The sequence below is a fragment of the Haemaphysalis longicornis genome, unplaced genomic scaffold, assembly GCF_048455015.1.
Source record: "Haemaphysalis longicornis isolate Haplotype H1 unplaced genomic scaffold, Haemaphysalis longicornis Haplotype H1 scaffold_7, whole genome shotgun sequence".
Lineage (NCBI taxonomy): Eukaryota > Metazoa > Arthropoda > Arachnida > Ixodida > Ixodidae > Haemaphysalis > Haemaphysalis longicornis.
The window spans coordinates 104,845,005-104,916,025 of NW_027526422.1; the positions used below are offsets into that span (position 1 = coordinate 104,845,005).

Consider the following 71,021-nt stretch of genomic DNA (forward strand, 5'->3'; position numbering starts at 1 on the left):
TCAAGTCATTGGCTAGGAAGTATGCTCAGTCGTAAATTACAAACAAACGTGTCTTGTTTCGTGCACTCCATAAATACAGAGTGCACGAAAATTCCGAAAATACAAAAAATCTTTAACCATTTGGCCGACATTGTAAAATGGTGGACATATACGTAATGACAAAAAAGACGATAACACTCACGCAGTCCCTGCCTACGAGATGGATATTGTACAGCTTGCTGTACCCCAAAGTTGCCCACAAGGTAGAAAACCCAAAACTGCCATCAAGACAGTGTATAAGGCAGCCCTGAATCAACTAATTTTCCAGCCCCTCAAAGGGCCCTCGAACTGGGTCTTTATAACCCCTTTGAAGGAGCCAGAGAAACCACGCTCTTGGCAAAAAAAAAGAGCGCCTGGAAAAAAACAAATTCAAGGCGGGCTATCGCACGGACAGAGAGAGAGAGGTGGGAAAGAGGGGGAGAGGTAGAGCAAATTTAATGAACGGAAGGAAAACACAGTGAGGTCAGCCTCATCGTATAGGCTCTGGCTGGCCTGCTGCTCTGTGTGAAGGTGGAGGAAGGGGGAAATGAGCATAGATAGAGGGTGACACGTATGATGACAGAGATAGAGGTGAGGGTATAACTATATATAAGCGGCTGCATGGAAGACATCCCAGACATGTCAGCGACCCGGCGACTCTCCTTAAACTATACGCCATTGGTAAAGCTGTTATCCACCTCTCCCAACCAGCCCGTCCCCTAAATATCTATACCGACAACAAGAGGGCATGTCGACTCTTAGACTCCGGTCATATATCCCGCTCGGCGGCACACCTGTTCAAGCATATTCAAGGAACTGTGAAGCTCTACTGGATTCCTGGCCACGCCGGGGTACTGGGAAACGAAAAGGCTAATCAGCTTGCCCGAGACGCATACATCCGGGCTCCCAGCAACGGCTGCCAAAGTCCGACCTCTCTGGAGCCAACTCACCCGCAACTTCACCTTAAAGAACACAAAACAGCGAAACGACTACTCCCAGCTCCCCACCCTAACCTAACAAGACAGCAGCAAACCCTATTCCGACAAGCACAAGCCGGAACACTCGAAACACCTGCGAGGCTACATCTCATCAGATATGGCAAAGCAACACCCTTACCATCATGTTCACAGTGCAAAATTACAAATACCCAAGACCACATTCTTTGGCAGTGCCCCCAGTACATCCAAATCAGAAAACAATACACTAGAGAGTGGCTGACCTCACCTAGACGAGAAGAGGAGCAACGCGGCCTGATTGACTTCATTCAAGAAGCCGTCAGCAGAAGCCTGGACCGAGGCCTCTGAATCTCGCAGCGCTCCCTACAACTCCTCCTCACTTTCTACCTGTGAATAAAATATTCTCTCTCTCTCTCTCCTTAAACTCCCGCCACCAGCAGGAAAACGTTACCCCAACTTCTGCCTGCACAAGGTCCGGTGTCAAGCCAAGATCAAATTCCTTGAAGGAATGTTATAAAACCATGAAAACACATGTTTAGTTACACCGTTATGTGCGGTAGCACAAAAAAAAAGGTCGCAGTACACTACAGTTCGAGTACATTATTTGACAGGAAAGAATAAAGCGGAATGCGGAACCAGCCTCTTGAGTATCTGCCAGGCCGAACTATCGAATAGAAGCTTAAGCAACATTACAGACTCTCAAAAGGCGATCATACTTTTGGCTACAGACAGAATGCGTAAACGCTTCAGAAAGATTGTCGCATTCCCAATAAAGAAAGCTGGCATCCGAAGGACACCTGGCCACGAGGGGTGGGCAAGGAAATACGGCAGTCGACCCAGAAGCATGCTAATCCACATACCGCGTTTCTGACGCCACAATATCAAAAAGCCTCTCCTCCTGGAATTAAAATCGGCGCCAATATTGAATCACCTGGTTTAAAAAGTGGCAGATCATTAACACCTCACCAAGGAAGGCCTGCGAAGATATCCTGTTAAAAACTTCATGCACTAACTTTAAACCAGCTCTCCAACCAGAACCGAACCGAAAACCGCAACGGAGCGCGAATTTTCGCCCGGAACCGAACTAGAACCGAACCGAACCCATATTTTTTCCGACATTTTGTAACTGAACACGAACCGGAACGAATCGAAGGAACTGTTCCGAACCTAGTACGGAAATGGTTAGTGAAGCGGTTCAGGGAACGGTTAAAGTGAACGGAAAAATATCGATTCCGTCTGACCAACCTCGATATTTTTTGGGTCCTTGACATTTGAGTGAGGGGGACACCTCCCATGAATGCGCCAATGAACCCACGGCCCTCAGTCCCCAGCGGCTGCGAAGCAACTGACCACGGCGGTGGTCAGACCTGTGACGCAGCAGAGGGTGCTATGAATCCCTGGATCCGGACAGGCCGCCAATGGAATCTGAACCTGGCAACGTTTAACGCGCGAACCTTATCTAGCGAAGCGAGTCTCGAGGTGTTATTCGAGGTATTATAGGGCATTAAATGGGATGTAATAGGGCTTAGCGAGGTTAGGAGAGCAGGCGAAGCCTTTACGGTGCTGAAAAATGGACACGTCTTATGTTACCGGGGCCTGGAGGACAGAAAAGAACTGGGAGTGGGATTTCTAGTCAATAAAAGCATGGCTGGCAACATAGAAGAACACTACAGCATTAACGAAAGTTGGGCAGCAGGTCTTGTAATTAGGCTCAATAAGGGGTACAAGCTGAAGGTGGTGCAGGGCTACGCGCCCACATCCAGCCACGACGACCAAGTAGTGGAACGCTTCTATGAAGATGTGGAATCGGCAATGGCTAAAGTAAAAACACAGTATACTGTAGTTATGGGGGATTTCAATGCTAAAGTAGGCAAGAATCGATTGATTGTAGTGTTTAACGCGCCGACGCAACGCAGGCGATGAGGCGCGCCGTAGTGGAGGGCTCCGGATTAATTTTGACAACCTGGGGATCTTTAACGTGCGCCGAAATCTCGTAAACACGGGCATTTTTGCTTTTCGCCTCCATCAGAAAAGCGACCGCCGCGGCCGGGAATCGAACCCGCGACCTCGTGCTCAGCAGCGCAACGCCTTAGCAACTGAGCCACCGCGGCGGGCTGGAGACAAGGCTGGAATCATGCTGGAGACAAGGCAGTTGGGAACTATGGTCTGGGCTGTAGAAATAGCAGGGGGACCTACTAGTTGAGTTTGCAGAACGGAATAACCTACGCATAATGAATACCTTCTTCTGTAAACGGGAGGGTCGGAAGTGGACCTAGAGGAGCCCGAATGGGGAGCATAAAAATGAAATAGACTTCATATTATGCGATAACCCTGGCGTCGTGCAGGATGTGGAAGTACTCGGAAGAGTAAGGTGCAGTGACCACCGTATGGTAAGATCTCGAATTAGGCTAGATTTGAGGAGGGACCGCAACAAGCTAGTACGAAAGAAGCCGATAATGAGCTAACAGTAAGACGTAAAGTAGAAGAATTCAGTATAGCGCTGCAGCACCGATATTCAGCTCTTAACGAGGAAGCCGAGCTTACGACACAGGAAGCCAGCGATAACCTTACACGTATTATCACGGAGTGTGCAGTAGAAATCGGGGGCACTATGGCTAGACAGGATACTGGCAAACTTTCACAGGAGACGAAAGATCTAATTAGGAAACGGCAAACCATGACAATCTCTACCGCAGCTGACAGAATAGAACTAGCGGAGCTTTCGAAGTTAACCAATAAGCGTAAGACAACTGACATACGGAAGTATAATATGGAGAGGATCGAATACGCTGTAAAGAACGGATGTAGCCTGAAAGCTCTGAAGAGGCGTCTTGGCGTGGGGAAAAATCAGATGTATGCACTTAAAGATAAGCAAGGCAATGTCATCACAAATAGGTATAAAATAGTCACAGTGGCCGAGGAGTTCTATAGGGATCTGTACAGTAGCCAGGACATCCAGTATAATGCCGAACGAGACAGTAGCTCAGAGGAGACAGATATCCCACCAGTAACGACCGATGAAGTAAGGAAGGCTTTGAAAGAAATGAAAGGGGGCAAATCACCTGGTGAGGATCAGGTAACAGCAGACCTCTTGAAGAATGGCGGAGAAATTGTACTTGAAAAACTGGCAAACCTGTATACGCAATGCCTAATGACCGCAATGGTACCGGAATTGTGGAAGAACGCGAACATCATCCTAATCCATAAGAAAGGCGACATGAAGCACTTGAAAAATTACAGGCCGATTAGCTGACTGTCAGTCGTCTACAAGGTACTTACCAAGGTAATCGCTAACAGAATTTCTGCAACCTTAGATTTCAGTCAACCTAAAGAACAAGCAGGGTTCCGTAAACGTTATTCAACAATGGACCATATTCACACGATCAATCAGGTGATAGAGAAGTGCGCTGAGTATACTGAACCCCTATATATAGCCTTCATAGATTATGAGAAAGCATTTGACTCGGTGGAAACCCTAGCAGTCATTCAGGCATTACGGAACCAGGGGGTAGATGAGCAGTATGTAAGAATACTAGAGGATATCTACAATGGGTCCACAGATACCATCATCCTCCATAAAGAGAGCAGTAAAATACCTATAAGAAAGGGTGTCAGACAAGGAGACACAATCTCTCCAATGTTATTCACAGCATGTTTACAAGAAGTATTCAGAACGTTGGATTGGGAACAGGTGGGAGTAAGGGTTAATGGAGAATACCTCAGTAACCTCAGATTTGCTGATGACATTGCCTTGCTAAGTAACTCGGCGGACGAATTGCAAAGCATGCTTTCCGCACTGGACGAACAGAGTAGAACCGTGGGCCTGAAAAGTGATATGCAGAAAACTAAAGTAATGATCAATAACCTCGGGACAGCGCAGCGGTTTGAAATAGGTGGCGAGGCAGTTGAAGTGGTAAGCTAATATATCTACTTAGGCCAAGTTGTGCCCCCAGATCCCAACCATGAGGCAGAGATAATTAGAAGGATCAGAATGGGGTGGGGTGCATATGGAAGGCATTCTCAAATAATGAATAGCAGCCTACCATTGTCGCTGAAGAAGAAAGTGTATGACAGCTGCATCTTACCGGTACTCACCTACGGGGCAGAAACTTGGAGGCTCACTAAGAGGGTTCAACTTAAATTGAGAACGACTCAGCGGGCAATGGAGCGTAAAATGATAGGTGTAACATTAAGGGACAAGAAGAGAGCGGAGTGGGTCAGGGAACAAACACGTGTTAAGGACATATTAGTAGAGATTAAGAAGACGAAATGGACGTGGGCAGGGCATGTAATGCGAAGGCAAGATAACCGCTGGTCATTAAGGGTAACAGAGTGGATCCCTAGAGAAGGAAAGCGTTGCAGGGGGCGGCAGAAAGTTAGATGGGCAGATGAGATTAAGAAGTTTGCGGGAATAAAGTGGTCACAGTTGGCACAGGACCGAGGTAATTGGAGAATAATGGGACAGGCCTTTGCCCTGCAGTGAACGTAGATAGGCTGATGATGATGATGATGATGATGATGGCATTTGCGAATTTTTGCCGCTCTCGCTCTGAAACAATCAGGTAATTTAGGTGCACACGACAAAGCTGCAAAGCTTTCGGATCACGACAACCTAAATGCTATAAAATGTCCTTTATGCATGCATTGCGCTTTTATGTTGTTTCCATCGTAAGATTGACATCTCGAACTGAAGTTAGTAAATAGTCGACTAATGCACATTTTATATCATCCAAGGGTTTTCGATAGAAGTACTTTGAGAGGTACGACATGAGGAAGCAAGTAAACTGGTAGAAAAGAAAAGAGTGATCAACTAGTTTGATGTGAAGGAAATCCTATTGCGTTCTTCGATACCATCTCTCCCTTAGTGCTACCGTTATGCAGCCTTGGACTACCAGTGACCACTGCCGGTTCTTCTGAATTCAGTGAGCTGCCATCTTTCATCATCATCATCACCAGCCTATCTACGCCCACTGCAGGGCAAAGGCCTCTCCCATTAATCTCCAATCATCCCGATCCTGTGCCAACTGCGACCAATTTATCCCCGCAAACTTCTTGATCTCATCTGCCCACCTAACTTTCTGCCACCCACTGCCACGCTTGCCTTCTCTACTAGAACCCAATCGCTGTCACCTGCCGCCGAAGTGTCATTACCATGTTGCTGTCGCCGGTGTTGCCCGAATCCCCGGTGTAAATTTCCTCGTCTCCGGCGAATGCTGGCCTCGCGTGTAATAAGGCTGACCACAGGGCTTGCGTGTTTATAATCGGAGCCGGGTCAAGCTTCGAACCCTACCACGGAGTCAGATCCGCCAGAGATAGACGTATTACGCACACAGAAATCAGTGTTCATTGTTGCCTTGACCGCTCTGGTATCCCCGGCTCACGTTAACCTTACCAATTCGGAAGAACAGAGGTGGCTTCTGCTTCATACGAACGCATTCCCAAATACCGCTATATACCCGCCGAATCCACCATTCTTTATACCGTTCCCAAGAATTCTCTGCATGTGGCGCCCTCGTCACTCTTCCCCACATCTTCTGCGGATGTCCTAACAATTCATTTTCCCTAATTTCCTGTGATGAGCAGTGGGGGAGGCGCTGGGAAGCTCAGACATACAGCTATAAACCTCCTTGGTCACCAGAGCTGCCGGTGTCGCCGCCCGGCACAAATCAACGGTCACAACTTTCCCCTGAGCCACATATAACTCAATAAAAATGTTTGTACACACCAGGGGCGTTATTCTCGTAACTGTCCCTTTTGAAAACGTCCCCTTTGAGTCCCTTTCATCGTGACGTACTTCCGGTTAAGCAGTGGGCGTTGGCAGTAGGTTTGTTGCGCTTGCGTTACGTCACTTCCGGTTGTTTGCTTTCAGCCAATCAGGGCTCGTCAAAAGAGACACTTTTGAAAGGGACGCAAAAGGGACAAAACTTGAGAATACCGCCCCAGAGCTGTTGTTACTGGTGGTAAGTTTGTCGTTGCAGAAAAAAATATAACAAGAAAATGCCGAGCGCTCATGAGCGCGTGCTGCGCGGTGACCCCCTAGTATCCTGGTCACGCACAGTGGCTTTAGCAAAAAAAAAGGACCTGACAAAAGCCCCGTGGAGCGAGAAAATGGCGAACACTCGTGAGCGCGTGTCTCGCAGTGACCGCCTAGTCCCCAGCTCGCACAGCGGCTTTGGCAAAAAAAAAAAAAAAAGAGAGAGAAAACTCCAGCGCTGTCGTCAAGCGCTGCTGCGCATGTAAACCTGCAGCGCTAATGGTAAAGATGACAGGACACCCTGCTTGGGAGAGGTCTCCGCGGCTGGCGCCTTCTTTAGAAGCCACTATGGGTAATTGGAGACATGGCTACGATTGTGCTCAGCCTTCTCGAGACGACTTGCAGGTCCCACCACTGCTGCTTCCAGTCGATGAGGAAGAGCTGGCGGAAGTCCACAATGCTGAGGATTACTTTCCATCTACCACTCGCCCTTTTCGAGGCATATGACGACGATTACTAGCACCGCAAATATGCAATTAAACAATGATTATGAAAATTAACTATGTATGTGTCTGGCATTGCTCACCTACAACAGCTTCGCCATTCAGGTCTTGCACGTGAGTGCAAACTTCCCTGAATTTTTTTTCTCTCTCTCTTTCTCTCCGTAGCCGTTCATTCTTTCTAGCCCCTCTGTTAGCAGGTGAAAGGTGAAGAGGAGAATCGATTCCCTCTAAACGCCACCTGCCAGGATTGACAAGCGGAGGTTGACGCTGACGCCGGACAGTTTTCGACTTCTAGCACTGCTAATGCTCCCGCGGTAAAGAGGAAGCGTCGTTGTGACTACAGCTATACATTAAAAGCGTAGCAGACCAACCAATTTTCTTTGTAATGCGACAGCATTACTTGCCTCATTGAGCGAAAACACGTGCGGGCGCACGTGTGTGCGGGCGGGTGTGCGTTGATTGATTGATTGATTGATTGATTGATTGATTGATTGATTGATTGATTGATTGATTGATTGATTGATTGATTGATTGATTGATTGTAGGGTTTAACGCGCCGACGCAATGCACGCGATGAGGCTCGCCGTAGTAGGGGGCTCCGGAATAATTTTGACCACCTGGTGATCTCTAACGTGCGCCGAAATCTCGTACACATGGGCGTTTTTGCTTTTCGCCTCCATCAGGAAAGCGGCCGCCGCGGCCGGGAATCGAACCCGCGACCTTGTGCTCACAACGCCGTAGCCACTGAGCCACCGTGGCGTGTGTGTGCGTGTGGGTGCGCCTGTGTGTGTGTGTGTGCTAGCGTTTGTGGGCATGCGTGTGTGCGTCCACACCTATGTGTGCGTGTGTGTGATTGTGGGCATGGGCGTGTGGTGTGCGTGGGCGTGATTGTGTGAGTATGCGTGTGGTGTGCGTGGGCGTGCGTGTGTGTGTATGTGTCTGTGTGCGTATGCGTTTGTGGGTGTGCGTGCGTGCGCGCGTGTGGGTGTTTGTGCATGTGCGTGCGTGTGTGCTTCCCTTTGTGTTCATGCGTATGTGTGTTTGCGCGTATGTATGTGCGTGTGTGTGTGATTGTGTGCGTGGGCGTATGGTGTGCGTGTCGTGTGTGTATGAGTCTGTGTGTGTGTGCGTATTTGTTTGTGGGTGTGCGTGCGTGTGTGCGTGTCGTGTGTGTATGAGCCTGTGTGTGTGTGCGTATTTGTTTGTGGGTGTGCGTGCGTGTGCGCGTGTGGTGTGCGTGTGCGTGTGCTCGTCTGTGTGGCGACATTTGACGGTACCAAAAAGATGGCGGATGGGCAGACTCTGTGCTGTCCAGACAAAGTGCCTGCCCGCCAACGCGGCTGCCCAAGGATGCATTATTTGGAGCCGAGGTGCGGCCCGTCACTGGTGGTGGCGATGGGGGTGGAGCACAAGGCGGCACCGCGGCGGCTACGTCGAGCCGTTGTTGTTTTCCTCAATAAACCAACTGTGGCATGGGAAACTGCGGGGTTATTTTCCAAGAATAAAATTAAACTTATAGCTTTAATAATGAACTAAAATAATTTAATTAATATAAACTTGCGGCCATAAGAGTAATGCTTTCACGTCCACACACGTATTCAGCCTTATTTGTTCCTGGAAACCTTTTATTTAGCATCATTTCGTGTTCTAGTCGTTGGCCTCAGATGGGAAACATTCTGCAGTGGATTGTACTCCCAAGTTGGCCAAGTCAACATATGCAAGACAAACCTACATAATGGATTCATTTTTATGCCGACCTGATCACAGAGCGACGAAGAAACGAAAACGCAGCACTAAAAAAGTAAAGCAAAAAAAAAACACCCTTTTTATTCTCCGAACCCGTTTTCACCCGCTTGAGCCGCTTCCAATCGGTTCCAACCTGAACCGAATGGTGCTGGGGAACCGAACCCGGAACCGAACCTGAAAGGCTTGAACCCGAACCTAACCCGAACCCGAGAAAATTCCGGTTCCACACCTTGCTTTAAATCGCCAAAAACGGGAAGTCGACCACCTTCTTCCATGCAACATGGCCATGTCTGACGATATTATCAGGGGACAACTCAAACACTACACATTCCACTTCTATTGAGACATCGGAGCAGCCCGTCGCCTCAACATAGCCGTCAGCTAATTGGGTGAACGAGGAAGGAGGTACTGCCGCTGGGACTCTGGATGTTTATGTAAGTTTAAGTAACTTTATTTAGTAAGTAAGTAAATTTTCATTTAAGTAAGTTAAGTTTTCTATGCTTTGTATTTCATGGTTTTTACAATTCTGTTCGCCCAATTATCTCCATTTACGGTATTATAACGATTAAATACTTTTCCAATTGTGCATTTTTAGGCAAATGCAGGGCTTTACGAGGTTGAAGGTGTGAGAGTAGTCGGCAAAGAATGCTACGCATTAAAATGTATTGGGCGGATAAGATGGACTAAGGATGGTAAAATAGTGTGGCTGCTGTACCGACGCGTGGATGCGTATGTAGGAGGTACCCGACAAAATTGTACGCCAGACTTTCTCCCCCAAAGCACACAAGAAGATTCAACTGACCCGACAAATGTTCCAGCACCTTCCCAGAAGACGGCAAGCTTCTCGCCCTCGCTTTTGCCGCCGCTGACTTTTCCCCCGTTCGCCCAGCCCTTATCTACTCGGTTGCAAAATACGCCTGCTACCACCTCGCTCAGGGTCTCGCGTTCCCTTCTGCACTCTTCCTCCTCCATAACTTTAAAAGGCCCTTTCACGTGCACTCGATCCCTGGTCACTCAGGCCTGGCAGGGAGTGGGCGTGCTCATCAGCACGCCCCGAAAACTATTCTCTGGACCCGTGTCGACGCGCACGACACAAATTCTTGTCCTCCCGATCCCCTCTCAACCTTAGAAGACCTCGTAATTACCAGTTCCATGTTCCCTACTGTCCAATCCGGGTTTACCCAGTCGCGTATTTCCAGACGCTTCGCTGCACAGAGCAGTCACGTGGCATGTCTGTTCGCACGATGCATAACGGCAATTAAACGTCATCATTGGTTGCGCTTCAAACCTAAAGTGACCTAAAACATACAAAATCACTAATATTAAGAAAAACAACGCATAGATTTGAGTTTAAAAAAAACAGAAATTTATAAAAAACGTTAAGCAATACAAAAACTAATAGATCTTCTTGGGTTCGAACCCAAGCCGTCAGCGCCATTACTTAGAGCCCGAACGGTGGGCTCCTTTTTGCAGGCGCTCAAAATAGCGCGCGCAGTGACATCACACACCTCACGTGGGTGCTACCGGTCCCAGTAAGCAGTCATCCGGCAGGTACAAAGACACTACGCACACGCGCTCTCCTCCATTTATCCACGCGCACGCCGGACACCCGTCTCCCACTGTGTTCCCATTGTCTTGCTCAATCGACCCAAGACCATCGTCTGTGGGACTGCCGCCCAAAACTTCCACACAATTATATCGGAGAGTGACTGGCCGTTGCGACGAGTCATCAAGAGCAGCGGGAACTGGCGGCCCACATCATCGGAGCCCTCAGCGGCTGTCTGGACCAAGGTGGCTGATTCATCTCCACCACCCCATGATTAATAAAATGTATACGCGCCTATGGAAATGGTTTAATTCCCGCCCGTTTCTTACTCTGCCCTTTATGCAAAAATGATGGTGATGGTGAACGACACCCGTCGAAGAAGGTAAAGATTGATTCATGATAAAACCTGCTTTTCGCCGAACCACCCCACTACCGCATACAATTTATGCAACGGCATATAATCTTTTGTTAGCGTCATGAGCCCCTTAAATGCCCACGAAGTGAAAAGCGGTTGTGCCTTGTTTTGACTCTGAATTCAACCAAACGTCGTAACAGACATGCGGACGCGCTCATAAGGCGTGCAATGCAGGAATGTTCTTTAAACCAGTGTATTTATTAGCGTCCTTGTACGTGAAATGTAGTTGCTCTTTGGTTGTGGTTGTGAAAGCCCCGAAATCCGCTTGACCATAGCGCCTACCTTTCACCGGGTAGTTCAAACATCTCCAATGATAGTGAATCAAATCAACATTTGTAGCAGTAATTCCTTACGTGTGATTTCTAAGCACCACACAAGTCGCAGTGCAAAGCAATAGGATTGATAGCTTCTGCAAACCGACATTACACAGTTAAAGCAAATGGAGCCTCAACAGCACGTTTATCGCAATGAGCATACTGACAAACAGGAGGCCGAATTGTGCATTCTCATTAAACTAAACTGGTTTCTAATTGTCCGATGTCTGGGATATAGCGAACTAAACGGTTCATTTGTTCTTTACGGAGAGTTCACTCATCCTTGTATATGGGCCATCGACTCCCGTTATTGCTTCCAGCACCGCCACTGACACCACATTGAATTTCCTCTCGTGCTGCCATGACTACTAACAGTTTGTCATTTTTGCTACAGGTGAACATTCACGTGAATCCCCGTATTGCGGCCAAGACAGAAGCACTGTACAAGCCGGAACGCAGGAAATTCCTAACGAGCGTAGCAAGAGTGATGGAAACGAACGAAAGAATAAATTGAAAATCTTTTCTCGGAAAGCGGAAGCGTCCACACACCGTTCCTGTAAGAGGCCTGAAAAAAAAGTTGAGACGGTACGGCAAACGTGGCGACGTGCAAATATAAGCCGGCAAAAAATCTATTCGATGGGGAACATGCATCCGACGGATATTTCCGACGAATAAAAATAAAACCAACAGACTACGCCGAAGACAACCAGCGCGCGCACGACACGACTGGCGTCTATTCCACGGAAGTTTTCACGTGCGCAGAGCGTGGACTAACGGGTTTGGAGGCAGCCTTCTTGAGGGTAGTCGACTTCTTAAGTGACGATCGCCTCGCCAGGGCAGCTGTCGGAGGCGGCTTGGGGGGTGCGAGCGACTCATGCGAGGTCCTTTTACGCTCCGCCTCGTTTCGGCGCTCTTGGGCCCCATCGGTGCCGACGACGTCTGGCGACATGACTTGCGCGACGAGGCTGAGGAGCACGAGTACGGCCGCGGCTCCGCGTAGTTGCACCGCCGATGCGTTCCAGGCGAGCATCGCTACCAGGCCGCCCAGGCGACCGGACGAGTAGTAGGCGCAGAGGCCGAGGCAGCGCACATTGGTCGCGAAGTGCTTGGCCGAAGAAATTAAGCAGACGCTCAGCGCCGCGGTCGCCAGCGCCACGTTGGTGGCCGTCGTGCCGATCACCAAGAGGTCGACGTCGAACTTGATCGCAGCCACCTCAAGCGCGAGGGTCGCGCCCAGAAGCCCAAGCAACGTGGCGAGCGTGAACCTACGGCCGCGAAGTGTCACGCTCCAGTACACTGCCCAGTAGAGCGGGCCAAGGAGGACCACCAGTGGCATGCTGCTCCGGAACGTGCGCTCCACTACGTCCGCACCATGAAGGTTGACCACGTCGAGGACGAACACGACAGCGAACCAGGAGATGAGGTACGCCACCTGGCTGTGCCGCAACACGGTCCTCCTGAACGGCTGCGTCTGCGTGACGCGGAAGGGCGTCTCTTGCGCAGGTTGGTCGGCGTTCCAGTGGGCCACGAACACGTCGAAGGCCACCATCGCGGAGGACGGCGGAACGCCGTTGGCGTGGGCCATGGCGAGCGCCGCATTTTTGGCGGCGCAGCGCTGCGACGTGGCCAGTAGCCAGTCGGGCGACTCCACGAGGACGAAACCGACCGAGACGAGAAGCGACGTGAGCGCCATGAGGACGACCTGCGTCAGCTGCCAGCGCAGTTGGAGGGTGCTGATGAGCGCGGAGGTGATCGAGAGAAGCGCCGTGCCCAGGCCATTGTAGAGCAGGCCAAACAGCGTCCGGTGGTGGTCGTCGCACACCTCGTAGAGTAGCACGAATAGGGCCACCTGGACGGTGCACGAGGCGCCCGACACGAACATCCGGGCCACGACGAAGAAGTCGAACGAGCCCGCGACGCCGCAGCTGACGCCGGCGAGCAGCAGAACGGCCACACTGGTCGTCGCCACGGGCTTGCGGCCCACGCAGTCGCCCGCCGCGCCGACGAGCGGTATGCACAGCAGAGCGCTGACTGAGTACAGCGCCAACGACAACTGCAGCAGCCAGCGGCGGCTGCACACCAGGTTCCATTCGCTGACGATGCTGTCATGCACGCTGGCCGTCTCGTAGGCCCACCGCTTGCACGGGACCTCGCGTCTCTCGTTGGCCATCAGGTCCTGCATTCGGAGGAAAAGTCCCGTCTTAACTGCAGGGTGCAGCAAGTGTGCAGAATGGGAGCATCAAAAGGCAATCAAGAAGCACTGAAACATTTAAACTGCGCCGTAAATACAAGACTGAAGGAACAGGACACAGGACTAGAGCTGGACATCAGATGGATTTGATCATTCCTACACGAAAAAGATACGGAAACTGTGCAGGCGCGGATACGGGAGAACTAACGGGGAATTTCGCGACGAAGACGGGTGCCTAAATTTCCGTTTGTATATCTCTTTCTGTACGAGCGAAAAAATCCAGTTCTGGTCCAGCGCTAGTCCTGAGTGTGCTCTTCTTTAAGCCTCGTCCTTCGGCGCCGTTTTAACGTTTCAATGTCCCAGTAACGAAGTCGCTTACGTTAATACATTGACAAACAAATATTTCACGCGTAGTGGCTTCGTCCTGGCTACGAAACACTAGCGAGTTAGCGATTAAGAATTTGGGATAGTTGCACTCCCAACCCTACTCACAGGCGTTTTGCAGTTTCCGCCCTATCAGAAATGTAGCCTCCAGCAAAGTTCAGCTACTTCGCACTACCTGCTGCGCGATCAGAGTGGAAACGAATTTCTCTATCTAGACGCCCCTCCCGCCCCCTCAACTGCACTCGCCCTTTGGCGAGACCTGGGGAGAGTGAGTCGCTCGATCCATCATTGCGCGTCCAACATGAACTGGGGCGACGACCTTGTCCGCACTCCCGTAATCGCCCAGTGCCTACCGGAGGCAACCATAGCGGCGCGACCATAGCCCGATCAGACATGAAAGAGGACGCAAACTTCACCAACGCGGCCGTCGACGCATCCACCAACTGTTATAGAACGTTTTAGAATTGCGTACGCAGCCGTACGCAAACAGTTAGCGAACGCTATTTCTTTGCGTCGCACGCACTGCGCATGCGCCGTACGCTAAGCCGCTTCTGCGTTTAGCGGACGGAAGACGAGCGGACGCTATTTCAGCAAAATAGCGCGCGTACGTGAGTCCGCTTGCGTTTCCAACATGGCAGCAAGTAGCGCGACAACCATCCGCGGTTCCGCCGGTTCCGCTCTTCTGTAGACAGTAATTAGTTTGCTTCCGATGGGCCAAGTTCTTTGCTCCTGTATTTTTAAATGCGCCGAGTTGTTAGCACGTCGCCCTCGTGTAGCTCTGTATCGTCGTGACATCGCTGACTGTCCGAACGAAGCTATGCAGCCAAGCCAGCGACCGAAGCTGCGTGTGTGTGTTGTGAACGCGTTCGCGTCGCGATGAAATGCGGCGTTGTGCTTCTGCGGTTGGGCTGTGCTTCACATGCTCTGGATCATCTTTCTCGAGCGACGTACGACTCAACCTCGCATCGGGTATGTGCATTGTGCGTGGCTAAAAGCTTTCTCGGCTTGCGCGTCAGAGTTAAGTGACTTACTGTTCGTCCCCGCAAACCGCGCGCGAGGTGAGTGTCGAATTTACGACGGGCAGGAGGAGGCAATTGATCGCCTGTCAATCGCTGTTCGGACTTGCAATGCATGACGTAATTCTGAGTTCGTTCGAAACGCATCTCTGGATTGTTTTGAAGTTGAATAACATGTATGCGTCAAATCCGGGCATTCGGTTCAGGGCGTTCTGTGAGATTGCACGAAAGAAGTGCCACGGGGCTTCAATGCAAGGTAAGAGAATATTCATGTGTTATGGCCGTGTTGCATTCCATACCAACGGGAAAGCGTTTGTTTGCACTTGTTTGGATAATCGTAAAATGTCCAGGCACACCGGCACTCCGCCCACAGATTAGCCGGCGAGTCATTTCGCAAAACATTCGACAAATGACGCCGTAAGCATTAGCGTGTCGCTACGCAAGACATGGGACGCTCTACTAATACTCCTCTCGCGGTGTTTACGTTGCGTGACGCAAAAATTTAGCATTTACCGTACGCTAAGGCAACAAACGTCGTACTAAAACTCCCTTATGTCACGGCAGCCAGCCTGGACGAGCCGGCGCGGTAAGCGGAGAGAGGCAGGGTGAGCTTGGACTACCAACCTCGTCAAACACAGACTGCCTGCAACCGATGCGCCGTGAATTGCAACGCGGGTGGACTGGGTACCAGGCCACCTAGGGGACGTCGGAAGCGAGGCCGTCCAGGGTTTTTATCACGTTGGCAAGATACAGACCTAGCATCTAACCTTCCCAATCGCATCCGGCCCACAGCACAGCCCGCCGCACACCGGATAGACGACACAGCCTCTTTTAGGTGAGAGGGAGTTCAAGGTTCCGCCATTGATCAGAACTTTCTGCGCCGCCTCGTATGCCTTCTCGATGCCTCGATGCCCACAAGTCCAAACAAGCAACCAAGGACCATACGCTTCCCTTTCGCTGGAGCCGCCCTGCAGGCTTCCTTGGCAACATTCGCTGAATCGCACTGCTTTGGGATTAAACAAAAGACAGGATTATGCGTTATATGCGCGCATAATCCTGTTATGCGCGCTATAAAACGCGGTGCCTGCGCCGCTCCGCACCATCGTTCCAGCGCCGTTCCTCCGCTGTCCAACACTGCAACGTGAACCCCCTATGTGTCGCATCTACACAGCGGTTCCCGCGAGGGGAGGTGGGAGTTTTTTTAGGGAATATTTATCCCATAGAATCTCAGGGAAGCGTTCATGGCCAATGAGAGACGACTGCAGTGAGAGATTTCTGACGCTAATTCTCACGGTTGCCGGGAGAATAGACACTACCTTGGTTATACTTCATTGTATACTAGCGTAGCACCAGCTCCAGTGGCAACGCTGGATCGAGAGCCGCCTCCTCGCGCGGCGGCCCGACCGACATGGAGGGATAAGCAGTGCGGGCGCGCGAGAGCAAGGGGCACGGGGTCTCGCTGAGTGCTGCTAACATAGAATCTGCTTTGTCTTGCCGACGAAGGTCGGCACCGTCGGCTTCAGTCACCGGCTTCAGTCTCGACCCTTCGTCGGCACAGGCACAGTGCAGCCAGCGGCAAATGGGGTTTTCGCGGAATAATTGACCCAACAATACCCCAGATGGCGCGCTTAACGAGAGAAGTTCGGGTGCGTATTTGCCACTGGCTGCCGTGAGATAACAGACACTGCCTGGTTGACAGCGACTCGCCGCCCGTGGAACTTCGCTCACCGGCACGGGCGGCTCGTAGACGGTGCAGCGGCTGAGGCTTCCGTCGGCCAGAACGGGGATGGCCACGTTCCTCCACACGTGCGGCTCCAGCAGCGTCAGGTCGCCCTCGGGCGGCGCGCACCAGTGGCGGGCAGGGCGCGCCAGCAGGCGGTAGGCGAGCGAGTGGGCCAGCATCACGCTCGTCGACAGCACGCCGCAGGCGAACAGCTGCAGCTGGAACGGGCCCTGGCCCGAGACCTGCGCGACGCTCGCCGCGGCAACGGCGCCTCCCTCCGCGACGACCTGGTCGACGCTGCGCGCTGGGGAGGCCTCGGCCGTCGTTGGGACGGGCGTAGGCGGAAGGCTCTTGCGCATGGCTCGGCTTCGTTCTTCTGCACGCGAGGAGCGTGTGCGCGCTGATCGCGGAGGGGAATGATTGTGACGATGATCCTTGCGAGCCGCGAGACGCAATATTCAGTTCCAGTATAGATACACGCCCTCCAGTTCAGTTGCGATGCAGAACGCTGATTGAGCGCGTTGATATGTGGTGCCCTGCCACTAAAGATGCTTAAAAGGTACCAAAACATTTTATTTGCGTAAAGACTGCACTCAGTTGACCAAGGAGAACATTTTATAATAAAAAATTGTTTCTTAAAAAACGCATTTTCATTTCTTGGGCTCGAACCGGGCAGTTTGTTCCAAAACCCGTGATTGTACCCACTAGGGTACTGAGGCAGTATAGAGGAGCTCTTTTAGCTGTAGCGCAAAGGAATAGGAGTGTCCCAAACGAAGGAGGAGGTGGCGCTAGGTCCGCACAGGAAATTCTGGGAATGTACGTACAGGGAAACGGACTCTCCCACGCGAGACATTTTTGGCCGCCCCATGAAAATTGCAGCGCCCTCTAGTTTCGTTTCTACAACGTATGTCAGGATCAACTACCTAAGGGTGGGTATTTTTTTTAAGGACACCAGATAAAAATGAACGAACCCCTTCCCTCTGGGAACAGTACCGAAAGACAGATCAACGTCCTCCAACTGGCTGAAAACGCCGCTCGCGCTCAAGGGCTACAGGCCGCCACCTGAGGGGAGGAATCCATGAAGGCTGCCACATTCCCTTCCTCCTTTCCCCCAGTTTGAAGAAGGAAAAACTCTCAGAAAGCTTGCACTCCCCCGCAATACTTGGATTGCGAAGCTGTTGCAGGTGATCATTCATGGACACATGTAATTAGTTTCAGTATCGCGTTTATTTGCATAATGTAGTGCTTGTACTCGTTGTCATGTACGAAGATGGGGATGATGATGAAAACTTTATTGCCGTCCCAATTTATTGTTGTTCAGATGAAGTCAGTGCTTTGGAGTGGCAGTGTCCTCGTCCTTCCCTAAGCCGCGTAAACCGCCGGACACGGACAATCTAAGGCCCATAGCGCCTACGTCGTCTGTAGGCAAGATGCTGGAGCATGTCCTCATGAATCGATGGCATGACTAGCTGGAGAGGGAGGTCCTATACCCAAACATGGTTTTCGGATTTCAAAAAAGATTAAGTACCCAAGATGCGATGCTTCAGTTGAAGCACGAAATTATCGGTGACTCCGGCGCCTCAAGAGACAATAACGCGATCCTATGGCTTGATCTCCAGAGCGCTTTCGGTAACGCCAAGCACTCTGCGATATTGTCGCAAGTTTCTAAGCTCAACATGGGTGAACGTAGATATAACTACATCAAGGACTTCGTAACGGGTAGAACCACTCATCTAGGAGGGGGTGATTTAGAACTAGAGGGTAAGAAGCTAGGCAGTACTGGCACTCCGCGAGGATCCGTGATTGCGCCATTACTATTCACTCTGGTAATTATTGGAGTAGCCAACAGACTCGCCAGAGTAAGGATCCGGCACAAAACCTATGCAGATGATATTACACTGTGGATAAACAGGGGTTTAGTCGGCCACGTTGAGACCAAACTGCAAGAAGCAGTCGACGCCATTGAAGAATATATGGATGGCTCAGGACCTGTTTGCTCTCCAAGAAAATCGGAACTCCTAGTTATATCACCACGGAGGAGTAGCATCAGGGGCAGAAAACAAGGTACGATCAGGATCGCTTCGCTGTCTGGTCAAGTTGTTTCCGAAGCCAGCCAGATCAGAGTACTCGACATGATCATCGAACGGCCCCCCAGAAACGGTGAGACTATCGCACGCATCACAGCCGAGACCGCGAACACCATGAGGCTCATCCGGTGAGTCACGTCACGGAAAGCTGGCATTAAGGAGGACGCTCTGATCAGGCTAGTCCACTCCTATGTGATCAGCCACACCACGCATGTCGCGGCCTACCACAACTGGTTACAGCACGAGTGTAATAAGATCAACGCCATCATACCCAACGCCTACAAGTCCGCGCTAGGCCTGTTTGAATCTACAAGCACACCACTCCTCCTCAAGTAAGTAGTTCATACTACGCTCGAGGAGATAGCAGAAGCACAACGTACGGCCCAGCTCGAACGTCTATCTACAACGAAGACTGGAAGAACTATTCTAGGGAACCTAGGATATGTACGCCACAGTGGAGCTGACGACAAACTCGCCATCCTAGACCCGCCGCGTCGCCTGATCAGCGTATATCTTCTACCGAAGAACATGGACCAAGACTACAAGGGAGGGAGGGCGGCAAGGGCTAAAGACCTCGTCGGCTTACACGCCAAGAATAAGCACGCTTGCAACGTAGATGTGGCGGAATATCAACATGAAGCTTTCGCTGCAGTTGTGATAGACGCAACCACCGGAGATACTGTGACGTCGGCAAACCTCAAGTGCACCAAAGCAGAACTCGCAGAGGAGGTGACCATCATCCCGGCCATTACCGACACAGGCTGTCAGTCTGTGATCGGCGACTCAAGAACGGCAGCACGAAACTACGCCAAGGAACGCATATGCAAAGCAGCTCTGCAGGTGATGCGCAATGCTCGTCTAGAAGGCCCAAGGACTGTTCGAGTCAAGTGGATCCCTGCGCATGCTAGCAAGGGCGCGTCCAGTCACAACGCAAACAACAACGAGACGGCACATGCGGAGGCGCGAGCACTAATTAACCGCGCTTCCGCAACTGACTGTCTAACGTAGTTCGGTGACAAGGACCGAATGACGGAGTTGGCGAAATCACCAAGACCTACCACCTGGCTCGTATAACTCTCCCACCATCGAACCCGGGGTCGAGCCGGGCGGAGGCAGTAATACTAAGGCAGCTTGAGACCGGTCCCTACCTATTCCGGCTCTGATGCACCGAATGTATCCGGAGGCCTACCCGACCGACCAGTGCAAGCTCGGCTGCCGGGAGACTACAGACAAAAAGCACATTCTTGTGGAACTGTATCATGAGCCCTGCATCATGAACCCTGAAGCGGCGTCAAGAACCATCCCGCCACGGCTTGAGGAAGCCGCAAGGAGCCACATCTACGAGCATCAACTCTGGGCCGACCAGCAGGTCCTGCGGGCGATCGAAAGGCAGGAGACTCGCGAGCCGGCAACGGCGAGCTGACGTCTCGGCTGAGCAATAGCTAACTACCAGGACAACGCCGAGGCCCGCCTCGCGGCGCATAAAAACACCGTTCTGCTGGCTTAAATAAAGTTTATCCAATCCAATCCAAGCGTCGCTTCAGACGGCAGTCAGAAACCCTCGTTCCCTGCGGCGTCTACCGCCGGCTGGACGACTGCTGTTTGGACGTGGCGTTGGGAGCTAACCAGTGCGGCCTCCCAATTCTCGTGTCTTGTAATGCGTACACCTGATGTGGGTGTCTCTGGTTTAATGGGACACCCCTAAAACGTGTGGGAGCGTGGCGGTTACTGCGCAGCACCACTTGCACTGATCTCTGTACGTACATGGGAAGTTGCGGTGGCACAGGTTGAGGTGGGGGAAGGTATTCGATTGTATCCTGCGCCTTGGAACCGATTTACTTCTCTTAAGCGTACGATGACCGACCGGCTGTTTGCGTCCGCCCATCTATATTTTTTGTTAAACCCACTGCGCTAGCCGGGTGATCACCGCGAGGCACGCGCTCACGAGCGCTCGGCATTTTCTCGCTCCTCGAATTTTTTGCCAGTCTTTTTTTTCTTGCTGAAGCCACAGCGCGTCCCGTGGACGCCCGGCGGTAACCTCGGGGCGCGGGCTCACAAGCGCTCGGCATTTCTTGGTATTCTTTTCCTGCAACGGCGACCTTACGGCTTGTAAAACAGCTCCGCTGTTAATAAAGTCATTATCATCAGCATCACCGGGGGTGCATACGAAGCTTGACATCAGTGAATACGAATACGATCAAAACAGATACGCAATGACCGCGTTGAAAACCCAGTAAGTAATCGACCAAAAGGACACCCTTTCGAACGCAACTGTTACCCGTGCCACCCGAATGCAGATCGGGAACGGTTACGCCCTTCAATGGCTGGCCGCTCTTCCGCGGAGCCAACCACGCGAGGCCTACTCATGCCCCGCCAGAAGGTGATCTGCATGAGGAGAGCGAGCGAGTGCACCTGAGATGTGGCCTGATGCAAGCTACGATGCTTATTAGCTTCCACTGAGGCGTGTCGCGCGCACATGCGCCAGCTGCGAACGGCGACCGACACCTACTGAATAGCACGAACCGGAGCACAGTCAACACTTTATCCCTGGCAAATCCCCCGCGTGGGTACGTGCCCAACATCTCAAGGGCATCATCGTTGTCATCATCATTATAGCACATGAATTAAGTTCCAGGGCCCATGAGACCGCTCAAGAGAGCTCCCCCTTCCATCCTCCACTGGTGCCTGGAATAAGGCCATCACGGTCCCCTTCGCCCTCCCCAGCGATGCGCATGCACCAGCGCAAGAAGGATCGACGCTCCCGACTAGAAGCACAAACTCCAGCTGGCTAACTAAGCCGCCTACCTTCTCTTTCCCGCTCAGGCGAAGTCTTTTAAAAAAATATATTGCAAATTCAGCATACACACTCGAAATGCTTCGCAGGTGGTATACCCCTCACCTACCACCCCCCCCCCCCTCCAGATGTTCTTACTGCCATTACACCACTCCATCGGTGTCCAGTTGTGACCTAATCGCATGTTTTATTTTTGCTTTCTTCTCCGACAAAGCAATATAAACCAAGAAAATAAACCTTTTAGTTTTTGTTTAGAGCCACGTGTCACTTGCTTTTATATCAAGTTCTTTAATCGTTGTGTGCCGGTGCCTCGGCAGGGGGGATTTATTATGTCGGGCGCCACCTACGATTCCCGCTTAACTAATCTATTTATTTTGAACATACATGCTAGCGGAATAAAGGCTTTTGAAGGAAAGGGTATACAATAGTGAAGGGTCGTCAACATACATGATCATTCACATATGGTTCAACAAGTGTTACAAAAGACTTGGCCTCGGTTTAAAAGCAATCATGTCGATAAGAACAGCGCAGCGACATATAGAATGAAACATCCTTGCGAAAACAGAAGAAAGCACATTATAACGTACTAATAATGTAGTGATTAGACAACCAAGACAGAAGAGGCTAGGAGACGCGCAATCAATAACTTCTTTTAGGGTAACATATTCCATTCCTTGATGGCTTGGGGAAAATATGAGTACGTGAACGTGTCGCTGTGAAATCGATGTAACCGCTGTGAAACTGCATCAAAAACCTGTGTTTGTCTATTTTCAGGGAGTGCTCTGTAGTAAGTCTACTAACCCTCGCGTATAACAATAACAAGTAACAATAACAAATATTGACAAACAGCCAAATAGTATCTTTTAGACAGGCATCTTGAGGTCTTTGTGAGCATTGCTGTGAGCTTTGCGCATGTGCCCCCGTACGAATTCCAGTGGGCGTAAGTTCCTCTTACAAATATCAAGATGGCATGGGCGCGATTACCTCCAAGCTGGCAACTTGGGCCTGTTTCGGGACATTCACAACGCGGACTCATGTTGTCTCCGCTCGTCAGTGTTTTTGGTATCATTAAATGTGTCACTGGTCGACAACGCGCGCAACTGGCGCGTCTAACACAGGGAAACTCGAGTTATCAGCTTTCATCGATTACAAGCACAGCCTTCTAGGCGGAGAGACATTTGCGCATGCGCCCGAGTTAGGCGAATGTAGTTTTCATGGGAGCATATTAGGCAGCGTGTCGGCACACCTACAGTCAGTCCCACAGCAACCATGGCAGAGAGCGGAACCCGGCGGCGGTAAGCTTGGCGCGTGCAGTTTTCTATGCCGAGATAGTGTTCGACGCAAGTTTGAGTTCTTTTCAAAAATTCCAGATTTTCGGACTTCATTCAGGCAGAGCTTCGACATTGACATGTAAAAAAAGGACCGTTAACAGCGCACTCGACCTAAGCTGAACCTAAATTCGCATGGTAACGTTCCCCGCGCGGCAGGGTATTTAGGACATGAAAAAACAAAAAACGTGAAACATGGAAAAGTAATTCGCTTTTTCGTCGCTGTAATTTGTAGTCCCGCCAAACGCCATCGCTTGTGGCTCTACCTTACTCTTCGCTCGTTTCTTGCATAATTCGCAGGTCGTCAACCGAAGAGCGGCTGCAACGATCGCCTCAGCGAGCAGCACAGGAGCGGCTCCGGTTGAATCCACAGCAGTATCAAGCGCTTGAGGGCCAGCGGCCTGCGGTGATGGCTTTCGGGGAGCGTAGCGACAACTCGGACTTCTGGCCGTTTCCCCCGGCGCACTGCTGCCACTCCTGCTCTAGGAGGATCGCCTTTGCCATCTCGGTAGCAGTTGTGATCTTCGTCATCGCCGCGGCCGGCTTTTACTCCCTCGGGCGCTACCAGGGACGCACTGAGAAACCGAGTGGTACTGCGCCAGTAGCTCCGACACTGCCGTGGCTTCCCTGGAGAGACCGCACCGACGACGTTGGCGTTCCGCGAATATTGGTGTGGAACCGCCCTTCTTCGTTCGAAACAAGCGCCAGAACGGAGTGGCTCGGGAAGACCCCGAGGGCGTGCTCATCGGGATCAACGCACAGCCCTCGCAGGGAGTGCGAGGTCACGGGCGACAGAAAACTTCTGCCGAAGAGTGACGCCATCGTCTTCCACGCGGACCGCTTGAGCCGCGCCGACCTACCCAGCTGGCATGCCAGCCTCCAGATGTGGGTATTCTGGGTCCACACGCACTTGCCCTATGCTGATTCCAGCGCGGCGACCAAGCACTCGCTGTCGCTTCCCGACCTGGCCAGACGGTTTAACTGGACCATGGGCCACCGAGAAGACGCGGACGTCAAAATTCCTTACAAGACGTGGACATGCCAGAACACAACCAGTGTGATGGACCTTGAAAGGGTTCCAGCAAGTCGACAGGCAATCCACAAAATGGCCGCAGGGGGACAAGACACAGATACGCAAGAATCTTCTCGGACTGCTTCCAACCTTTTGGAGACGAAAAAAGATGCAGCTTGGATCCTGGCCGACTGTGAACTTAATCGTTTCGATCAGGCGCGCAACTCTCCTCCTCCTCCGGCCGGGGATCTTGCGGCCAGCAATGTCGACACCCCCGTCCGCCTGCGTCTGTTTCCTGCGTGCGGAGCTGCACACTGCAAGTCTCCTGCCGGCTGTATTGGCCAGATCGCCCAAGACTACCACTTCATCATCGTCTCGATTACGCCCGAGTGTTTCTCAAGCGCCGAAGAGCTCATCTACGACGCCTTTGAACACGATGTGGTCCCCGTCGTGCTTGCACCACATGACGCTGTGCTGAACCTGCCTCCCAACTCCGTCGTGACCTCGTCGGACCTGCAAGGCCACGGACAGCTATCCGGTTATCTGCGTTCCCTCTTGGATGACCCTGCGAAGTACGAGAGTTACTTCGCGTGGAAGCAAAATTGCACCGTCACGACCCCCATGGACGACCTGTGTCCGCTGTGCGAGAGCCTGTGGGAGCAGCCCATGCCGAAAGGCGCCCATCCGGACGTTCTGCAGTGGTGGACTCTTCGTTCGCAGTGCCAGGATGAGCCGCTGTTTGGTCTCGACTCTACTTTTGAAGCCTATATTTAGGCGTATGGTATAGTGAAGCGCACATAGTGCGTCGTCGAGGCCTAAGGTCCGTCGCCTTTACCGTCTGGGCCAAGTGCAGATCAGCTCCTGGTGCTGTAACTTGTGGTGGGTTATTCCTTGTGCTCGATGTCCGTTGTCTGTTTTATTGTTAATTTATGCACCATACGGTTTGTTTTTTTATTACACGCTACGTGCCTACTTCTACAAGGGCGTAATAAAAGTGCGGTTGTACGTACCCTGTCCTTTATTCGTGTCTGCTTTCGCGCACGGTGCATTGCGGCCATTCGGCACTGCTCATGCGTCCGCAAGCTTTTGACAGGGCACCGTGGGTAAACCACCGTCACTTGCCTTCCCCGGTTGTCTACTGGTTTTTTATGCTTAGTTTTGTAAGCTAATTCTCCTCTATTCACGCACCTACCACTGCGCCAACTTGTTGTTTGCTGGAGGTCCTTATCGCTTTCATATGCCGAGTTCACTACATCAAAGCGCATTTCAGTTACACGCAGTTAATCCTGGCTTTTGGGGGAACGCGCATTTATCAAGCTAACCCTATTTCTAGACACGACGCTTTGGCGTGGTGGTTTTACTTTATCAAACGCTAAACCCATCATAAACGCGATGCGTGTTATAAACGAACTGGCGCATGGAAACGGTGGAAATGGAAGTTCGATTGCGGAGTGCCAACGCGCACTCGGTATTCGGCGTCTTGAGGTGCAAATTAGCTGCACGGTATGTATTGTTAGCTCGCTAGATTTCGTACTAGTCTCAGTTTTAGTGACTCCTCGGTCTTTCACAAATTGCCAGTTTCTCGGGCAAAAATTGTGGATGGCGTGCTATCCTTGCCTATGGCTCCTCGATACGCTTCCTCGGCCAGCTGCATACTACGGGAACTATGACCGCACAAACATTATTAAATGAAGTTTGTGGCTTGCTTGGTTCGTTTTCAAAGCATAAATTTGGAATGAAGTTTGGTGATTTTATCTGCGTACTTAGTAAAGATTTTATAATAGTGAAACTTTATTTCTGTTCCATAAACACAGATACAAATACATAAACACAGATACAGAAAAAGGAACCGCGAAAAAAAGCTGTCATAGACAGCTTGACGAGGCCGCAGTCCCCTTTTTGCTCAGACAGCAGCATCGCGACAAAAGAACACACACAGTTATAAAGGCAACCGAAAAAAGTAACAATAAAAGCTAACAATAAGACTTTTTTGCACGTAATACCCGTTATTTTTAACAGGTATAAAAAGAAAAGTTGAACAAGAACGCAAATGAGAGACATAGAAAGGTTAACACATTTTAGTACGCATGACACGTACAGGTCCGCGCAGAAGTAAACGGAGCACGGGAGCGGTGACCGAACTGCATCGCTGCACCGCGTACGGGCGCCGACGGGAACCATGGAGCGCCGGTCAAAGAGTGTGTTCGCACTGCCCCCGCCGCCCTATCTGATATGTTTAATCGCCTCTCTGCTGGCGTGTCATGCTCGGCCAGACGGTCTTCAAAAGGCAGCGCTGGGCTATAGAGGGGCGCTGGTTGCATTCGCGCTCGCTGCAATAAGCGGCGACCGTATCCGCTGCTCATGACCTGTACCAGAGTCCTTCAATGCTTTTCAAAACTTTTCAGAAGCGTTGAAGGACTCTGCCTGTACGAAGCTGCGCGCTGTAAAGGGCGGCATAAAATTGTGGGCCGCTGCGGTTTGGCTTAGCATGTCGTTGCGATATAATTAATTCTAAGCCGGCAACAAAATTGCCATGTACAATATAGAAATCACATTCACAGACATTTTTATTGTTCGGGAAAAAAATCTCGCTTACGAGATTTCTTCTTTAATGTTGGGTTTGTCCCAAGTTATTGCTGCCGGTCAGTCCAGGTCTGCTGTGAAGGAAGGGAAATAAAAGTCCATGTGGCGGAAATTCTGTATTAGAGAACACCGTAAAGAATAGGTACAATCGTTGTTTGCTATTACAGCGGGCCACATAGGACGCATATTTTGTTGTTTCATTAACCCTTTCGCTCCCGTTCGTCATCGGTCATTTTTGGGCCTTGACGGCGCTTTTTTGCAAGACTTTCAAGTCATGCCGTGAAGCCATCTTTCAATTCAATACTGAGTTTAGTTTAAATCTGCAACACTTTCTTGAATAATATAAGGCGCTCGTTAAAAATAACAACGTCGGTTTTAATGCCACAACAAAATATGCGCCCCATGAGGCCCGCTGTTAAAGCAGGAAACGATTGTACCTATTCTTTACGATGTTCTCTAATATAGAATTTCCACCGCATGGACATTTTTTTTATTTCCCTTTCTGCAGAGCAGACCTGCACTGACCGGCAGCAATAACTTGGGCCAAACCCAAAATTAATTCTCGTAAGCGAGATTTTTTTCCCGAACAACGAAAATGTCTGTGAATGTGCTTTCTATATTTTACATGGCAATTTTGTTGCCGGCTTACAATAAATTACATCGCAATGACATGCTATGCAAAACCGCAGCGGCCCACAATTTTATGCCGCTCTTTACAGCGCGCAACAAAGCACGTTTCCGGGCGCGCGCAGCTTCGTCCAGCTCATGAGCAGCGGATTCGGTCGCCGCTGATTCCAGCGAGCGCGAATGCAACCAGCGCCTCTCTATAGCCCCTTTTGAAGACCGTCTCGCCGAGCATGACACGCCAGCAGAGCGGCGATTAAACATATCAGATAGGGCGGCGGCACGTTCACCGCTCCTCCAGTCCGGCCGTGACCGGCGCTCCATGGTACCCGTCGGCGCCCATACGCGGCGCAGCAATGCCGTTCGGCCACCGCTCCCGTGCTCCGTTTACTTCTGCGCGGACCTGTACTCCGTTATCACGTTGCGCGCGGTTAGAGTGCCCATTCGGCTGTCGCACGTCTTCCACGTGACTTCGGGTGATGACGTTTCGTGCCAACGTGTGACAGAAGCGTGGGCGTTGGACAGAGCTTCGATTCCAATTGCGCACGCTCAATCATGTGCGCGTATTCTAGAGCAGAAAGGCAAGCAGCAACCTCTTCAATCCGTGCTATGTGCTTTTTATCGCTTGCCTCTTCGTCGGGCATCTTCCATTAGGGCATATCTTTGCTGCACAATCGCGAAAGCAATCTTTAAAAATGTTCAACGGGAAATAAGAACTACAACCCCGGGAACCCGAATTCGCATGAACAGGAGAGAACGCTCTAGAGCGAAACTGTGTTTTATGATGCAATTCGTTCGTTCATGAATACAGTGCTACAAAATAAAAGCCCATTTCTTAAAGAAAGATGGTTGAACGCGAAGCTTTCTTTCATACAAACCGAATCAAAGCCAGTCGAAAGCCTACGACCAGGCAACGAACCCAAGAAATGCTGATCGACCCGATTCGATGTTTTGGTTCTATTGGGCGATTTGATTCGGGTCACGCAGCATTTCTTGGGTTCGTTGCCTGGTCGTAGGCTTTCAACTGGCTTTGATTCGGTTTGTATGACTGAAAGCTTCGCGTTCAACCATCTTTCTTTAAGAAATGGGCTTTGATTTTTTTCTTGAGGCCCTAACGAACAAATGGCAGCATCTCCACTCCGTGGATGATGGCTAAGGTGCGGAGTACGTCGACTCGAAATGACATCCAATTTGCGCCCCGAGTGCCACCCGATTTGCGCCTCGACCGTCATTCGATTTGAGCCGTGAGTTGCACCTTGATTATTCCCTAAATAAAACTGCAACTCGCGGCTCAAATCGAATTTTGCTTGATTTGTGCTGGATGGTGGTGTGCTCACGGATGGACGCGGACGGACATTTGGGTGGTCCTAAGGTACTCCGCACCGTTACAGGCGTGGGAGTAAGCCGTTTGACTCTCAGGTGCTACTTGCGGTCGTAGCCCAATGGGCAAGACGTCTGACACTAACTCTGGTTTACCAGGCACAGGGTCGAACCCTGCCGGTGCCTGTGTGATTTTTTGCGAGTGTAAATGCTATGCGTACGGACGCGGTCGGACATTGTGCGGTCCCTAAGGTACTCCGCACCTAAAAGCTGAATGGTCACGAATCATGTTATCCGAACGTTTTGAATTATCATCATCAACGAGTTGGCTTTCGTGCAGTGCGTTTTCAGTGCGGCACTCGCCATCAGTGAAGTTAAGACAGCTCCCCAGGTGATCAAAATTAATCCGGAGCCTTCCACTACGACGTGCCTCATCGGCGCGTTAAACCCTACAATCAATCAAATGAATGAGCTTTGATTTGCGTCCGTGTCCGAATGATGCAGTCGGACAGACGTCAGCTTCATAACGCGACGGACCCAGGTTCGATTACGACCGCAGGAAGCGTTTTTCTCTTTAGGCTGTGAAGGAAAGCCGAGTGGACAAAAAACACGTCCTCCGAACGCTTTGAATTTTGCGTTTTTGGCGCTCACGGACGTATAAGAAATATATAAAAAGCTTCGCTTTAAAAACGCAATTGCGGGAAAAAAGTAAAAGACCACCGGTGTATTTTCCTTTGGGAACACCGTCGGTTGCACAAAATGCAGGAATGATCCGTCAAAAAATAAAGCCAGCAAGTAAGCAAGCAAGGGGGGAAGCCGGCATTCTCAGTATGCTGCGTGGCTCGTAGTTTCTTCCAGACGCTCCTATCGCGCGCCGTCATGGGAATTGTGGAAAGAACATTGAGTTGCCCCAGCTTGACGTTTGGCTTGACTTACAACGTTGTACTGAGTGAAGAGGCACATAAGTACAGCAGACACTGCGAGAAAAGTTTACCTTATTAGGTGGGAAATGAAATATCACCGCAGCCATTCTAAAACAAAATAATGCCCATTTTCGTCGTTTCTTTTGCTGTTTCCGTGTCTTCGAAGGAGGATTATGTAAGCCTTTTTTGCCGGCTGTTCAGCGGGCCGTTACCAACAGCTGAACTTTCGCGAAGTCCAACAAAAACAGACGTATCAGAGCTACATTAAAGAAATAGATAATAAGAATAGTTAGTTGCATTGATTTGATGTATTGATTGATTGAAGCTTCTAACGCGCCGACGCAATGCAGGTGATGAGGCGCGCCGTTGTGGAGGGCTCCGGTTTAATTTTGGCTACCTGAAGATCTTTAGCGAGCGCCGAAATCTCGTACACACGGGCGTTTTCGCTTTCCGCCTCCATCAGAAAAGCGGCCGCTGCGGCCGGGAATCGAACCCGCGACTTAGCAGCGCAACGCCTTAGCCACTGAGCCACCGCGGCGGGTCGTAAATTTTGTATACAGTCAACAGAATTTTCCACGCCCGAAATCACATCGACACCAAAGTTTCAAATGTTTCCCGCAGTTCGAACCCGAGTTCTTAGGCAGAGCATTCAAACGTCTTAACTATAGCGTCACTAGATAGGTTACAGAGTACCGTCACTGAGGCACGCAAGTGAGCAACGGCGGCCATTTTGGTGTTTATCAGTGTTGCCAGATGGCCATTTTGGTGTTTATCAGTGTTGCCAGATTGCCGCTTCTGCGGCCTCATTGACGAGGTCGCTTGTAAACACTGCCTAAGACGCAGCAACACGGCATCTTCGGACACGCTTCTGCAGGTGAAATGCTTCGAAGCGCGTTATCTTTGATTCACGTTCGGGACGATGCGAGCAGGGAGGACAACTGACCGACAGAAAACGCATAAGCAACAAAATGGCGGTGCCCATGAACCGTCGCAATGTAAACAACTGTCACGTGATGCGGACTGACCAATGATCAGGGCGGCGGCACGGAACAATAGGAGAAAAGAGTGACGATACTCTGTAACCTTATCTAGTGACACTAGTTTTAAGCACTCAGCGACGTACAGTCCGTCCGCCATTTCGAACCGCGCGTCGGTTAGCTAAGGCTGACCGCGCTGCAGGTGTTTTGTCATGTCCATGCAACTTTTACGTCATATTTTTAAAACTGATTGCAATGTAATGTAGCGGGGTTCATCACTGTGTTTTATTTGGGCTCTGCGAAAGTCAAATCTCCAATAGCTGGCAGAATCGAAAATGAAATACCGTCAGTCAGTGCTCTTGCTGGAGACATTTTACAGAAATTCCAAACGAAATTTTTGCAAAGACAATTTTACAGAAATTGTCTTAGAATGCGTACACATTATTCAGGCCTCTTCATTTCATTTTAAGCTTTTTATACCCTGATTTGGCTACTATCAACGGAATGGGGCTACTTTTCGACGTTGTTACTTGGCGTATATTGCAGACTGTTCGTTTAGTTTTCCTATATTTTAAGTTTTAATCTTTCAACTTTGGTGTACTTTTTAGTACCCAAATGTTGTTTATTGGGATGGCAGCGAAAAGCGAAAACGCCCGTGTGTACGAGATTTCGGCGCACGTTAAAGATCCCCAGGAGGTCAAAATTTATCCGGAGCCTTGAACTACGGCGCCCCTCATCGCCTGCGCTGTGTCAGCACGTTAAACCATACAATAAATCAATTAATGTTGTTTATTTGGAGAGCAGACTGCGGTGCGACGGGGAGCAAGGAACGAGCCAAACGGTCGTTCCAGCCTGCAGGATCAGAGCTCGAGACAATCGGGGGCGATGGGGCGTGGCTGAACAGTGGTGATGACGCCATCGAGTAATACCTGAGAATACCCCTATATGGGCAAATATTCATCTCATTCTTTCTCGCAGTCTGTAACGCTGGCTATCTTCACTACAGTACATCCCTGTACCACTTTTTACGACGAAAATCTGCAATATTTTAGTTTCTTTCATTTCCTGTCCATGCAGAAAAGTGCTTTTCTGTACATTTTTTGCTACCCTTTGCTCATTTTCAAGCTACCGAAAACGTTTTACGGCAAGCCAATTACGACTCTAAGGGGGGTGCGGTACCAAACTCCGAGCCGCGGGTTACCGCCAAAAAATCTCGGGCCATCTCCACTAACGTGAAGCCTGGGGAGCGGCGAAGCATGCAGTGTATAAGCGCATTCGTGGCGCCTTGGCGTTTTTGCCAACGAAGATGAAGCCGTTGGGAGGTATAGGTATACAGCTTTGCTCTAAAAGTATCTTGCCTTTTAAGCACGAAGCGCTCCAGCGCGAGGCGTAAACGAGTGTCCCGGTGTTTTCTTTTTTTTTTTTAAGTACGCGTTACGTTCTAGCGTGAGGTGTAAACGAGCTTCCTGGTGTTTTAGTACCGGGACTACATGAGATGACGCTTAAGACGACGACAGGAGACGCCAACAGCCTCAGCCCTTCAGGGGCTTGGCCACCAATATCTGGTCTCCCAGGTCTCCCAGAGCAGTTCTCCCATACCTGGTACTTGGTGGACTAAGGAGGCCTCTCAACCGGTATTCAACTAACAGCTTTGGCTGCTGTAATAAACATTTATTCATCCCTCTCAATGGTTATACCCACTGACGGGCCTTCGGCTGCCAATCCCATGCCCCTTCCCATTGCCCAATTTCACGCATACCGGATCGGCATGCATTGTTCGAAGCAAAAATTAATTCACTGAACAGAGGAGGAGCTCTTTTCTGGCTGTTTCCATGCCCACCATGCAATCCGTAATTTTAACAGCTCGGATGAAGCATAACCGAAAACCGCAACAGCTGCGACACGTCTACCCACCCGTGCACATGTCTGCATAGTGCATGTGGTGGCGTGTGTTGCTCAATGTCCCGATGTAGCTTGTGCATGCATCTGTGTCGTTGGTCTCTGGCGTATCGCACGCACGTCACTCCAAGCTAACGCGGTGCGGCTGGCAGGAAAACAGTTCTGCGAAGCCTCAAAATGTTCCCCCGACATCTGCGGTTCAGGCTTCCGACGCCTCTTAGAAGAGGAAGCCTGCAATTTGTGCCGTGCAAAACGTATTCCACAGCCTCGTGAGCGCTCGGATGAATAACGGCTGTCGAAAGACGTACATACTCGTCTGAGTTGGGGCCTGGCTTGGCGAAGAACAAAGGCTATTCGAAAGGTATCTTCAAGCCTCCATTTTCTTTTAGGCAGTGTTGCCTTTCGTCGCGTGGAAATGCCTACAGAGAATTAACGCTGTTTCGGCTTTTCCGTGTTGCGTAATCAGTGTTGTGGCCCCGACCTTGGTTATGGATTTCGTTTTTTTTTTTTTTTTGTCTGTCATTCTGGATGTTCTGCAGCAGATAAGACGGAGCTGTGCCTTTCACTACAGCGGTTGTCCCACTTGTGCCATCTTTCCTTTCCTGTTTTTCGTTCATTTTTCGTCTTTTCCTCTTTTTTATGTACAGCAGAGTAAGCAATGAGATAGCCGCTTCGCTTTCGCGTCGCGGGCTCTGCGTTGACAACTGTTACTCGCTGTCTCGCCACAAGAGAAAGTTCAACTGGGTAAGTGCTCTACACTTCATGCTGAATCTTCAGCGGTTGGTTTGCGTACATTGCGCATATGGGCTTTCTGCACAACTTAAAAGCCCGCTCGTCCGGTGAACGGGTTATAAGGTTGCCTATAGGCACTACACCGCTATGCCAGCGTAGGACGGACAAGGCAGGGAATGTAGACGTCGAACAGGCGATGGCATATTTGCGATCTTGTGTTTGGTGAGTTTCATCTGAGGACATTCTTAGAAGAGCCCGGTGGCAGTGTCACTAGAGCTGTGGTGCTTACTAGAGCATCGCTTACGATCAACGAAAAGCTGAGAAACATTTTGTGCCAAATGCACGCCTACGGTGGGTTGCTTTGCTCACTGTCTTGTTATCTGTATGTAAGAGCGCGTGAAGCCCATGTGGGAACCACTCTCAAGAGTACAATGCCTATACAAAACCTATATATAGCTTGAACTGATGTCACTGTTGCGGCCATCTTGGATCACTGCTTGCCCGGTGGAAGGCTGTGAATATATCTGTGTTGTTATCTTGAGAAGCGCTTTGAAAGCTGAGAGCAGTACTCCAGAAAGCGCTGTGGGTGACATCGCAAGCAAGCTATGTACACAACTTCCGGTTTTTGTGTGTTCTTGCGTGCGTGGGAGTTCGGAATTTCACTTGTGATCTAAAATTTATAGGGTCACTGGAGTTATTTGTAAGGATTGTGCGATTACTTGCGCAAATTGTGTTCTGGAACCCTTAGGCCAGGTTTCAACCACTCTTGGTCCGTTTACGCGGCGTTATTTATGTATAAAAATCAATTTAAAAATGCTGTCATCCTCTCTGCATCCTCCTTACCGCTTTCCTATGAAGTGTCGTATGATGCTCACTCGAGATGATTTGGCTTGACTGCGCTACTGCGCGGCTCGCCGACCCTCCGGTCGGCCGGCCGCCGGCGGGTGGTCACAAAGTTTCTCTCAGTTGAAACTAACCCACGGCGCGATTGGCGCGTGAAAGAATGTGACTTTACTTCGTTGGTTTGTCGACTGTACCAAGCTTAGTAAAGTCTACGAGTCAAAGTAGGTCCACACAAGCGCACATACGACGCTTCGCTAAATGGTACGCCAGTAAAACATGTAAGGCCAACTAAAAAGGGCAGAAGAGTCTGAATCGTACTGCGAGAGAGAGAAAAAAAAACTTAATTCTCTAATCAGCCCTAGTCCGGGCCGTCGTGCCACAGTCGCTTCATTAGGAGACGGCTGGTCCGTAGAACTTTCAGAGGCTCGGCACTAATACGAAGGCAGTAGGCCACCAGAAGTTCTTGGGTCGACTTGACACCTACGCTGGGACCCGGGTTCAACCATTCCTCCCAGGAAGCGAAGAGTACTGAAGAGAAGAGTACTGGCTCGCATTGGTCAGAACAGGCTGTGAAGGTACAGTGCCATGTGAATTATTGGCGTGAGCGGCAGCTGTCCAGCCTTTCTCGTGCTCGGGCGGGCAACACGTTTCGTGTGACCCACCTTCTTTACATTCTACAGGTGTTGCATTGCTCTCGACTCAGGATACAGGGTTTTCACCGGATTTTCGCAACCTTTATTTAGTGTTCGCGTAGTGAGCCTATGCGTCGCGATAACCTTTTTCTTCCGGTTGTGCGAGGGGGAATTGGGCTTGTTCATCTTTTAAAGACGATCGTCATTCTTGATCTGCTTCAATGAAGAAAGTTTTGTCTGTCTGTATGTCTGTCTGTGACTCGATTCAGCCACCGGCCAAAGTAAAACAGAAGCTGCGCAATAGCCTTATATACCCACAGCCAAATTTAAACGTCTAAGTCCGGTGTCAGGGATCATACTTGTCAACGTTGTTTAACAAGAACGGGACATTACGAAAATATAAGGCAGAAAATCAATACATGAGTGAAATTTGCAGTGTTCCTTTATTAAAAATTTATGGATGCTTGGTTCTTGCGATAGCAAATGAAATACCACATCAACGGTAGAAAACCGTCGCCTGCTGTTGCCCGTGCTGCTATAGCTCCTTAAAAAACAAAACGGCAACAGCAACGAAAGGTTCCACTAGATAGGTTCCACGTTCCTTGATACGCTCGTGGAGTAGGGCAACGTGGTTCTATAAACGTTGTAGTACGGTGCCTCGATTCACGCGCGCCTCCACCGCAAGCAGCGCTGGTGTCGAGGCACCCGACTTGGAGCAGTGGAACGCCGTAAATTTTAAATTGACTTTAGCTAACATCTGGCAGAGGAACAGCATGAGAGTTGAGCTTAAGGAGAAGAGACGCATTACTTGGAAGGATGCCAGTCCACTGTCGCGTTTAGTCGACATTAGCAACGAAATACGAAGATACGCGGTCATTTTTGTTCAGCAGCTTGTTTCTCGCTTATTCTACTTTGGAAATGCTCTACATTCTTTTTCAAAGCTGTACTGCAAACACGTCTTGCACATTTCTTTCTTTCTAATATTGTTGTGTTATCGGTGTCTGTGGAAGCAGCCCTAAGTCAGCGCGGTTTCCTCAAAGAAGTAGTGGGCACGTTTCGCTTTACACGGGCTCGCTTTACTCTTGAGTACATATTTAATGCTTCGCGCGGGTTTATTTCCGACGCTGTGGTTTCTGGGCTTTTCCCCATGCCTTCAAACTGTGTCCGGTACCTCCAGTGTCCATACCAGGACGTCCTGAATAGTGTATAAAATGTGTGTTCCGCCAGGTGTCACGACATTTTTCTTTAAATTATACACTGGTACGCTCCCTGCTAAAACATGGTTGAAAAGCCAGGGCCTTTATAACACGAAAGAGCTTTATGCCCGGGTACACCAACATCTCAGTGACGCCACATTCGTCACGGAAGTGACATCGACAGAAAAAGTGTCACTGACGCGGCAGCGCCCGTATTCGAGCCCACGAACTCTCTCGCCTCTCCCCACAACAGTAGGTACGTGGCGCTCTGACCACTGCGCTATGAACAGCGATGTCAGCAACTCTACGAACGCGCCTTATGTCCTTCCCTAAGACTCATTCAGATGGTGCTGCAGTCTAGGAGAGGCGAAGCGAAGTAGCGCATCATGACGCTAATGAGCGCCTACAGTTGACCGTTATGTGTTTCAAGCTGCTGTTTCTGTGCATGTCATTTTTGGTTTTGCTGTCCCGGAGTAAACCGGTTATTTTTTTATTCTTGCGTGTCGGCGTCACGTCGTCATGCGGGGTCAGGCTCGCGAACCCTTCGCACATGAAGGAGGTTCTTTTACATTCAACTGCGCCTATTAAGGACCCTTTCACTTTTGTGTTTTACCGATCCCTGTGAAAGAGAGATCATCCGCAATTTTTTATAGCTTGGTCGACAGATTCCCACCTCTGTCCTTTACCAGAGACAATTGATCACTGTTTTGTGAATTGTAGAGAGCTGTCTTTTTCTGGGACATTTTGCAGTGGACGCTCAGAAAATATATGGATATCACTCCTTTCTCAATGCAATTTTTGCCATTCGGCTACCCTGGTGAGCTACCCATCCAAGCGCACTCATCCATATGATATGTACGTTTTAATTGGTTTCTATAGTCTATGGCGATGTCGCTTATGTGATAGGTATTCTGCGCCACCATGATCAACGAAGCGATATTTCCGTGAAACTGGGGCCTTTGTAAAAAATGTGTAAATTCTTTTGACCAACCACCTGACTGGTTCCCTCTTTTGAACTCTTTAGTGTGTGTGCCTGAACTTTGATGTATTTGTGTTCTTCCTAACTTTAATGTATTCCCTTGTTTGCTTGACTATGTAGTGTCCTCGTACTGTCTTGTTTGAACGTATTCTCCCACGCAATAAAGGAAAAAGTTACCCAGTGGTCATAAGCACTGGGTCCCTTGTATCGCAATTAGCAGGCTCGGATCCTCGATTGGGCTTGTTTTTTTAGTTGAGTTTTTTGTAATTCAGTGATGTTTTCTATACTACGGAATTCACCCTTTTACGCTGCAACCTTCATTCCTCCGTGAGCGAGTATCCAAACTTCAATGCTGACATTTTTCTCTAGCAACAGTTACTATATACACCTACCTATAATCCCGAACTCCCCCCCCCCCCCTTGGGCTACGAGCATTAAGTATATTGTACCAGTATATAGAGCAATGGAACGGAAGATAATAGGTGTAACATTAAGGGACAAGAGGAGAGCGGAGTGGGTCAGGGGACAAACGCGTGTTAAGGACACGTTAGCAGAAATTAAGAATAAGAAATGAGTGAAGGCAGGGCATGTAATGCGAAGGCAAGATAACCGTTGGTAATTAAGGGTAACAGAGTGGTTCCCTAGAGAAGGCAAGCGGGGCAGAGGGTGGCAGAAAGTTAGATGGGCAGATGAGATCAAGAAGTCTGCGGGGATAAATTGGTCGCAGTTAGCACAGGACCGGGATAACTGGAGATTGATGGGGGAGGCATTTGCCCTGCAGAGGGCGTAGACAGGCTGGTGATGTTGATGGCGATGTTAATAATGATGATGATGATGATGATGATGATGATGATATAGTCAGGTACAAGTATGATTGAACTTTTTAACGGTGTGCGATTTATATGTCCTTTTTTGAAATGGTCCGAAAGAGGCCTCAATCTTGCCCCTCCTTGCGTTCTTCGGCATGCGCGTTGCTGCAGGAGAAGGCGCATCAGGACTCCAGAAACGAGAATGCCGGTACGGGGAGAACCGAGGCTGGTTCGCAACCCAGAGTTGCGGTGGAGGGCGAGGAACGTGGACCGGCGCTGGGACGTGGCCCTAGTCGCCTTCGCGGCGCAGCTGCTGATGTCGTTCGCCGACCGCTGCTCGGGATTCCTCTGCGTCGGCTACATGGACCTCTTCCTCGCCGACAGGAGGCAGGCCAACTGGCCACAGAGCATCGCCTTCGTCGTTAACTTCACCGCAGGTGTCAGTTGGCATTTATCCTTTTCCTCAAATCCTTATCGGTATGAATGCAAATATATAAAAAATTAGGCTCACTCATTTATTACTCACTCAGACGCATGTGATCTGGGTTTTTTTTGTCTCATTGTTTGCTGAACCCCGCGGTTTTGATAAAACCCATACCCAGCTTTCTCGCTCAAAATTACAACCTCTCGGGAACCTAGCAAAACCACTTTAGGAAAATAATATTTGGCATAAAGCTAGAAGCCAACGTGAAGATTAAAACGATAAAAGAACATTTCAGGTTTCTGACTATTTTTTTGTGTAATTCGCTATCAAATTTAACTCCCCATGCATTTCTATGGGATAGTTCCCATGGCTTGAAACTGTGCACATAGCAAGTATTCACCCCAAGTATTAGCTGTGCGAAAGAACTTTTCATTTCGCTAAAAAATTGCAGAGTAATCACTGTTGAAAGGACTGCCATGAGCGGGAAAGCTGCACATGCGCACTTTGACCGCAAGAAGCTCCGAGCCAAACCACGCTGCTTACATACTGCGTCTTCGGGAGCTGATCGTTTCCAAAAACGCGTGTTAAAATTTACCTCGGAATAATTGTGGAACCAAGATGGTACGGCTGAGACCCTCACAGGTTATAAGGATAAAAATACATACAGCACGGGCGTATGCCACACAAAAAAAGAGAGAGAAGAAGTATTTCTTTTTTTTAAATCACTAAGAAGGGTGTGTCTTTCTTTTGGATAGCTCTGAAAACGGGGCCGCGTTGTATGTAGCCACGCTGCGAGTTCCCAGTGCCAGGTTCTTCTGCTGTTGCCGGCTCGAGCTGCCCAGCATGAACTTCCAAGACAAGTATGGGGCTTTGAGGAGCACAGAGGGTGTGGACACTGCTGTGTAGAACAGTACACCATGTAGCGTGTCCTACAGTGCGGTCTGCAGTGGGTGTAAGAAGTGCAACATACAAAGGCAGGAAAAGCCATTTGTCCGGAGCTTACTGGCTCCTTTGCTCTGGAAGCACGCCGCTGTAAATATTGCCATTTACATCTTAGAAAATGATCTATTCAACCCTTTAAACCCGTTACGCGCCGGCAGGAGGAGTAATTTGCTTGTGAAGTGAAGTACTGCAGAGCACTGAACAACGACGAAGAGTGAGCTTGAGCAATGCTGGACTTCGATATGTCATTAACCGCGTCCATATTCCTCAGATACTTAGTTTGTCCTACTGAACAATATCGGAGCAGTCAACGTTTAATATTGTTTTTATTATGCTGGTTATGTATGGACACTCCCGGTTTCGTTTTTGCATCGGGGTTGCGACATGGACCACTTTGGCTTTTAGTGTCTGTCCGAAAGCGCCATTAGCGGTCACAACTTACTAAAACAGATAGATGTACGTGTGGATGTGTGTGGGCGCTTGTGTGCGGCTGGTGGGTGGGTATTGCATGCGTAGGTGTGTGTGTGGTGCATGTTTGTGTGGATGTGCGTGTGTGTGTTGCATGTGTGTGTGAGTGTGTGTGTGTGTGTCGCGTGTGTGTGTGTGTGTGTGTTGCGTGTGTGGGGGAATGCGTGTGTTGCGTCTGTGGGAATGTGTGTGTGTGTGTGTGCTGTGCGAAACCTTCGACAATGAGAACACTTTACCTCATGAATCCTCTTCGCAATTCTTCCAGCAATACTAAACCAACTACTAAGGATGTAGAAAAGTCGCATACACATTCGCTGGCGGTCAACTGTAAAGGTTATACATAAATGAATGTTTTTTTTTTCTTGAGAGCCAGCAAGTACCAGTTCCGCAGACAGTCATATCTCATAAAAATTTAGTTATAAAACTCTTTAAACAGCCTTGCGCTCCGCTTCTACCACTTCTAACATGTCTCGCTTGCACCATTCGGTTTACACAATGTTTTCAGGTTTGGTCGTGTCCCTACTCCAGCGGAGACTTTCGCTGTCAGCGATTGCACTGATCGGAGCCTTCCTGACGTGGGTGGGCCCAATAGGCGCAAGCTTTGCCGCAGACATCCCTGTGGTCACCCTCTGCATGGGACTCATTCACGGTAAGTAACCGTATATTCTCGTTTAGGAGCGCCCGCTTTGTGACTATGGTGACAAGGCAGCATACGCAAATCAGTTTGATTTTAGATCGCTAGGTCATATAACGGCTCAGCAACCATCACAAGCACTAAATATAGCTTAAATATAGATCGTAAGAAATATTGTAGTAGTATCGAGGTTGCAGAGTTTTTGTGCATTGAAATATTCGCCTTAGAACGCGAAGCAAGTGGGCTGCTTGGTTCAGTTTTAAAAACATTAGAAACAGCGCGAAGTAGCGAGACGCAGAGTAGAAGACACACACACGGCTTTTTTGCATCAGTCAGAGGGGGCGACAATTGTATAATCAAACAGTCTGTGTTACTGCATGAAAATGAATTCATGTATCTTTCACATAAATAACTGGGCCTTACTTATCGTTGAATGTAAACGCTTTATTTGACAAGAACTTTTGTTCGTTTTGGTGTTATTTGCCTCCTTATATCTCCTTTTTCTTTCCATCGCTTTGTAGATGTGTATTTAGGCCGCCTGCAAGCACTAAAATTTGGTTGTTAGTCAGCGCCGTGTGGGTGTCTTATACTCTGTGTGTCGTTACTTCGCGCTGTTTCTCACGTTTTCAAATGCTCACGTACAAACTGGATTGATTGCTGGTTTTAGAAAGTAGAAGCCAACAAAAGCATTTAAATTGTAGATCCGCAGTATTGTTCTTCGCATTTAGGAAGTATCATCGGAGTTATAGCAATGAACATCAGTTAGAGTAAGTCTTTCATTGTAATTTTTAATGAGAAAGCGAACGCCGCATTTATACTTCAGAGTTTTTTCGAGGTGTGAAGCAAACAAACTTTCTCAGGCAGCAATACGCAGCTGCCTTCACATAAAAGGAAATAGTCTTCCCACGGCAAAACTTCCGTACATTGGAATTTTCTTGGCGTGCAGGTCTCGGTTCTGGCATCTTCTTCGTGTCGATTTCCATCGTCCTCATGATGTACTTCGATCGCTACCGAGGCATCGTCAACGGGATCAAAAACCTGGGAGGGACAGCGGCCTCGGTCGTGTTCCCCAACCTGCTACTGCTCGTTCGAGACGCGTACGGCTTCCGAGCGTGTCTCCTCCTCTACGGCGCCCTCGCCATGCACCTCACCCCTCTCGGAATGCTCACTAAAGAACCGCCGCGTAGTCGTGCTCCTACCACTTCACCACTACGTGGCGTGGGTGCTAGGAAAGACGACGCCAACTGTGAAGGACACCAAGAGACCCCTACGAATGAAAAGAACTCTCAGAAGTCAAAGGGCAAACGGAGCATCTCATCGTGCGGCTTTTGCGCGGAGGTGAAGGAGCTTTTCGCCACGCCCGTGTTCTACGTGATCGTGGTGTCCGGAGTGGTGGGTTACTACACGCAGAGCGTCTTCTTCGCAACCATAGTGGACTTCGCCAGGGACAAGGGGTTCTCGCTCGCAGAGTCGGCGAGTGTCATGGTCTACTTCGGCCTGACCGAGACAATGGGACGGCTGTGCCTGCCGTTCGCTGCGGACAGGGGTCTCGTGCGCCGTAGCACGCTCTCGGCGCTCAGTTTCGCCGCCATGGCCGCCTCGATAGTACTCCTTGAGAGGAGCGAAAGCTTGCTCGCGATCAAGGTCGGCGCGACCGTGTTCGCCGCCTTCTTCGGAGCTGCGGTCACTGTAGAGGGCGTGGTGATCGCAGACTACTTGGGCGTGGACAGCCTCTCCTTTGTGTTCGGGTTCACCGGCGCGGTCAGCGTGCCTCTCTTCTTCGGGAATCCGTTCGTGCTCGGTGAGTACGTCTTATTTGCCGTTGCGTGGCGCAAGTTTAGTTCTGGCGTATACACACGGCCGCTCGATGGTATACATCTCGATTGCTACAAATGCGGCGGGAAACATTCAGTATTCGACGCTGTGTAGAAAGATGTGAAGATGCAATGTAACAATGCAACTTGTTCTGTCAATTTATTGTTAGCTGTTTGAAAAATAACGCAAACAAAATTAAGGCCGAGGAAAGAGGAAGGGAACCATTTCGATTAACCTGCAATTATGCAGATTATGCGCACCGAATGCGTTGCGCGCATTGATGGTAACAGAACACTGCAGTCTTGCTTTTTTTTCTCCTTTGTTTCTGTTACTGGGTCCGTTAGTACTTCGGTATTTCCCTTCTCTCCACCTTCCTCAGTATTTCTCCATATTGCCTCTACACAATTCTAATGCCGGTAGCAAAGGGTTTTTTTTATTATTATTACTATGTACGTGTGTGTGGGTGTATGCGTGTGTGTGGGTGTATCGGTCCTGAAATGATGGCTTGGCCATGTCCTAACGACGGGAGGAGCTTAGTGGAATGCCGCCTGCCCTTGTGATGAGAAGCATCAAGCTTTCATCCAGGTTGAGGACGGGGATAATAAGCGTGTTCATCATTCCCTCTTATCACATTAGTGTGTACTGGGCCGACATGCTCATTGCGTTTCTCAGCCTAGCGATGACGGCCGGGTTGGAAAAACTCTTTCCCTCGATGCTCGGGAGGATGATACAGCTTTTACCTGCTCCTCACACCGGAGAAAACTTACATAAAAAGGCAGTGCTTATGAGTAAAGCGTGGTCTGAGTCGACAGGCCGTGGTAGCATGCTTAGACTCTGTCGAGAGGAATGAATGTCACAAATGCGTATCATGTATTCATTGCTCGGAGTCAGAAAAGGATCCATTATTATTTTTTTTTAAATTTAGCTTCCTGTAGAGCAGCTCAAAGTTCAAGGACCAGAGATTCCGAGCGTGAGAAATGGTTTTTGTAAATGGCGAGCAGAAGTTTTTAGTTATTTCGCAACTCCTGACGGCTAACAACAAATCGTCGTAGAACAAGCCTGTAATTTATACCCACTCTTTGCACATTTAACATTTTGCACATTTTCGAGGCAGGGCTTTTTACAACCCTGGTCGTGCTGAAGCTTACAATTGTAGAAGCCAGTGCTATTGTTGTTGGACAGAAAAAATTGTCGGAGGTTGGCATTTTCAAAGCTGTCCTGGACTGAATGGCAATGCAACAGCCAATAGGCGACATTGTTGAGCGAGTACAGCCTAGTTTTTACAGCAATACGTGCTGTGTTTTCATAATACCTTAATAACTACGCCGACCTCTAAACGCTACACCTGCATACAAGATCCCGGGGGCCTGAATAGGTATGTTTCAAATAATTTAAGAACCTTCAGCAATTACATTCTCGGGACCACTAGTGGTGGGCTGCGATATTCGCTTCGATTTTTTTTTTGTTGTTGTTCTGAAGAATAACGCCATCAGTTTTAATGTGTAGCATTCTCTGCCGAGTACCCCAACAGCTAGGACCGTGTAACGCCCTGCATTTCCACAAAATGGCAGGTTTGGCGAAAGTAACACGTGACATCGTTGTAATAGCGTAAATGGAGATAATTGGCCGGACAGAATGTTGAAAAACCAAAAATAAAAATAGAAAAAAATGATCTTAGAAAATGATCAGACATGCATCTTATACACCTCACCCCCAAAACGCAAAGAATAAACTAAAGAACTCCGCAAAAACAAACATTGGAAATACGTATATACAAACTCGGCAGTATGCCTTGCGTCTTCGACAAAAAAACGTTTATCGAAATAAAGGCACTTGATCGCTATAATTGCATGGGCGAAAGCCGGGAATAGGCGAAATAGTCGCATCATTGGCAAAAAAAAAACTTAACAACAATAAAATAATCCAACGTCTTTCGCTACTCATCGCCATATTTGGTTCTAAAGAACTCACGCCCTAGACAAGTGGCATAAGAAATGCTAAGCATTAGCACACAATTCTCTGAATTTCTGTAGACTTTTTTTTTTTTTTTACCGTTCTCAAAGGCATCTTGAACCATTGCGTTTTTGTCCTCACTGGTTGTGCAGCTCCACAGCCGGCTGTGGAGCCGGTGAGGCACGGCTCCACATCCGTGACATCACAGCCTTTGGTGTGATGCCACGGAATAATTCGCTCGGAAAATTTGTTCAGTGCGTCTTGCACAAATTCCAATTCACTACTCCGGCTATCGACACCCCCACCCCGCATATCCAGAAAAATCCCGGGTCATCTCCACTAACGTGAAACCTGGGTAGAAGCGAAGCATGTAGTGTATAAGTGTGTTCTTGTCGCTTTGGCGTTTTTGCCAACGGTGGTCAAACCGTTGAGGGGGGGGGGGGGGCGGGGGGGGGGTACAGGTATACAGCTTTGTTGTAAAAGTCTGTTGTCTTTGAAGCACGAAGCTCTCTAGCGGAAGGCGTAAACGATTGTCCCGGTGTTAGTTCAGTGCGCGTTATGTTCTTGAGCGAGGCGTAATCGAGCTTCCCGGTGTTTTAGTACCGTGACTACATGAGAGAATGATTACGACTACGACAACAGGAGACGCTAACAGCCCCACCCCCTAAGGGGCTTCACCCCTAATATGGGACATGTTCAGGAACTTGGGAATTGCAATTCCTGACCACTACTGTTTTCTCTATTCCAGGACTTTTCCGGGACCACGGGGGCTCTTACAACCACCTCTACCTCACACTCGCAGCGTCCTATTCGCTTGTTGGCCTAATGTGGTTGGCTGTGGTGTGGAGTGACCGTCGCAACGATTTCCGCATCAGAGGTTTCTCCGCGGGAAAGCTCAGCATTGCGACAGAAAATTTTCCGTTAGAAGAAAGTGGCGTGAGGAAAGGAAAAAGTGAAGACACAAATAAGACGGACATTTCTGCGACATCATAGGAGCGGAGTTTGAGGCAATTCTGAAGATGGACCATCCAACGAGCTCAGCCGCGTGAGACAACGTTCTTTCGACCTTTGCGCTCTTGTTTCTTCTAACGCGCTCTGACATGGACCACAGAGTAATTGTTTTTTTTTTTTTTTGCTATGAGGAAATGGACTACGCAGTTATTTAGATTAACCGAGCTCTCATGAACTCTGGCCTTCTACTTGTAAAATTCTATGAAGGCCGCGTCTATCACAGTGGCGACACTTATAAGGGCATGACCATTCTTAGTTGTGGGTCCAACTATGGCGCGACACGGACAAAGAATTATACGTCTAAGAAAAAGGTCGGCAGATGGTAATAGATTCCCTTAAGTCACTCTGGGGCCTGGGATTGACGTAGCTTGCGCTTCGCCACTGAAGCTGACGCTACAATTATTGGAAGAGCAAGAACAGAGCACGAACGGACCCTGCTCGAGATGTCATTATTGAAGAGGTATGGCTCTGATGACTGCACGGGCATCCTTTCGCTTTGCCTGACTAAAAAACAGTCGAAAAAACATTGATGAGTAACGACAAAACCGCACGGCTGCCGAGCTGGGGCAGCACGCGCTTGGTATAGTTTGTTGGGGCGTTAGAGGCATCGGTATGTGCACAACTGTTTACTCCACGGCATATTTTAACAGTGGAGCTCTTGTTGGTCGAGCCTTTTCGTCCGTCTGCTGTAGGTCGTGCGTCACGCCAGGATAGAAACAGGTTCCTAGACCCACCGATAGAGGGCACAGTGGTCTCGCAGGGCGGGTTTCTCTGGGTGATGGAGATGGGCGGGAGCCTCGTGCCGCTGACGCTCAGCTGCAGATTTCTTTGAGCGAAGCGTAGAATTTGCGCGGCGACAGCGCTGCCGTTCTCGGACGAGCGCCGGTTTACGTTGGAATCGACACAAGAGAACAACAGCTCCGCCGCTTCAGCAGATTTCAAACTGGGTGGAACTGGGTTTAATTTTTTTTCGATAAATGAGGCGTTTTTTTTTTATGAAATTAGCCAGATCCAGAAACCGAAACTAAGTCGGGTAATGCTGCAGTGACAAGATAAACTCGGCAACTTTCTCCTAAAAAGGGGGTGGCAAGAAAATAGTAGAAATAACGCCACGAAAACGTGTACGCAGATCATTTTTCGTATCAGAAATGAACCAGATCCTTCTGTTTCACGGAACAAAATGAGCCAAATCCATTTTGCACAATGAGAGTTTGCTTTTGGCTTGACTGTGCAGCCTGTTTCGTGAGTGTTTTCGGACGTTTTTTTTTTTTTTTTGCTTCTCAGAGGTGGCGCATTATGAGTTCAGACGGCAATTACGAGATGGGCCAAAGATCTGTCGTCAGGTGTCAAAGGCGAGGTGAACGCAAGAAGTGAACGAAATGAAACGGAGAGATGTGAAACTATGATTTCATTTCGTCTCACCCGTTCCTACGAAACAAGTCTGGTTATATTTATTTATTTTACTCCCATATTTACCCATTTTAGCACTTTACTAAATAGCCGCCGCTTAAAAGCCCTGGCTAATCTCACTCCCCCCCCCCCCCTTTTCCATGGAGTACGAACCACGTCATCAAGGTGAAGAAGAACATATCAGCAGCTTTCTTGTGAATCGTTTCGGAAATTCGTGGCAAAGAAACGGAGAGCTTGCTCACTTCGTGAGTGCCTTCAGGCGTGCCAAAAAAAAAATTATCCTATAGGGAAGAATTCGAAAATAGCTGCTCATGGTGCCAAGAGGTATCACCTGCTCTACTGTTCTTGAAACCCAGTTGCGTATTTGTAATGCCTTTTCCACCAAAACTCAATCGCACAATGCTTGAAAGTCAATTTAAGTAAAGTTTTCATTAGAGTGCCACATAAACTTGAGTGTCTCAATTGATTATGTACCAAATCCAAACGCATCACTCCAATATTGTTGAAATTCGCGGCATAATTTTTAGTCACTTGTGGCCATGAACTTCTCCTAGCTGGCATGTGAAATATGTCCTATGATAGTTTGGCAGCGCTGCATTTAAGACCGGTAACAAACTTTCGTTTATTTCTCAAATTCGCGTTAGGTGGATCTGGCTCATTTAAAAAAATGCCTCAAATGCAATAACTTGTTAGTCCAGCACGAATTCTGTCTCTATTCGCCTATATTTGTGTGCGCATGCGTTCTGTCTGGTTTTATTATTGAAATAAAAGCCTTCACCTACATACTCTCTGGTCTATCCTGACTATCATTTAAGAGGCTCTCAATTGATTACTTTGTCAATAAAAAAAAAAATTCAGGCTAACAGTAAAAACTTTTTAATCTGCAGTTTACGTTCAAAGTCGTAAAAATGGCGTCCATCAGGTTGCTGTAAATGTGTAAATCCGCCCTCATTTTGTTCTGATTTGTTTCCCTCACAACGTCTTAAGGGCATTCTTCATAGTCTTTGACAGGCGGAAGAAGCTGGCCACGTAAAATCTCGGGGAATACACTTAGTACCTCCAGCCGTTCCCCTCATCGCGCAACCCCTCGTCGGCCCTGGACGACGCGTTGTCGTTGGTCGTCCTTTCACTGCTGAGGTCTTCTTCCCAGAAAGCCAAAACCAAGCTGAGATTTTCGCCGGCGCCGCCGAAGTACGAGCTCTGGTCGACGCTCGAGGCGGTGGGCCGATGCACCGCGACTCCCAGTGTCCCGCGACTCTCCGTCCCGCGGTTGGGGAAGCGGGGCCAGCCGAAGCCGACGCCGCAGATGAGCACGACGAGCACGACTGAGGCCGTGATGACGCAGCGTTCCATCAGCACGATGCACGCTGGTGCGGTAGATGAGCTCGCATGTGTACCACTGCGAATGTGCGCCGGGATCAGTTTTTACCAATGCGACGAACCAAGAAAAGACAGCCTCGACTAGTATAATTGTTCTTCAATAACGCCTTTATGGTCTGGTGCGATGCTGTGACCCGTATATGAGGGCGCAGGGCTGCGAAATAAACAGTTAAAGCAATTCCACTCAACGTGAAGGATATCAAGTGTGGCGCCATTCTCCACTCTAATTGCTACCGCCCCGCCCCCTCCCCCCACGTTATTACCCTCCCTGCCTCACTCTTCTCCATGAATTGAACCGAGGTTTGTGCAATGCAATTCAATTTTCCCGCCTTTGCAGTGCTCGCGCACCTTCTCCTGGAACATTGCGCATCATTTTCTTTATCCTTTATTTCTTCTTTATCTTTGTTCCTTTCGTTATCCTCTTTACCTGCTCGACACCGAACACGTGATAGGGTACACGTTGCACCTGCGGGCGCCTAGGTTCACTGTGCGTGTTCCGTTCGTTCGTTCTCCTTCTTCGATTCGCTTCTTCTTTACCGTTATAGCAACAAAGATGGAGTAAAGGCCCTTGCGGCAGCGAAGAATTAAATCGCCCGGAATCGGTGACTTAAACCGTTCTGATGGCCGTGAAGGTTGCGTACAGCTTCAGTACACTACATTCAAGTCTTGCGCGTTCGCGTCAGCTTCCTTCATTTTTTTCGCTTACTGTCCTAAAAACGTACCGAACGAGCATTAACAACTAAATGAACTCAGGTACTGCCAGTTAATTACATATATTTTGCCTCAAACGTACCTGCAGTTTTCTTGGCGCTAAATAATGGGGACACGTATGACCAGTGCCAACGGTTCCAGAAGTTTCGAATGGTTCTGCCGATATAAAACTCTTGTTCAAGTACTCTCTTAAATTTTGGCTGGAAGGCTGCACTGAAGGCTGGCTTTATCTACGGTTGTGGTCGTGCTTCAGACGTTTTCCGAGCCGAACGGCTCGCCGGCCGATATATGTGGTGTGTCAGACGCTGCTTGCAAACGACGGCTCACCACGCCCCCCTAAGAGGCCTTTAAGGGCTCAATAAAATGTTTGTCCTCCTCCTCAAAGGCTCCAGCTTCCGAGCAACGCTCAGAGAATACGGCCCGGCCACGCTCTCAAGCATGGCCAAGCCCGCATGCACGCGGCGAGTCACGTGGTCAGGCGCGAACCATCTGCAGAGTGCGCACGCTCCAAGCCGGCAGCGGCGATCGCATGTTTTTTGGTTTGTTTGTTTGTTTGTTTATTGGATGAACGCGACCGTCGGCGGCATAGAGTTTCTTAGGAAGTATACCAGAGAGGAAACCGCACATTGGACTTCCAGTCCTCGTGGGGGTTATGGGAAGACCACAGCTTCTGGCTGGGGTTTGGCATGACAACTGGATTCTTAAGTGGTTTTGGGTATTTGCTTTGTTCACTGTGCATTAACACGTCCACGAACTACGAGGTAGCCAAAATCCTCCCTGTTGTGAGGCGTGGCAACTGCGTGTTCGGTGAAAGAGCAGGCAGTGTGTGCTCGTACCTAAAGTTGGTCATGGAGGAGTCGAAGGAACGTATGACTGAGTGGGCAGTATGCCACCGCGAAAGTTGTAGCTGGCGATAAAAAGAAACCAAACGTACTTCGACGAAGACAAGATACCACAGATACGGGTGCCTGTATTCGTCCTACTTTGTCTTCGTCGACGACTGTTTAACGTCACGTTTCCTTTTTTTCAATTATGAAGCAACTCACTCAGCAACACGTTCTTTTTTTTTTTTTTTCAAACTGTAGCTGACGGTCGATGCACCGGTTCACCACGACGGCGACGTTTTCATACGCATACTCACAAACATTTCCAAGCTCTTCAAACAACATATTATTTTGTTATTTTGTAATAATTGCAAAATTTATAAAATAATCAGTATCGAATGAGTTTTCCCGGCTTGTATAGCCGTATAGCCGTATATGGCTTGTATAGCCGTATAGACGCTATAGCGTCAGATTCCTCTCTAGTGCGTATTGTAAGAACCTATATGGTCGGCGGATCACGTAATGCGTTTCAAAGGATACGGTGCTCCTGCGGTCAAATGAAAGATTAATCTACCTCTACGGCGAAACCGCTCGACGATATTAGTCAAACTTTGCTTGAAAACATTGAAATTGCGATAGTGCTATCGGGTGGCGACAGAACTGATCACTGTGTTTTCGTCTCTCCGCGGGTCATCATCGATCTAGCGCTCCCGTGTTTTAGATGCGAAGCATCTCATGCTCGGGGCTGTGTCCCTCCCTCCCTTGTTGTTGTTGTCTGCCGTCCGCACTCCACTGCGCATGCGCGTCTCTTCAGCCCCGTCAGCGTTTGGCCTGACGTCAGCGCAGTCCACTATAAAAAGAAATACTTAGGCGGCGCCCGCTTTCGATCCCACGACTCTCTGGCCGCAACGGGAGGTGCATGGCGCTCTTCCCACTGCGCTACAATTTTTTTCTTTATTACCTGCTTGGTACAATAGAACAAAACAAAAGGATATGCTTACAAACAGTACAAGGTAAAATAACACCAACCAGTACACTATGGCCGGTGCAGCTGAGTTAAAACCGTCTCATTACAAGCTCATCCAATCAGTGCATCCAGTTGGGCATACCCTCCTCGAGTTTGTACACCACTGCGCTACAAACCGAGACGGGAGCATGTGCTACGAACGCGCCTTATGTCCTTCACTCATTCAAACTACGTCAAGAAGCTACTGATACAACGAAGGCACGCGAAGCTGAACGTCAACGGAAACGACGAACTCAAAACTTTAGAGGAAGATGTTGAATTTCCCACCGGAAAGCTGTGGCGGGAAGCGCCACGCGCCTTGCAGCTCAACCAGAGAAGAGTACGAAGAGGGCCGGCAGTGGGGTAGGAGCGTGAGCACGCAATAAAGAAAGGCGAGAACCAGGAGGTGTTCGATCAGGTAACGCTGGTGTTGGTCTCCTCCCTGTCTCTACATTTCTCTACATTTCTCTGTCGCTACATGGTGGTTCACACTACGTTCCCATTCGTGCTCCGGTAAATGAAACAACATAACGGCAACACAATGGAACCTACACGGAACCCCCATGATGCTTCGCATCCTCCTCATGGTTCCCCACGGGAAGATGGTGTAGCTCCCGAATGCACGGATATTTCACAGTGATCCTGATCCTCAACGTCCCGTCGCACAACAGATCCCAGTTTTAGAGGCGGTTGCTACTTCTTAGAATTCAAAGGAATTCAGTGGAGGCGATTCGAAGACTGGCCTTAGATACGGCGTTTGGCGTAGAGGCTGAGGAACTACCGTAGCATTGTGTAAACGGGGGCTCCTTCACTATACGGGGTGCGCAATATGCCTAGGCCACGATAAGTGCGTATACGGCAGTAGCCGCCAATTGAGAAAATATGTTCGCGCTGGCAAAAGACAGTTTGTTGCATTTATCTTTCGTGTCACGTCCGAATGTACAATGTGCAGATACAGGTATGTTCAGCGCCACTTCCTACTTTTAGAACGCAAAAAGTTATACTCAGATACGAACTTCTGGCGACGTGAAGCAGGCGGCCGGGAAGAGGGAGGCGAGTTAACGGAGTCGACACCATCGTCTGGCCTTTTCGTTGTCCCGCCGAGTGAGTCGCGGGCGGACGGTGCCAGGGAGCCGAATTGGTCTTGGGTGGCCGACGCGAATTGAACGGATGGGGTGTCTGTATCGCACACCCTCATGTCTGGTTGTTGTTATTATTGTTGTTCCTCGGTTGATGGTGCATACCCAATCAGGGGAACAGCCTCGAGGAAAACAAGTACTTATGTAATTCCGGTACTCGAGGAGGAGGAGGAGGAGGAATAAACGTTTAATGGAGCAGTCAATGTTGTTGGGTTGACCGCCAGGTGGGCGACCTACTTTGTCCAAGATAAGGTCCCTACCTTAGTCCAAGACAGAGCCTTCTATTTAGTAGTATAGAAGGCTCTGGTCCAGGAAGCCCTCGGTCACGACGGCCTGTCTCGCCCAGTCTACCAGATGTTGGTTTTCCGGGTTGGAACTGGTCAACTGACCTTCTCATTGAAAATAATTTAAAGAGATTTGAAAGTTGTTTTTGTGCCTTAGTTGAGGAAGTAAGAAAAGCAAACAACAAAGATAAAATTAAAGAAAAGGGCACGGTAATGTACACATTGGAAGAAATTTCATCAGGCGCGCAGAACCGAATCACTGTAAATCTATTTGAATTTTCACTGAAGCGCAGGAGGGCAGAGCAAACTTCCCGGCAGCAGAACACCTCACGGAGCTGATGTCTGAAGCTTGATAATCGTCGACAGGTCAAAGCGTGCGGGTCAATATACTCTTTTTCCTCGCAGTGACTGCACAGAAGAGTTTGCGCTGGCCGCTACCTGTTTAACTGGGGTACACGACAACAAAGGACAGTTATAATGACGTCCAGGTTACGTGAAGAACACCATTGAGGTTTCCACGAGAATTCGAGGTGATAGAAATCCCTCAAAGGCAATAAAACTGATCTTGCTGCCGTTGAAGCTTGAATACCCTACGGTGTCTTGCCGCGGTTTTTAAGGCGCTGTTGGCAGAACGATGCCGACAACGGGCCCGAAGAGTGTGATCCTACCTCGTGAGTATGCTACTTCTTTAAAAGTGAGCCCCGCATGTCCAGGAACCGAGAGAAGGCATTTCAGTAGGACGACTAGGCAAGAGTGATGGAAACGTCCGTAGGAGAGAAGTGTCTTCAGGCGAAGAAAGGGTAAGCACACGGACAGGCAATCTGAAATGATGACTGGACACAATATCGGCATGGCAAACTTTTGTAAGGCCAACACAATTGCCAAGAATTGGGAATAGTATATGAGGATAAAGTCACCGAAACAAACCGTAAAGGACTGGCTGAGGGAGGGAGAAAACACACATATTCCAGAATTTCATAACGTCGAGAGTCATCTATCTTGGAGCCCGGAGGATAGGCAGTCGGCCTGATAATCGTTTTTTATTTTTGGGAAATGCCTTCTGGAAGTCGATAGCGGATTAGTCAAGAGATGGAATGACCCTGTCGATCACAACACTTAAAGTACTTTGCGGACAACAGGATCTGCGCCACTCGTATCTTCTTGTTCCTGTTTTTATTCTCCTTTATGGCAATGGCGCGTACCTACGGAAAGGGCTGACCAGGGCTTGACAATGGGTCAATTGCGTAAAAGGGCGTACCTTAAAATTCGACAAAGAATGATAGCTAGAGAAAAAAAAAATGCGCTCATGCACTCTAACAGATGGGTAACCAGTGCAGCTATAACGTGAGGCCAGTGTTTGCCATTGCTACGTTGACGCTGCTACGCCCTCACCCCCGCCGCCCCTGCCTGTCGTTGTCGCTTCAGCTGTGCTTCACGAAGTAGCTAGCAGCGCGCGCGCTCTGCTGCGAGAGGCTCCTCGTCACCGCACCAGCTACACATCAGCGCAGCTCTCCTGTCAAGGAAAGAAGCTCCTCTGTGGGGTTTGGCCAAGTTTTTGGGTAGTTTTGTGTTCGTTTGAGTATTGCAGGCTTTGCTTTCCAGTCTTGAAGGGTTTTTGTTTCCTTGTGAGTTAGTGTATTGGTGAGGGAGGTGTCTTTCAACTCCCCCGGTCAAGGTTCCTCGCCCTGGTCGGCTTTCCTCCCCATGGAGGACTTGTCTGTGGATGCATTTCTCAACGGAGGAGTGCGGAGCATCCCTGTGTGCCTGGTTCCAACAAACAGGGAACAAATTCGGCGGAAAAATTCGCAGGCCATACAGGCGGACCTGCAAGGGGTGACTCAGCGTTTCAGGAAAATCTCGGAGGTGAGACCGTTCGGCAGGGGTGGCATACTCGTCCTCATCTGACGAGGCCTGCGTCATGGATCTTCTAGTCTGTACTTAGTTCTCCTCAGTGCCGGTGAAAGCGTTTATTCCTCCTCACATTGCATGCTCAAAAGTGAGGGGAGTTAGCAAGGACTTGAGTCCATGTGCTGAATAGTTTCGCAGCGGCGGGTGCCATTTCGGTCTTCCGGTGCAGCAGAACAGTCAACGACAGAAAGATGCCAACGGAATCCGTTATCGTGACTTTTGCGGGAATTACCTGCCCCTCGGAGATTAATGGCATTTGCTGTTCCGGGTGGAACCCCTTCAGCTACGGCCAATCCAATGCCACAAATGCTGGCGATACGGCCATAGCATCAAAGGTTGCAAATCGAACTCCCGGTGTGTGTCGTGTGGATGAGCTCATGCTGCCTCCGAGTGCCAAGCAACTGAACCCCGATGTTACCTTTGCCAGAGATCGCACCAGGCTGATTACTCCAACTATCCGACTCGTGCTCAGGAAGCAAGTGGTGTGTTGGAAATCATAGAGAAGAGAAGGTGCTCACGTGGGGAAGCTGTAGCGGCGGTCAAAGAAAGGGCGCATGGTTATGCTACTGTGCCTCCCGCCAGGACTCTGTCGGCGAGCAGTCCATTTCTAATATGATCAATACTTTGGTAGTGAACTCCATGACTACCATTGTACAGCCACTTATAGGGTCTCTGTCCGAGTGCATGAGTCAAATTCAAACCATAACTAAAAGTATAGCAGAGTTTTTGCAAATGTTTTTGGCAATTCTCTCCGGCTTTCAGCTTCAGCCTGCAGGAATTGGTTCCATTGGTGCCGCAAGTGGAAAAACACCTTCACTGGATAATGCAGACTTAGTAGAAGCAACAGCTGCCTCAGCATCGGCTCATTTAGCCCCATTGCCACCTTCGGCATTACTGCCGGGCGGCCCTCGAGACGCCCCGCCGACTCCTCTTGCAAACATGCCATCCCCTTCGGATGAAAATGAGGCAGTCACTGACCTAGGACACTTTCCTGTGCCCCCATAAATGCCGTCCGCTTGTGTTGAGGACTCGGGTGAGCCCGGTGAGATAGAAGTAGGCCAGCCCCCCTCCCCCCCCCTGGCACCAAAGCGCAGGCTCTCCCCAGTGATGAGGAGGTCAGTAAAGCTTCCAAACAAAAAAAAAATCCAAAAAGTTCCGTGCAGTCTACCAATCAGCCGCACGACATACTACAACAGGCCATATCATCGGCGCAGCTTGGCTAACAATGGCAAGTATACGAGCACTCCAATGGAACTGCCGCTCTGTTTCCTTTGCTTCTCCTGATCTTAATTGGCTTGTGGCTCAATGCCACCCTGACGTTATCGTACTTCAAGAAACTTCACTTTCTCCCCAGAAATCATTTTTCATTCCAAATTTCCGCTCGTTTCGTTTGGACAGGCAAGGTAGAGGTGGAGGGTTATTGATTTTAGTATCGCAAAAATTCTGCCATAGTGCACACATGTCATTTGTTTCTCTCTCATCTGAGAGTGAAATTCTTGCAGTTGACTTTGAATTACCAGGAAATGTTTCATTCTCCCTTGCAAATGCATACTTTCTATGTGGGGGGACATATCGACTGGTTCACTGGATGCAGCTTTGGCGGCTTGTAAAAATCACGTCATATTAGCAGGAGATTTCAATTCTCATCATGTGGACTGGGGGTATCGTACTGATGCTTCCGGGAGGCGTTTATGGGGGTGGATTAGCGACCACTCTCTCTCCTGTCGGAACTCGAGAGCGGCTACATGCCTGCGCGGCCAAAGTAAGTCTGTATTGGACTTGACTTTTGCGAAGCCGGGTCTTGTTGCTGCGTGGTATACGGCAGACTGTGCTACATCTAGTGACCACTTCCCCGTGGTTTTTGATATTCGCGCAAGGAAACACGTTACCCGTAGGGAGCACTCCTATGTGTATATGAATCGGTGTGAAAATTTAATGCGTTCAGCCGGAGCTTCGATAACCACTCATGAAAATGATGCTCGTGCCAAGGAGCTAGTATCAATAATTCAGGATTCGGCCACTCGAGCTAAATTTACGATTTCTTCTGCTCAAGGGAAGCCAAGCAGTCCTTGGTGGAATGAGGAATGTACGAGGGATTTCCGCCGTAGAAAAGCACCGTGGAAAAAATTACAGTATAACCAGTGTCCCGAAAATTGGAGCCATTTTAATTATTTTCGCGCTGCGTTTAAACGTACTGTTGCACGGGCAAAATAGATATATAACACTTGTCGCTTCTCTTTCCTCTCGAAAACTTGTAATTGGCGTACGCTCTTCAGGTTCTTGTGGATTAGGAAAAACGGACATAGTTCACCAAACCTTGATTCCTTCATACACACGCCAACAGCCTTCAAAATTGTTCTTGATCAGTTGGCTGTACGACTGCAGGCTCGTTTCACTTCCCGCTACCCAGACCTGGCCCCACCGGCCGCTGGCTCCCCTGTCCTGGGCCCGGCTCCTCTTAACTTTGAAGAGGTTACAAAGAGAGAGCTATACGATGTGTTACGGCGTGTACCCGACGCAGCACCAGGCGCAGATGGTATTACTGTCCCAATGATAAAGATGATGTTTACGGAGTCGCCTGAAGACCTCCTGCATATTCAGAACCATTCTCTGCGCGCTTCCTGGGTCCCTCTCCACTGGCGTCTGTTGTAAGTTGTTCACTTGCCTAAAAAATTCGGGTTAGGTCTTTCATTGGATAACATTAGGCCGATAATCTTAACGTCTAACCTTGTAAATATTGTTGAGAGGGTTATATTGGCCAGAATCGAAAAGTTTTTAAATAGTGCTAACATTTTGAGTCCTTGGCGGGTGGGCTTCAGGCCAGGCTGCTCGATATGGTCGGCGCACATAGACCTAAAGAGCCGCCTTCATCTGGCTCGTCGTTCCAAAGAGGCCGCGGCGCTTGTGACATTGGATGTGGCCAAAGCTTATGATTGCGTGGAACATGGCGTACTTTTAGAAAAGATGGTTAGAATATGTTTTCCAGGATATATTAATTAGTGAGTTAGGATGTTTTTAACCAGTCGGAAATTCTTTATTGCCCAGTGTTGAGTTACCTCCTCACATTACGATCAAACGCGAAGCTTACCTCAAGGATCCGTCCTGTCTCCTGTTTTATTTAACGTGTTACTCAGCGAGGTTCCCGCTATTGCGGGCGTACAGTCATACTTGTATGCTGATGATCTGGAATTTTTTAGCTCTTCAAGCGATATAATCTCTCGTTTTAGTCACTGCAGCTTTATATGTCGACCTTATAATCATGGCTGGATGGCCTCTGCATATCCTTAAATGTCGACAAGTGTGTCCTCTTGGCATTCCCAGTGAAAGGCCCAGTTTCGATTGATCTGACGTACAGACAGAAAACAATGCCGCAGGTTACCTCGATGAAATGTCTAGGAGTTATGTATGAGAGCACTCTGATTGACTTCATTGCGGTGAAAGGGGGGAGAGCGGTTTCCCTATTAAAGAGGTTTTGTAATAAGGAGTCGGGTATGCGCAGAGACGTCCTCCTTATGCTCTATCACCTGTATGTGCGCCCTATTATGGAATTCGGCTGCATCTTTTTTTCCAGTTATCCGTTCTACAAGCTCCGACCATTGGTTGCTTTAGAAAGGCGAGCTTTGCGATTTTGTTTGGGATTGCCACGGTACGTCCCCATTCGGGTATTGTGAGGCTCGAATCGTTCGTCTGATATCTCGTTTCAAGATGTTGACAGTAGACGCATACCTTCGTGCAATGGAATTGCCTATATCACGATCACAAATGGTTTTTGTACACTCCCCAGCGACCTTTTTTGTCCAGCAATGGCCCTCGTACAAGCGTCCACAGGTGGTGTTCGTCCAGTCCTTGCCCTTCAAATATCAATATATTATCTGTACCTACGTTTGACTATCGCGCTGCGATGGCGGACATTGATTTCGACAACATTTTTCCCTTAAATGCCAAATGCTTGCCGGAGAGAACGATATCTGGCCTTTTAGCAAACTACCTAGTAGAGTTCCCGACACATGCGGTTATAGCCACAGATGCTTTAGTTGGGAACAAAAAAGCTGGTGTAGGTATATTTTCACCTGCGCTTAACTGGACATTTTCTCTGCGCCTTCCCAATTTCATGTCAATATATTTGGCAAAATTTTTGGGAATCGCGCTCGCTCTTCGAAAGCTCAGCGAAGAGCATTCCCAGGTGATAATTGTGTCGGATTCTTTTTAGATGCGACTGCATCTCATTCACTCGCCTTGTCCCTGCATCCGGCGTCGTCGGCATTGTCGTCGTCGGCGTCCGTCCCTCCCTCATTCTCCTCGCCGCGCCAGCTGCGCTCTCCGCCGCTCACCCCCTCTCCTCTCCGATAGCGAATACTCTCTCGCGAGGACATGGAGGAAATGCGCGAGGGGCATTGGATTGGATTCGATTGGATTGGATTGGATTCGGATTGAATTGGATAAAAGTGGATTTTGTTGGATTGTGTTGCGTCATAGCCGCGGCAGACGCACTGGCGCCGGCGCGTCCCCTCACCGTTATGCGCGCTATAAAACGCGGTGTCTGCGCCGCTCCGCTCCATCGTTCCAGCGCCGTTCCTCCGCTGTCCAATGCTGCAACGTGAACCCCCTATGCGTCGCATCTACACAGGGGTTCCCGCGAGGGGAAGTGGGAGTTTCTTTTCGGTCTGCTCTGGTTTTTCTTCTGCAACCGTTACTCCACTTCGCCGATCGCTGTCGATGCTTATACCGGCACATGTCAGGAAAATCCGTCTGGTCTGGGTCCCAGGGCACAGAGGTGTTGAACTTAACGAAACCGCTGATTACCTGGCAGGAGTAGCACTGAATGGTCCTCCGGTTGATACTGTGCCCCCGATAGCCTACGTTGTTGCAACTAGGTTTCGAAGGTACAGTTCGCTGGACAGCTTCCCACCAGACAGTATCACTGGCTGCCCTGACATTTACATCTCCGGTACTCTTGGAAGTGTGACTTTGCGCAGTCTCGAGAGGTCACACTGACTTGCTTTCGCTGCCGAACACCTAATTTGAATTTGCCATCGGCCATGTGCGGCTTCTGTCAACAGGAGGAAACAATTGACCACTTCCTGTTGTCTTGCCGGCGGTTCTACTCCCTCCGGAATCGTTACCTGAAGGTTCCCCAGGCTCTGGCGCGTGGGTCTCGCCTTGTCGGTGCAGAATTTATTGTCATTTGGGGCAGTCGGGCTTGGTTGGTGCAACGGGGATGTTTGTCGCACTCTTCACTCTTTTATTGCCGAATCAGGTCGCTTGCCTTGTTAACCAATCGCATCAACCAATTTTTAATCGCCTATTAAAATACCTGTTCTTACAGCAGTATTGAATTTTTTTTTGTTCCACAATTCTTAGCATCACTGTACCCTGTGTTTTCTTACTTTGAAACCAATTCATAAGCTTCTTCAACAGTGAAACCCCAATCAGACTTGGCCAATCCCCCAGACTGGGTACGTGCCATTCTTGTTATGGGTCCAACCAACCAACCAACCAACTCTGTTTCACTCCTTCCGATGTATACGACCTTTGGTGGATGCGAAAGTGTATATCTCTCTCCTCGTACTTTTAGCTCCTCTCCAACACGGTTTTCTCGCGCATGCGCATGGGGTTGCACTGAGGGAGTTTTCTCGTACACCGGTCTGCCAAATTTTAGGAGCGAAGCCCCTTAGGACCTTGGGGTATTGGCGTCTCCTGTCGTCGTCATAATCGTCGTCTCATGTAGTCACGGTACTAAAACGCCGGGGAAACTCGTTAACGCCTCGCGCTCGAACGTAACCCGTACTAAAAAAATCACCGGAACACTTGTTTATGCCTTGCGCTAGAACGCTCCGCGCTTCAAAGACACGAGCTTTTACAACGAAGCTGCGTACCTCTACCCACCAACGGTTTCATCTCCGTTGGCAAAAACGCCGAGGCGCCAAGAATACACTTACACACTGCTTGCTTCGCCCCTCCCCATGTTTCACATTACTGGAGATGGCCCGGGAATTTTTTCTTTCACTTAGCCGCATAAGGTTTATGAAGTCACATTCACTCCGTAGGCGCGAGGGAGTCATAGAGAAGAGTAGATATCAACGGTCGTGATATCAACACAGTTGTCTTCCGGTAGGAACGGTGAATTCATGGAGCCGGAAGAATAAACATTTATTGATGTGTATGAGTCCCTTTATGGGAGTCCTCCTTGGACCAGGAAGCCTTGGTCCTCAATTGCTGCCCGGCGAGCAGTGTCCAACCGTCGTTGCTGGTCTTGAGGGCGTGACCTGGTCAGCGGGTCCTCCCACTGCTCCAGGGTGGGGTTTGGTAGGGAGGTTAAAGATGGTAATTGTCGGCCCTCCCAACACCAGCACTCTCTACCATATATGGTAGAGAGTACTGGGTGTGGGAGTGTTGACAAGTCAATGTATATGTTGTTGGGTAGATGGCATAGAGTAGTTTTCCGTGGGGGTATGTGTTAGTTTACAGCTGTCTGACAATAATGGCGTCCTCTCTGGTCATCTTAGGGCGCGGTGCAGGTGCAGCGCTGGAGTCAATAATGGGCGAGGGCATCGGTGTATCCTCTTGGGATATCGTCGCTGGAGGTCATCGATCGGTCTGCCAACGAGGGAAAGGCCCGTAATGTGTACTCGCGGGCAGCGGTGTAGGCCGCTCCAGTCTATAGGCCTTGAGGGATGCGTGGCCTGGGGTCCAGACTATCTAATTTCGGGGTGGGGTTGGGGTGAAGGGGGGGGGGGGGCTTTGTAGTGTGTTCAGAATGTCAATGGCTTGAGCAGAAACACAACCTAGCAGTAATTGCGACAGGCGGTTTTGGAGTCTGAGATGACGGTGGGGTATACATAGTCTGAGGCCGTGGTGGCAGCGAGGGCGATGGCGATTTCCTCTGCAGACTCGGGTGTCCGGGATTGGGAATGTGGTCGATGTGGGTTTTATGCCGTGGTTGTTGCAACGCGCGCACACTTCCGAGGGTACCGGGCAGCATCTGTGTAGCGGATCGCGCTGGTTCGTTGTCTCCGTAAGATTTTCTGAGGGTGATGACCGTGGCTGTTCTTCAGTACGCATTGAAATGCACGTTTCTAGGGATGGCAGCAACGGTGATAAGTTGGCGTAGGGCAAGAAGGATGTGCTCTTTACTAAATGAGATCTCCTGTGCATCGTAGCCTATAGGTGACGTAGCGTATGGCGACCCGTTCTGGTGAGTTTGATTCCTTCGAGCTGGCTGGTCTTGTGGGCTTCAGCGAATTCCTCCCAGGTGTTGGGCAGACCGAGTTTCATTAGCTGGTAGAATTTGTCGGGAGATAGGCCAAGTGCAAGCTTGTACGCGCCTTCCGGTTAAGGATATTCAGTTTGTCACGCTCGCTACTCTCGAGACTGAGGCCGGCCGGGTGACTTGTAGTACTGTTTCTTGTAGCTTTTGGAGGGTTGCAAGGCCTGTTCCGTCGCTCTGTAAGGTTCAGACGAGAATTCGTAAGGTATTATAATAGCTCTGTTCGTTTTCGGGTTATATATTTTTTCTAAAACCGAGCGAGGGTTAAAATAGGGTGCTATTTTTCATACTGATAATAGGGGAGGAATCGTTTCTTTTTTTTTTTGCAAAACCATTCCGCACATCGGGTCTTTTCGGGTTAAACGTACAGATGTACTAAGTAATACACGTAGTTTATCACTAAGTATCACGAGCTTCGTAACTCTAACGCGTTAAAATTGGTGCTTGATATATGGCGTCAATCCATTCGTATCCGCCCTCTTTCAAAAATATGCACCCCATTTTGCACTACGGTCGTCGCCGCGATCGTAGCCAAGCCCAAGAACAAATCTACAGAAACAATCCCAAGGTTTCATACACAGATGCCAGCCCTTACTCCAATCCGTCCCATATCACTTCGCCATTGTAACCGACAAGATCATCACCTGCGCCTTAATTAAGACCACATCTGGACCTCGTAAGAAATTGCTGTGGCCCTCGCCATCACTCAAGCACCCGCAACACTTGTATTTAAGTACTGTCAAGCCGTCTGTCGCAGCTTTTTATCAGGAGAACCTCCTGTCTCAACAAGCCTGCAGCAGGAAGATCGACATTGTGTGGACCCCGGGACACTCCTGACAAACGGGCAATAATTTTGCCCATAGACAAGCCTGAGAACTCTCCTCCCAAGCCTCCGAGGAAACACTAACTCTCGTCCCCCTGCTCACATTTCAAGACATCGCCCATCATTACCGCACATCAATACATTTTCTTCCTGACGATTCCACCGTCGACGCGCACTCGTTTCGCCGGTCGGGGCGGGGCAGGCTGGTATCTTATGGGGACATACTAAGATCATTACAGCTTTGAAAGAGCGATATACCCTGCACCACACAGAACTTTGACTAAGTGGAAATCGGTGGCTTGGCGTTTGCTCCAGACCAACACGTTCCCTAACCCTGTAGCCTACAGCCGCTGTTACCCGGGGCTGTACACAGCTGAATGCAAAATTTGTATACAGGCAGAGCGGACCTCCAGCACACGGTTTGGTCGTGTCCCATCAAGAACAGGTACAGCAGAAAGGACGCCCTTTCTTAGACATTAGAACCGTGGAGCAGTGGGAGACCGCGATGCTCAGCTCCGATCCCGAAGTGCAAGTCGAACTCGTCCGGATGGCTGAAGACGCCGCCGGGGTCCAAGGACTCTTGGCTGCCGCCTAAAAGGGGGAAGAGGACCGAGGAGGATCTCCAACCTCTTCCTTTTCCCACTGGGCACACAATAAAGTTGTTCTCTCTCTCTCTCTCTCTCCCCCCTCACACGAAGCTTACTAAAACAGAAGTAATACTCCGGTGGCTTCAAACAAACACCTTTCCTCAACCAACTTGGCTACATCGGATGTACCCCACCCAATACCCTGCCACATGTAAGCTCTGCCCTAACCCATGTACCCTCACACACATGATCTTGAGGTGCGAACACAACCCAGCCCTCCCACCTTTACCCCCTTCCCTTCCCCTCCCTGAGCTGTGGGAGAATCTGACGACCAGCGCCGGCTTGGATGCACAGCAACTCCTGGAGTCCAGGGCTGAGACAGCAAGGTGTCGTCCCATGGTCTCCTGGACTGAGGAACCACTCCCACATCCCCTGGCTCACAATAAAGTTTTTCTCCTCCTCAAGGTGGTAATTGGGGGCACATCAGGGTTTTGTAGCAAACACTCTCCAAAATTCGGTGTTTGTTTGGAAATGGATCACTAATGATGACAGTAAAGAGCATTGATAACTTCTAATAAGTGAAACATTTTGTTCACAAAACGCTGGTCACCGATTTTTTACTCATCCTTATTAACACTTACACAGCTTATTAACACTCAAAATGCCAAAAGCGGTAAAAAGGGTGTAACGCAACCCACGTTTTTCAGCATTACAATTTCAAGAATTACATAACGCCATCGCATTGTGAAGTGGGATTGATGGAGCTTGCGTAAGCGCGTTTCTGAAACAAAAACTGTAGCAGCAGGAACATGTGAACGTAGCATAAATGCACGAACGAATTTTTGCAGGTCCTGCTCGACGCCATTCATAGCCACAACTTGCCGTCAAAGGCAAGGCTAGCCCTGACACTACCAGAGCCTTAACTCTCCTCTGCAGGCAAGGCCATTTTGCCATTTACCCTTGCCATTTTCACAGCCATAACTCGCCTCCGAAGGCAAGGTTCTAATGCTCGAGACAAGGAGATCTAATGCTCGAGGTCTAATGCTGGCTCGTTTGCTTGGGGAATGTGCATAGACGAGTAGTGCCATTATGGACTGTCAAAAAATTTACCCACCCTGAAGAGCGTAAGGCACATAGTGGTGCACTGTGGATGAGCAGAGAAAACAGGCGAGCTGAAAACTCGCAGGGTTATCCAATATACACTAGCTGTGGAACTACCCATAGGCCCCACGTATAAAAAAATTGGCCGCGTATCTGTTCCTTTCGTTGCAAATGTCGTCAAAAGACAATAGCCTTTGTAGACATTTGCCACGGAAATGCCCCTATTTGCGTTTCCGCTCACCTCTCACGCTGTTCCTGTTCCGTCGCGCTCATCCCAAGGTAAACACACTAAAGGTTTGCTCAAGGCGATTTGAATTTACCGCGTCCCACTGCTACAGGCTGGGTTCCTCTATGCCAGCGCTGCAGTACGGCGGAGACGCGCGTGAATCTAGGCGGCTGACTACAAGGTTTATAGAACCACGTTGCCGTGCTCCACGTGCGTTCCAAGCAGAACGTGGAACCTAGCTAGTGGAACGTTTCGTTGCTGTTGACGCGTGATTTCTCATACGCTGCCAGGAGGTAGCGCGGGCAACAGCAGGCGGCGGTTTTCTGCAGTAGATGTAGAATAGCAATTGCTATCGAAAAACCATGCATCGATGAATTTTTTAATAAAGGAACACTGTAAATATTCATTGTGTATTAATTTTCAGTCTTACATTTGCGTAATATCTTGTTCATGTTCAACAAAGTTGACAAGTATGAACATATAAACCAGGCTTTGACGCTCACATTTGGCTGTGGGTATATAAGACTATCGCGCAATATACATTTTGCTTTGGCCAGGTACAATACAATACTTTCGAGCGTTCGGCAAGGTTGCAAAAACTGTTTTACCTCACATCTGATTACCGGGAAGCGTAATGCCTTCTGTCAAAGCTGACAGACCTGAAATGGACCCTGCAGCACTTACCATCGACTACTCGGAATGTATTTTGGGGTAAAGTCTATTGTCCCAGAAATCTCCTCCCGCAAGAATTGTGAAAATCCGTTCACAATTAACGTAACTACGCGCGATGAAAAATCGCGCATAAATGCTCCCTCTCAACTCAACCGCGGTCAACGCGATGAAAGCTGCGCGCTCTCTCCCGGAGAGGGGGCCGGCGCGCGGCGTTCTGTTCGGCGGCCTTCGATATGTCACAGGCCGGGGAGTTTCGTCCTTTTCCCCGCAACGTGGACGGGTCTATTTCCGGTCTGGTGCCACAAAAAAGCAGGCATGGTGGCCTGCTCGCAAGCAAGGGCTCAGGCTGGTAGGTCGTTTCTGGAGCAATAAACGTTTGTTGTCGAGTGGGCTCGTTGAAAGTGGAATATTTATTTAGTTCGTCACTCAAACTCCGCGCGCACTGAAAACCAAAGAAACACCAAAAGCATGCGGACAGGTTCAGACATAGAAGAGGTTCATACACAGCGCCGACGACGGCTGATCGTCATAGGAAATGCCAGAATTTAGCCGCGAAGTTGGCCAGCGACACCCAATAGGACAGCCAGGAGAGCCATGGCCCGACTGACGTCGCAGAGGCCATGCCAGGGGTGCATAATGAGGAGAATTGAAGAGAGAGCGGTTTGTTTTTCCCGCATCTTTCACGGCGATTTGCGCGCTTACCGCTTCACGTGCACGTGTAATATTTGGCTCGGGTGTTCCTAAAGGTCTAATCTAAACGTCGCGCAGGTTTACTTGCACTGCACGAAGAGTGTTGCAGGGTCCCTTTAAGTAGCCCAAGAGACTATCGTCTTTAAAAGAGCTCTGCGATTGGCCCCCTGTCTTGGGGGCAAGTTCACGAGCCTCCCATTTGTTGACAGAAAGTTGAAGTACTACCTTGAGGCTGCTGTCATGAGTAATCAAAGAACAACTGCAGAAACATAGGAAACATTAATTTCGGTAATGCTTACTTCATAAAATAGAGCTTCATTTTCAAATTTGAGTTACTTAGTACATGTTTAGCAAAGTTCAGTTTCAGTCCCCTAGGTGCTGCACCAATGCACTTGCCTCTCAGCTTCAATGAAGCATGGGTACTCTTTCAGCCAAATCTGAAGTAGGGTTTTGCAACTTGTGTCTATTGAAAAACTATAGAAAATCCTTTCTCTCAGCATGAGACGACTGGAATATATGACAAAATAAGAAATAGGCATGCAATTCACAGCAACTACCTCTGACAGACATTAGCATCATGTGCCTTGAAGGCGCACGCTAAATTTCTGACATCCCTGCAAGAAAAGTGTCAACAACTTTTCTCTTTTTACCTATCTACTTTTTCTCTACCCTATCCTATTCACCCCCTTCTATATTCCCAACCCCCCGGACTGGGTTGTATGCAGGTGAGCCCCCAGATGGGCTCAAAATTATCGCCAGTCCATTTCTTTTCTTTTTCAAACAAACCACTACTACTACTACTACTACTACTACTACTATCCATTTTTCATCAACCTTCTTGCTGCTGGTCATGATAAATGTTCACGAAAAGCTGTGTGGTGCACGTGCCAGCTCCTATGGTTCAAATCATCAGTACAGTGCAACCTAGTTACAACAGATATTCGGATACAACATACAGATTTGCGACGCTCAGTTGGTCTTCCTACCTGTGCCAGTGATTAGACTTCCTTTACTGCGGATACATTTGGATGTAACAGACCAGTTTAAAAGGTTAGCAAGTCACTCTTTGCACCTCTACAGTGGACCTTTCAGGTGCAGACAACCTCTCATCCTGTGTTTGCACTGTTTGTGTTTCTGCTTCACAGTAGCGATCAAACGAAAACAATGAAACAAACATGATCGTGAATTAGTAGTAGAAGTGAAATTTTTTGCATACACTTGTGGTATGCACAAGTGTGATGTCCTGGCAGTCAATTTATAGGATGCAAAATATAACTATGTTATAGTGCAACAGATCAGACGTTTATATATGAAAGTTGTCACTGAAAGAAAAAAAATGTAGGCCCCCCCTACAATATAGATGGCTGAATCTCCAAGCTTAGCAACAAAACCTTCAGTTGCACTTTGCTTTTATTCATGTGAAGATACTGAAAATACAAGTGTACAGTATGAGTGAATGAAAAAAATTGAAGGGGCGCCATACAGCAGGAGTGCAGCAAATGTAACATGCATGTGATTTTGTGGTGTGCTTCATAGTGTCACAAGAGGACAAAACTGCCGAGAAAATGAAGTCATCCTGAAGGTTTGTTGGCCTTAAGTACCAACCTGTTTCAGTTGTAACTGAATCGTGAGAAATGACCAGCACACTGAGAAGGCCCCCATGATTTCATAAAAGTCTGTAGTAGCAGTATTTGGTTTGTCCATACTTCTTTTATGACATACTGAAATCACGATCAATATCATGGTGTGTTGGAACTAGGTTATACTGTATTGGAAATGGAATTTCATGCACGCACAAAATAATAGCGTTATAGGCCATCAGAAAAGACTGTCCCCTAGAGAGCTTTGATTACGTTACCTTGCAAAGCAGGCAAGATCAAATAGTAAACAGCCTGTCACTGTTGCTGATTGTATGTTCCAATATTCACACCTAGGAAATAGTATTTTGAAAGGTAACTTGTCGTTCTACGTTGGTAAGTGCACCCTGGAAACAAAAGAGACGTACATGCATCCGCGAAATGCATTCTCACCAAGAACAAAACGCCGATTAAGTTTATGATCTCTTTATTTCACAAGCACTCACAAATAAAGGACGTACAAACACCACTGTCGCTCGCTTTAGGCCAAACGCATCGCATGCCTGCAGAAGTATAATTACATAATTGTACACACATTTACAGCTACGGTATGTCCTTAATTGTACGTATCTGCGTGGGTAGGACTGAAAACTGGGTGTATACAATGCGGCGCCAATTGTCCGTGCGCTCCCGTAATTATTGCAGTAAGAAAAAGGATTGCTTGTGCGACACTGCAATTCAAAATAGCCAGCTCAGACTCGAACCTTTGGAGTCATGTTTTTTAATGTGATTGCCGGAATAACTAAAGTAGCGACGCTTGGAACACCACCAAGAATCTGACACCATAGAATGGGGAAGTAGTGTCATTACAAAAGCAGAACGAAAAAATGCAACGAAATCCGACATCCTCACATATATATACTCATTGCAGTAAGGTAAGCAATCATTAAGTGGTACCACCAGAAGGCGTAAGTTAGAGGTGTGTTCCCAAAAAAATGTACAAGTCCGTTAAGTACACAAAGAAAAAAAAAATATCGAAAGAGGCAACAACCAAGAAATAAATGTGCCATGATAAATTAGAGTAATCTGTTTTTCTATAAACAAGATTATTAGGTTTTGCAAACATCTGACTTAAAAAAACAAATGAAAGCAATTGATTCAGGAACTAGTACGCAGGGTCACAAATGTTTGCACGATCCTGCCAATAGAACGTTGTACATTAGTCCATGACAAACTATCAGTGAAATGTACTCGTTAAAAATTATATAAAGCAAATATCTCTCTACAAAACAAAAGACCCTCCAACAGCTTGTATATAAAAGGTAATTGAGCCACGAGCTGTTTTGGTGGGCATGAAAGAGCTCCTGCACAAAGAAAGAAGCACCAGCAGTAGCATTTTTCCATTTCTCATGCTGCAGCCTACGTGCCCATGTTTATTAAACAAAAAATGTTATGAAAATCCAAAAAAAAAGGTACTTAACAGCAGTGTCGGATCTAAGGTGATTATATCAAGTTTTAGAGTGTCAGCAAAAGGCATCAACCCCGTTCGACACAATAACAAAAAAAGGCACTTCTTGCCAGCAGAACTGACTTAGGCCCTTGTTCCTAGCAACAGCATGGAAGAAAGTGATCCGAAATTGAAGTGGCTCTGCTTTGCTCGTTGCAAAGCAAAAAAAGCCAGACGGCAATTAGGAAGAAGGCTCAAGCAAAAAATGCTTCCTGCATACAAAACCACCTTAACATGAGTCTGTGCGTTCAAGAGCCCCGAAAGGTCGTCGTTCACAACTCAATCCCGGGGTTGCTCTAACAGCAGTGTGTCCAAGCGGGTACTGCAATCCACAACCAAACGCTTTCAGCTACCTTCAAACTCATTATGCATAGCAGAACAAGCTTCTGTCCGAGTCTTCGTATTACACAGAACAGTTCACGCGAACGGAGGTTTTCCGAGCAGTCTAACAGTGGGTGTCAGATAAATAGGCAAGAGGCATCGGCATCAGTGATATGACGTGTCACAGAATCAAATTCCTTTCTAGCCATCCAGTCCTAATCCATCAAACATGCCAGTCAACACTGATCACAGTGCCAGCATCACATTGGTTGCTCTGGGGCTAGACACGATGCTTGATTACGCAAGATCACCGCCACCCACCAATGCTCCGCACTTGGCAAACATGAGGCTTTGCTCGGCATGAATATTCGCTTTCACCACTTGCTTCACGCACGTAAAAAAAAACAACTCGCCGCCAAAGAGCTGAGCAGGTAAGGTCGCATAGACCGCCTCACATTCAGATATCTAAGTGTTAAAAAAGAGTGCGTAGAAAGGGAACATTGAGAGAGACAGAGGGGAATTCTTGTTCCCTCCTCTGGCAAGAACAATGCGAGTGGACAAAAAAAGACAAGGTGTAATCCTGACCCACGAAGTCAAAACCGAGCCTGGCGTCTACACGCTCGATCAATCGCCAAAGCAAACGGAGCTAAAGTCCAGCTATGGGATAAGGACGACAATATCAGGGGCGGTGACACAAAAGTTTCGACACTTGCGCTGTGGTTGGCGCACTGAAGTGCTTCTTTCTCGGCTGCATAATGTGGTGGCAAGGAACAAAAAAACGACGCCAAACACGAAAGAGATGAAAAAAAAAGGAGAACACAGTCAGGAACATCAGTGGTCCATCCGCGGTACTGTACACCACGCCCCTCAGTCAGTCTGTCACATCTAGTGGTTGTGGTGGTGGTTGCACCTCTTTTGCGACGAGGCGCGTTGTTGCCGGGAGAAACGTTCACACGTCCACAAGCTGGTCGTCCTTGTAGGACGCTGCCCGGCCATTGGTAGCGTCAGCTAGCTCCAACTCTGGACTCACAGAGGATAGTCCAGAGATGGGACTCTCATTCGATCTGTACCGCACGAAGACAAAGGAAAGGACATGGCCTTAGAAAAGGGTCAAGGCATCCGCCATATCTTTGCCGTGGTGTAACAGCGCTAAAAGAGCCTGGGCAGCTCAAGAAAGAAATTGCCTGTCTCTGACAGTGCCTTCGCTCAAGAGGTAAAAATCTACTGTGGGGGCAAAGTAAAGTTGGCTGATGCCAGAGGGAGTTGCTGAAGTGTTAGCTGCACCAACTGGCAATAAGCAAATAAAAAATAACCAAGGATTGCCTTTAGCCAGACCAGTTTTTGTGAAAGTGGTCAGTGTAAGACAATTTAGATTTATCAGGTCAGGCTTGCAGACTTGCGGTGAGAGTGACAGCGCTACTTAATTCCTGAAATATTAAAAGAAATTGTGTGAAATAGCTAAAGTTTTTAATCATTTGTGAATTTTAGTAATTAGAAAGTGAACTCTGAATTGACTTCTTTGCACAGCCATTATTTAATTTTGATACGATAGTCAAGTACTTTGATATCCAGAGAAACAAACGCTAGCGTAGTAATCTCCGGCATATATGCTTCAACCACACATTGATTAAAAGCTTTTGCTCTTGAGACAAACACAGCTGGAAGCTTCATTACATTTTCAAAACAGCAAACAACTTCCATTTCGGCATTTAGGGCACGTAAAAAATTTACCTTCCTTAGCACGCAACGCCATTGTTATGCTCACACAGAGGTCCTGCAAAAGTGACATTTACAACTTATTGTTGCTGTAACCTAAACAAGACAATGTTTCGACATTTTCACATGCTGTGCAGCAAACTGGATGCTATGCAGTTCTGACAAAATCCCCCGAATGAGTGTGCTAACTCCCTGTTATGTTCTAGAGAGGCTGGCGAAAAGTGACTACAGGCGTTAAGGCCATGAAAGGATATTTCCATATGCCATGTAGCTTTGGCTCTGTTGCACTCAGCTTGTGAGATGGACTGTAGTAATTGAACCCTACAGTAGACTGTCACCTATTATTGCCCGCAAGACACGGTACCACAGAGCTAATGAAAACTTCTTGCATTCAAAAAAGCATTGTGCATTTCAAAGTGGAGGCATAATAAAAAGATTCACTCTTATCGCCAGCTAGATTTTTCTTAAACAAGGATTAAAATATTAACGTTGCAAAAAGAAACAAAAAAAACCACTAGGCCACGTCACAAAGCACTCCAATGATGCTACACAAGTTTCTTTGATTAACTATAAAGCCATTTCTGTCTTCCCTACTTTCATATAAGCAAATAACAAATTGCAAATAACAAATGACTAGTATCTGTTCAGGCTCACTTTATGCAGGATACACATGCTCGTAGTCTGTAAACACTATCCTACAGACTTATCAGCATCTTACCATGTGGTAGGGAAACAATACATCCTAGTGCACTTTATTCTCGAGGAAAAAAAAATTCCAGAGAGAATAAGCTAAAAAACACTCAAAAGTAACCTGCAGACCCTGAACTTCTCACCTGATATACTAATCAGAAAATGTTCACAAGTACACTGTTTTGAAAGCAACACAACATGTGGGTTGTTATGATATTAGTCAGCACACAAAACACAAGAGGACGAGACCGACATCAAAGTCTCATAATGATACTTCATAATGCAGTTTAGGTAAGTTTTATCCACAGCACACGACACGCACAACACAACAGGATTCTGCAGGTATTAGCAAGCAGATTCACTCATCGAAGCGGGGAGAAACAGTGCTTGTAAGCAAAACTCGCACACTTT

At 48.8% G+C, this 71,021-nt stretch overlaps 4 protein-coding genes across 6 annotated transcripts in view; 2 read left to right on the forward strand and 2 right to left on the reverse strand.

Moving 5' to 3' along the window:
• Positions 1 to 12,205: 12,205 nt before the first annotated feature.
• Positions 12,206 to 17,145, reverse strand: LOC144146459 (solute carrier family 22 member 7-like). Its single transcript, XM_077678411.1, has 2 exons — positions 16,792 to 17,145; positions 12,206 to 13,648 (listed from the first exon to the last, which is right to left on the reverse strand). Exons 1-2 carry the CDS (start codon positions 17,143 to 17,145, stop codon positions 12,206 to 12,208), a joined length of 1,797 nt encoding a protein of 598 aa, XP_077534537.1.
• A 5,676-nt stretch (positions 17,146 to 22,821) lies between these two features.
• On the forward strand, positions 22,822 to 25,016 carry LOC144146766 (alpha-(1,3)-fucosyltransferase C-like). The gene is made up of 2 exons (XM_077678695.1): positions 22,822 to 22,962; positions 23,296 to 25,016. Exons 1-2 carry the CDS (start codon positions 22,937 to 22,939, stop codon positions 24,779 to 24,781), a joined length of 1,512 nt encoding a protein of 503 aa, XP_077534821.1. The 5' UTR covers positions 22,822 to 22,936; the 3' UTR covers positions 24,782 to 25,016.
• A 7,882-nt stretch (positions 25,017 to 32,898) lies between these two features.
• Positions 32,899 to 43,980, forward strand: LOC144146460 (monocarboxylate transporter 12-like). The gene is made up of 5 exons (XM_077678412.1): positions 32,899 to 33,077; positions 37,696 to 37,961; positions 39,864 to 40,007; positions 40,939 to 41,862; positions 43,913 to 43,980. Exons 2-5 carry the CDS (start codon positions 37,727 to 37,729, stop codon positions 43,978 to 43,980), a joined length of 1,371 nt encoding a protein of 456 aa, XP_077534538.1. The 5' UTR covers positions 32,899 to 33,077; positions 37,696 to 37,726.
• Positions 43,981 to 66,846: 22,866 nt separating this feature from the next.
• The window catches only part of LOC144146767 (unconventional myosin-XVIIIa-like), a 198,370-nt gene continuing 194,195 nt past the window's right edge, over positions 66,847 to 71,021 (reverse strand). For all 3 annotated transcript variants that reach the window (XM_077678699.1, XM_077678696.1, XM_077678697.1), the window contains one exon: positions 66,847 to 69,268. In XM_077678699.1, the coding sequence (XP_077534825.1) occupies positions 69,231 to 69,268 (38 nt within the window). In that variant the 3' untranslated portion in view covers positions 66,847 to 69,230. The remainder of the gene's footprint in view (positions 69,269 to 71,021) is intronic.

Bases quoted from the DNA above. Each gene is read 5' to 3' on its own strand.
- LOC144146459 (XM_077678411.1), bottom strand. From the start codon at position 17,145: ATGCGCAAGAGCCTTCCGCCTACGCCCGTCCCAACGACGGCCGAGGCC. The intron at 13,649-16,791 runs GTGAGCGAAGTT...CTCCGAATGCAG, and splicing joins TCTACGAGCCGCCCGTGCCG to GACCTGATGGCCAACGAGAG.
- LOC144146766 (XM_077678695.1), top strand. From the start codon at position 22,937: ATGGCAGAGAGCGGAACCCGGCGGCG. The intron at 22,963-23,295 runs GTAAGCTTGGCG...CATAATTCGCAG, and splicing joins GAGAGCGGAACCCGGCGGCG to GTCGTCAACCGAAGAGCGGC.
- LOC144146460 (XM_077678412.1), top strand. From the start codon at position 37,727: ATGCCGGTACGGGGAGAACCGAGGCTGGTTCGCAACCCAGAGTTGCGG. The intron at 40,008-40,938 runs GTAAGTAACCGT...CTTGGCGTGCAG, and splicing joins CTGCATGGGACTCATTCACG to GTCTCGGTTCTGGCATCTTC. The intron at 41,863-43,912 runs GTATACATCTCG...CTGGTTGTGCAG, and splicing joins ATACACACGGCCGCTCGATG to CTCCACAGCCGGCTGTGGAG.